Source organism: Scomber scombrus, chromosome 12, assembly GCF_963691925.1.
Source record: "Scomber scombrus chromosome 12, fScoSco1.1, whole genome shotgun sequence".
In the NCBI taxonomy this organism is placed as follows: Eukaryota; Metazoa; Chordata; class Actinopteri; order Scombriformes; family Scombridae; genus Scomber; species Scomber scombrus.
The window spans coordinates 25,290,962-25,363,050 of NC_084981.1; the positions used below are offsets into that span (position 1 = coordinate 25,290,962).

Here is a 72,089-nt window from a genome sequence, read left to right on the forward strand (position 1 = left end):
AGAGGAATCCTCCTTCAAAGCCTTTCAGCTTTCGACCAGGCCAGCTCAAACTTTATCTATTTGACTTTTATTTAAGTGCAAACAGATAACATCTGCAAGTATAAATCCACCAAAGTGAGGGAAAAAGAAAAAAAACTCAAGCAGCCTTGGAGAGAGGATGCATACACAGACAGAACATTGTCTTCAAGCTGAAGTGCATTAAATAATCCATAATGATTTTCTCTGAATGCTGACATTTCATTATTCAAAATATATTTAATGTATACAAGGTGAGGATTTCATGAAATATTCATGCTGGATGACTTTGTTTCTATTTACCTCCTACCACTGTATGATCAATTAATCAGTCTGTCAGTATAGAGAGTGTAATTTAAAGTATGATTTAAAAGGATTTGAATAAAATATTCAAGGCTGAAAAAATGGAAACAACTCAATAATATAACAAAACAAGGTTTACAGAGGAAAGCACACACTCGGCCTATAGATAAGTTAAAATGAAAATGAGGCTAATATTTCAGATTAACATGACTAAATGCCCTGATTAAGGCTAATTTAGACATTGTCCAATGGCATGCATGCATGTCAAACACCCATATGCAAACTAAAAAGGCTTTGACAAAACAAAAAGCAACCTTTCTCAGTTTTTGCTGCAGCACAATGTGATGGTATTAAACAAGAGGCTGTTAAATACAAGTGCACATACCTGGTAGATTACAATATTAAAGGGTTCTACCTGGTGATCATCACCACGGAGGACGTAATGATTTCTGCTGTGATAACTTTTGCAGAGCTGTACAATCCGTCCTTGTGGTGTTATGAACAGCAGTGTTAGTGATCTCACATCTAATAAGCCTTCAGTCGATCATTTACTCAAACCAGCCTTTCCCTGGATCGTATTTCATCCTTACGCTGGTCCCTCAACGCAACGCAGGCCCTTGCAGTTTTCATAACACAATTCAATTCAATATCTGCAGTTAGAGAAATAAAATGTTATCTTGAAGTTACATAACGCTACTCAAACTCCATCTGCTGATGAAGTTTTTTTTATGATCAAAAGCTCCAAAACTGCTACATGTCGAATCAGTTTGCCTCAGGAGGTTTTATAATATGTCCAGTAATACAGACAGACATGCAGTAGATGCTGCATGTACAGAACAGACCAAATGGTAAAATGACATAAATACAGCATAAAAAAAAAATTGGATGACAAAATTATAGATGGACTGATAAAAATCTGTGAAGAATCTGATCAGGAGGACGTCAAACAACTTCCAGGTGCTGCCAGTCAGATAGGATGTAACCCACTCAACCTCTATCATCTGTACCACACATCCAATCTACATGCATTTTCAACGCGGTAATGTTTTGTCAGCTGCTGTTTTCCAGGTCAAGGATGAATCTTGAAACTCAAGTGATGTTTTTTTTTGTTTAATTTGTTGTACTTTTCCACCTGCTGTTGTTTCTGTACTGCCACATTTGTGAAATTGTGTCATCTTTTAGTTATTTTTCCGCGTACAGAAATGTGCAGAAATGCCCTCACCAGGTAAGATGAATGCTAATCTATAGTAAAGTAATAAAGTTGAACAGCTTCACAGTTGTTTTTAGCCGTCTGGGGCCAAGTCTCTGGTTTTAATAAATACTGTATAATAACGTGTTGTAATCAGGTTAACCAGGGCTCAATGTTTGGCTGCATATAAGCCTGTGAGTCAGAGATCTCACTGCAGACTTCAAGCCAAAGCAGCTCTGAGGGATGTAATACAAGAAAGATGCATGAACGATTTTAACAATGCATGAAAGATTTATAACAATGATAGATGCCGTAAGCACAGAAAAATGTATCTAAAGTAGTAGATTTGCGAGGAGTTTGTGACCCCTTAAAATTAAGCAATATATATACTTGTGACTATTCATCTCTAAAAAAATAAAAACACTCATGTTTTATCTTGCATGTGATGTTTATGCTGTAGTTGCTATTTTAAAGTTATATTGTGTTGAAGAAGTAAAAAACACAGATGCTGAATTATATACAATCAAAAACCAAGGCTTACATGACAATGACATAGCCAGCTGTTCTTCATGATATGATGTTTGTGATTGCAGTCATTTTTGTAACTTCTGACAACAATAAGACAAGATAGTAAATTGTGTTTTCCTTCAGTGTAAAAGCAAATATTAACACATGTCAGGAAAAAGGAAAAAAAAAAAATCACACCAGACTACAGACAGGCGATGAAGCAGCAGGTTGGGCTTTCAGACAGGAATGTTGGCAGAAAACCAGAAACTAAACAAACTGCCACTCTAAACTCTAATTTATTCCAATTTATGATGTCTGCTTTGTTTTGTTTACATACCACGTCCAATTGTATAAGGCACGCTCGCACAGTTTGACTCGTCGTCTTGTTTGTGGAAAAACTAGAAAAATGGTGTGTCTGTGAAGAGGAAGGAATGCAAATCCTCTCCTGCTTTTCTTAATGCAGACGCTGCTGCAGAACTGACCGCTGTGATGGTTAATGAAACAAAAGTTTATTTCTGTCTGTCACGGCTGGGAAGGTTACTTTGGAAATGTAATAGGTTACAGATTACTAGTTACCCTATTTAAAATGTAATAAGTAATCTAACTATAGTATATCAATTACTTAATCAAAGTAATGTAACTTATTACATTTGATTGCTTTTCTAATTTTCTAACCAATGTTTTCAGCTGTTAGTGTAAATGTTCCCATTAAGCACCAAAATCCAAGTCCAGGTGTTTTTCATGGATACTGACATGATTTATAAGGGAGATCATTTCTTATAAAGCAACATTTATCTCTCATTTGAAAATGTATTCATTAGTTCATGTAGATTTTGGAATATAAAATAAAGATATTTGATGAAAAAAGTCCAAAGTCTGTGATGGGCTTAATTGGTATTGTGACTCCATGACTTATTTACAAAATATAAAAAAATATATTGATTTCAAAGAATTAAAAACAGCAATATACACGGTCGCCAATAAAGTTGGAATAAAATATTTTTTACCTCTTTCCATGAAATGATTGTGACAATGTGATGTATTCTTGATAGATAAAGTGTATATATACTCAAAATTGCATTGATCAATCTCATTATACCTGGTCAAAGGTGATTACTGATGTGTATAAATAGAAAATAAAAAGAGAAATGTGTCTGAAAACAAATTTATTCCAACTTTATGGGTGACCGCGTATGTATTCAGTAACATGTTAAATATTAAAAAATGAGGAAAAAACCCTCCTGAGCAAAATCTTAAAGGTCTGACTTCAGATGTAACTAGTTACTCCCCAACACGTCTGTCATGAAAAGTCTTTATTTCAGGTATCCTTCCACCCAAAGGTGTTTTGCTTATTGCTCGTTCAGTCGGATGTTTGAGCTTCACTGTGAAGCATAATGTAGCCGATGATGGCTCAGAGAAACAGTTCAATGGGCTACTTCTCAAGGACTGCAACCAAAGACGCATTGAAATGTTAGTAATTTGTGCCTGAATAAACTGCTCAAGTAAATCGTGTGCTCCAGTATCTTCTTTGGGTGCAGTCCTTGAGAAGTGGCCCATTGAACTGTTTCTCACAATTTGTCCTATTCTGAGAGCACCGACCTCCACCTGTGGAGAGGCTGAAGCACAACAGACCTTCTGTACTCTACTACATGGCTGTTTTTACATTCATCTGCTGAAAGTGGAAAGTTTATCTGTGTTCACCTTAATAATTTGTGACATCAAAACTTCGAAGCCAGTTTTGGTCCATAATGCTACGTACACAGCCGCGATGTGGAAACTTTAAGGCTCCAGTTTGCAAATACTGAGAAAGTGAATGTAAGAGTCACATCTTTGTGCCTCTGCTTGGGTTTTTTGTCCTGCCTGAACCAACACAGGAATCATGACAGACTTTATGTCCTTTTGCAGTTACTCAAAAAGTTACTCTGTGCGATATTCACTGGTTCTCTCAAATCCAATCGTGCACTGTTGCGTCTAACCTGAAAAATCCCTAATTTGAACAAGTTGTATTACCCAAGAATCCGCCAGTAGGTGGTGCCTTTGTTCGGAAAGGAGGATATAAAGTTAAAATTTACTTAACAGAAAAGAGGCAGCGTGTAATAAGTGTCTGTCAGCAGCACATACAACACCACCCAGTGTATGGCACTTATTAAACAGCGTACTACAATAATTTGTGCTGTCCCATACATTAATTTTTAATGAAAACACGGCTGGTGGCGGAAAAACAAGACAATTAATGACCCATTAACGTTCAATGATCACATGGTCACATACATCATAATCAGGGGAGAAAACTGTTTGTTGGTATGTGAACTGTGATCTGCAGGCAAAATTACATATCTCTGCTTGTTTTGACCATGGCTGCTCTTTAATTGATGGCACATTATTCTAATTGATTCTAATTTAATTGATGGCAAGTGTTCACGTTCTTTTTTCCATTTAGCTTTGAATACATTTGGGATCCTCAGTTCTAATTGGTGCTGGATCTCACTGACTTTGGCTTTATTCTGCATGTGGTCCAAAGTTCCTGTTTTAGTTTATAGTTTTGGTTTTATGTTACATTTATGTGTGGTTGTTTCCAGCAGCAGCAAGCTCGTGAGACAGCAGACAGAAAAAATGAGTCACTAGCTGATGAAGAAAGTGGAACATCCAGAGCTAGCTAGCTTCCCAGAGGAGTTGATGGAGACCAAATCACTCATCTAAGACAAGTCATGACAAGAATGAATATTGGACTTACTTTCAACAGGTGATTATATTCCAAATTAATGCTAATGCTGTTATGTGGCAATTATTTTCTAACATATTACTCATAACTTTTTAAGGCAATAAGCTCATCAGCTTCATGTGGAGTTCTTCTTCTTCTTCTTAGTGGCCGATAAATAAATACATAGAGTAGAATAATGAAAAGGCCAGACAGCTACTGCACTGCATTACAATATGATGCCACATGAAGTGGCTCCAGCATATAGTAACAAAATAATAACCTGATAAACACGATGAACACTTAGAAGTTGTTGGGTATGGGAAGCAAAGGTTGTTGGCTGGTAGGAAAATGAACTGTGACACCTTAAAGAAGAAACTACACGAACAGAAACCTTGTCTGTACACACTGACCTGAGCTATACGCTATAGATGTAACATCACAGTGTTTGAGAAAACAGACAGACCATCATATGAGAGCAGTGTGTCATTAAAACCCAAGAGACTGCAGGGTTTCATTTCATCCAAACACTGCAGCGGGTGATTTCATGCTTTACTTCCCGCTCTGGTCGAAGGTGTGCTAATCAGAGAAATCAGCTGCTGCAGTTATTGCTTGGGATGAAAAGCGGCGTACTCTCGGGTCTAGATGACACATGGTTGAGAGCGAGTGATATAGAGGACATAACGGCCTCGAAAAGCACATAAGAGCAAATAAGCCAACAAAACCTCTCATCTGCAGAGAAGAGGCTGTCTGAAAAAGCAACACAGTGACAATAACAGAAGAGAAAAAGGCTGCATTTCAGCTCCTGTTCTCTGCTTGGTGCAATGATTTCAAGCGCTAAAAACCAGGACAGGAGTAGGTTTACTTTCTCCCTGCAACAAAACAGACCAGAGTAGAGGAGAGGAGAGCCACAGAAACAGGAAAAACTTCCAGGAAAAGCCCACCACCATCCCAGGAAATTACGCCTGGAGCACGGAAATGCAGAAGCCTGTGAAAGCTGCCCTGCAGCGCTGCTCTCCAAATGCCAGCAAATAATGTGCCACCTGTTTAAAGCTACAAATTCGACATCCGCAAGCAGAACACTCTGCATCCGTGCTCCAACTAAAGTCTTTATCCACAGGAAACCACTAGCTTAGTGGAAAAGACTGGCCACCGAGGACGAGCTCCCAGGCCTCACACACTCTTTTCCTTCTTCTTCTCTATCCAAACTTGACAGTGTTTTTCTAAGATCTGCTCTTCGATCACGCGCCAGCCAGCTGTGTGCTAGCCAGTGCACAGCTGGTTGGTTGAGATTTAAGGAATTACCCGCGTCACCTTGCCAGGTGGAGTCTAGCTTGCTTAAGGGGAAGAGAGCCATTACATCTTTATGCCCTTCTTTCTTTTCCCCTCTAAATTTCCCCGTCATTTTAACTTACATCCTCCGTCTCTATTATCTCAGCAAATAGCACTTTGTTTTGTTCTGTTTTGCTCCATCACACACATGAAATAATGTAGTTTTTCCATCCTTCATGCTCCCCCATTCTCCTCTCCTTCATTTTTTCATTTCCTTTCCAAACTCTCTCAAATTCAAATAAGTGTTATTGTGATATGACTGTGACAAATAAACAAACACTAATCCAGCATAGTAGAATATAGAAAAAGTACAGAAGCTACTGTAACCCTCATCCTCTTAATCCTCCTCTCACTCTCACTCACATATACTGTATTTCCCCTCACATCTCTCCCCTTCTTCCCTCGTCTCTACTTTCTTCTCCTCCCTACTGCTCCTTTCCTACTCTCTTCTCAGCAGGATGACTATTGGCAAATCGAGCGAGGCAGGATTAATTGTTATTCAATGTCTATTACTGCCAGTGCTGCTTAGTTCAAGCCAACGCTGTAGGTGAGGAAGAGAGAGAGAGAGAGAAACAGAGGGAGGGAGATGGGGATAAAAAGGGAACGAAATGAGGTGGAGATGCAGTAGAGATGATAGAGAAAGAATCAGAATCAGGGATGGATGAGGGGAGGAGAAGAGATGAGACAGCATAAAGAAGAAAGAGAGAGAGAGAGAGAGAGAGAGAGAGATATGACGAGTACCAATAACAGACTGCACCCTGCTGTCAGCCAGGATGTCCAGACTGTCCATGCCCCTGACATTTCCCCCTTGTCTCAGCACAATCTCAGGCCTCCTGTTGTACATCACCCCCTCCTCCTCCTCCTCACAAACACACACACACACACACACATGCATATAATCCCACAATAGCATGAGGAGAGTTACCCTCCAAGGGCGAGACATCCAAGACCTCCGGAGCCAGATCGGAGCGAGCCGTCATCTGTTTGCCGAACACGTCAAAAGTCACGGTTCTACATGTGATGTGTCCAGAAACACATGTGAAATGCTGGATCTCACCCTCAATGTGAACTCAAGGTCTACTTACAAGCTTCTTTTTAATAGCTTTTGACCATTTGACACAGTCCTCGTCAGCAGATTGAGTTCGGTCGGTGGTTATGGAGCTGAAATAAACATCAAGCTGAACTTTGTGGTAAAGCTGAAAGCTCTGGAAAAAGCAAATAAGTGGATCTTGAGTTAGGATTGTTTTGTTAACTGATCTCTAAAAGACAAAAAAAGAACTGTCTATAATAGATGAATTGTTTGGCCTGTACAAAGGAGCACATGTGATAAGTATATTTTCATGTGTCAGTTTTACTTTCAATTGAAATAAATGAAAACCACATGTGCCTATATTGGCATCTATCACATGTGAAATGATAAACATGTGTCTCACCATATGATCACTTGTCATGAGTTATTAAAAGACATAAATCAACAATGAACTCGGATATAATAAATTCTAAATAAATTAAAAAAACTCTGTAGTGAATATGCTCTGCACATTTTCCCATCCACTTTCAGTGATCTTCAGCAGGTCTGTTGTGTCACCTGGCACTATCTGAAGCAAAATATTCACACTGCTGAGTAATGGCTGCTACCCAGAGAGTGACCCCCTCCCCTCCTCCCCATTGAATGGTCCTCAAGATTAATGTGGATGAAAACCGCACCCAGAGCTACAAGAAAACAGGGAAACAATTGGAAATAGAAAACAAAATTGACTATTTGTGTGGAAGAAGATTGCAGAGCTCATTGCTGAGCTATGTAGCAGCAAAAGAAAATTCTGAAAATCGTGCAGTATCATTACTACCCTTTATATCTCACATTTCATCGTACGTGTTGGTCTATCTCATTAAGTGCAACATAAATGTAACTGCAAAGGCAACTACATGCTGACCAGATTGACCAGTCAACTCTGGCTGGATGCATTACCTTTGGCAGTTCTGGGTGAGAAAAAAACGGATCAGAAAACAACCGAAAGCACAGCCTGAAGCAGGAAGAAATGTTGGCATCATGCAGCCATGCAGCTGCAAGAGGAGAGTCAAACCACACAGACATAAACCGCTGTGTCAACAAAAAATACATCAACAAATATTGAAGAAAATAAACTGAATCCAGTGCTGGAGACACAGAAGAAAGAAGCTTCCTTCTTTTAAGGCCAGCTGTGGAGCAGAGAGGCTCAACGTCAGCAAGCCAAAGGCTGAATACGCTGCATATACAGTCAGTGGCCTCTTTATTAGATACACCTCTGCTTTCTAATGCAATACAATAGGTCATAGTGGTTGATGGTGGTGTATTAAGTGCATTATATTGAATGGTATACATAATATTGTGTCCACTCCATTAACATACATGAGGGGGGCAAAATATTAGGAACACCAGTCAATATAATTCACTACAGTATACCTCCACCACTTAGTACGACCTCGGTAATAAACAAAGTAGAATTATCACCTTTTTGACAATATCAACAAGAAATGTGAATGTGTAAACTTTTTTAAAAAAGCAGAATTTATGGAAGAGCTGTTGTATTGGATTGAATCAGATTGCACAGGTGTACCTAATGAAGTGGCTGTTGACTGTATATATTGGTAGATATTGTATATATATATGAGTAAATGCAGGCTAAATGTACTGCATATTTAATAAAAGATGTCCCATTAGAAATTAGCATGTAGAAAATGTTCCTACATTATTGTTGTTTTTATAGATGTGACAGGCCTACAAAAGAAAAACATGTACTTATTTAAAAAAATAAAGGATAAACCTCTTGAGATGAACCATCTTGTTATAAATATTGATAAGTGTTTTCCTTTTCTTGCAACGAGTGAATTGAGATTGACACCACTTTCTCGCCTGTGTATTGAGTTGTTGAGAGATTGGCTTAGATTATTTTAGCAAGTATGGAGGTGCTAATGAGCTAAAGCACATATTTTCATTATTATATTCACATGTTTGTATTGAACAAAACAAGAAAGACACTATAGTGAACTTTACAGTAGCTATGCATTCATTTTAACTCTATAGGCAAAGACAGGCTAGTTTCCTCCTTTGCTTCCAGTCATTATGCTAAGCTAAGCTAAGCTAATCATCTCCAGCTTTCTTCATTCTTAACACATAAACATGAGAGTGGCATTGATCATCTCACCAACCCGCCAATGTCAAAACTTTTTCATTAGCAGTTTCCTTTCTTATTCAGTAGGCTAGGTGGCCTCCTGAAATATTTATAACAAGATGGTTCTTCTCTAGAGATGTATCCTTGAATTTTGAAATAGCTGTTGGCCAGAGGGTCTCTGATTATATCCGAATTTGTTTAGCAAGTATCTCTGTTTATCTCAGGTGTAAATACTGTAGGCTACTGTGGAAACAACAACATTTTTTCATCATTTCTGACAGTATGTCTTTTTTTTAATCTACTTTATTTTAAAACACAAAGCATGTTGAGGATCTAGAATTTTATCTGGGATACCATCAAAGGTTTTGGTGACATTTGCAGTGCTCCTAATAAAGCATTATGAGTTATGATAAGTATTTTATAAGCCCATTGAGATCAAGTTAGTCAGACAAGACAGTGAGTTCAGTTTTGTATCGTATAACATGATGTTAATGTCACAGTCTGTGCTGCCACAATAGGTCCCACTGTGTGATTGCCTGCCCCGCCCTAATGTGTTGCAGCTATGTCTCATTGTCTTCCCTCTCCTATAGTCTATATTGGCGCTTTTCCACTACACCGTTCCAGCACGACTCGCCTCGACTCGCCTCGGTTCTTTTTGCGTTTCCACTAGGGATAGTACCTGGTACCTGGTCCTTTTTTAGTACCTGCTCTGGTGAGGTTCCAAGCGAGCCAAGCCGGTACTAAAATGTGACGTCGACACACTGCTGGCCGCTGATTGGTAGTTGTCGCTGGAAGCGTCATGAGCCGTCCCACACAAGAATCAAACCCGGCATTTTTAAATACCGGCAGCAGCTTTGTGTGAGACAGAAAGCCTCATACAGCAGCAAGTACACCACTGCCTCAATGTCCTCCATTGTTTATGTTTTTTGTGTCGCGTATAAAACAAAGTCACGGCAGTTTCGCGGAGCCGTGCTATGACGACCCCGCCCACGTTGAATAGGTATTTTTTGTAATGGAAAAGGAACCGTGCCGAGTCGAGGCGAGCCGAGTCGAGGCGAGGCGAGTCGTGCTGAAATTGTGTAGTGGAAAAGCGCCATATGTGTCTTCCTCTCCTTCTGTGCCATATCTTCTTTACCTTCGTGTGAGAGTTCCACCATCTTTGTATTGTGTTTCTAGTGTTTTTCGACTTTTTTTGCTTATGTCTATTACCTACCTTTTGCCTGCTGATTATCTGTGTACCGACCTGGTTCTGATTAAAGACCCTTGAGCTTATTTTTTGCCTGTAGTCTGCTTTGTGGGTCCATAATTAGTTTGTGCTCGATAATTGAAGTCAACTAAAGGTAGTTTATTAAGCATGTAGACTGCAGGTGTGATTGTATTGCCTGAAGCAGGATTGTACTGAAAAACAGCGCATTTTTAAGGGTTGTAGAAGTCTTAAATTCAATATAATTTGCTTTATGACGATGTCAGTATTACAGTATCAATACGTATTTGATTATTATGTTATCGATGCATATCACCATATATCAAAATTTTGGTTAAAGGACATGGGTTTCTTTTTTCTTGTGGTGACTGTTATGGATTGATTGAACTGACTGAGAGAGTGACAGAATAAACAGAAGAAGCGAGTGAAGGAAGATGAAAAGTGAGCAGACATGAAGATGGAGGGGGTGGATAAAAGAAAGAAAGGAGCAACAAAACAGAAAGAAAGAAATCAAGAAACAAGAGACAAAGGTGGGATTGGAGATGCCGAGGGAAAGAGGCAAAAAGACAAAGGGGGGGGCTGGGGGGGGGGACACAGATTGAAAGACAGTAAGATATAGAGAGAAAGGTGAGAGGAGAGAGAGTGAGAGATTGAAAAATAAAGGTATAGAGGAGGCATTGCAGGCACGGCTGCCCAGGTCTGCGGTTTGTTAAATAGCTTTTTGATGGAATTGGTAAAGTAGTGAAGCCTGTGACGCTGTTAGCTGGCACACCACAAGAGAGAGAGTGTGAGTGAGAGAGAGAGAGAGAAAGAAAGTAAGAAAGAAAGAAAGCAGAAAGAGAGCAATGGAGAGGTCGAAAGAAAAGAAAAGAAAAAGAAAGAAAGAAAGAAGCTGGAGTATAGAGGAAAAATCAAGAAATGAAAGTAAAGGAGAAAAAAAGATTAACATGTTGATTTTTTATTTTTACTGTGGAGTAATTCTGCCCTCCAGAGGTGATCAGAGGTATAACAGCTGAATCATAGTGTATATAGCAGCAGGGAGTATGAGGGGGTACTGCAGTGACAAAACTAAGCTGACTAGGTTGTTATAGTCCATGAGCACAAGCGTTGAAATTTGACTAAGCTTTTAAGTACTGCGTACTGCATGTATATTTATCGTCAACTGCTATTTTAAAAGTGAGCATATTGTGGATTAAATGACTTGCCTAAATAACATTTGCAGGTAATTTATGACGTACTGTGATCATACTGTGACTGCTCTGCTCTTCCAGTCATCCACTAATCAGAAGATCAGCGGTTTGATTCCCGGCTCCTCCAGTCCACATGTCGATGTGTCCTTAGGCAAGATACTTAAACCCCAAATTGCTACCGATAGCTGCGCCAACAGTGTCTGAATGTGTGTGAATGTTAGCTCCCTCCTGATGAGCAGGTTGGCACCCTGCATGACAAAACATCAGTGTATGAATATGTGTGTGTGTGTGTGTGTGTGTGTGTGTGTGTGTGTGTGTGTGTGTGTGTGTGTGTGTGTGTGTGTGTGTGTGTGTGTGTGTGTGTGTGTGTGTGTGTGTGTGCGCGTGTGTATGGGTACATGTGACTTGTAGTGTAGCTTTGAGAGGTTGAAGAACTAGAGAAGCACTATATATAAGTACAGTCCATTTACCATTTATACATTTTTCCTCTCTGTAATCTCTGTTTTTATGAACATCCTTTTGCATTTAACTATTGACCTCAGTCCCGAGGCTTTTTAAGTACAGTGAAGGATCATTAAAGTTGCATTTCACTGCTTTACTTTTACTTTTCTGAGAAAGACTTTGAAAATATTATCAGAGCAAAGTTTCATGGAACATTATAACAGATGATTGCACCAGTAGATCCTATATAAAGAATGATAACCGCCTATAATAAACAATATGTTCTGCCAGACCATGTCTTCTGTATCCATCCTATAGCCTTGATTACTTTGTGTGACATAAATGCTACATCCCATATACACTTTCATATTGATACTATGCAAACATACTGTTATGTTAACATAGTAGGAGGTCTGTTATGCAGCTGTATTGTCACAGATATAAATCTATCTAGATGCAATGTAAACATTCACTCTGTTGAGAAATATCTCAATCTCTTTCTTCTTTCATCAGATGAACACAGATACAAATCAATACATGATGTTATCTAAGTTAATATACAATATAACACATTAAAATCTCTATTTTATAAAACTCTTCCATCTGCTGTTCAAAGCTATGTCCATCTCCTCTGGTGTGTCTTTCTTTGTCACACAAGAAAATTACATGTTCAGCAAAAAAACAGTGAACAGCACTGATAGAAAAGCAATCTACAGAAACTGTTTAACACTGTTGAAATGAAATGTGACTTCTGGGAAGTGTTGTGGAAAAATGCTAGAGAATATGTCTGCACAGACCTTAGCAGCCACTGTTGAGTTTTTGAGCATCCAGTATATGTCACAGGGATGTACTAAAGATGGTTAAGCACAATTACTTTACTTTACCCCATAAAATTGCACCTAGAAGTTGTGAAACTAAAATGTACAAAACAATACTGCTATAAATAAACTCTACTTTGACATTCTTTTGCTTGTGGGTCCGAGCAGTATATGCTTTATTAAACAACAAACAAGCTAAGAAGCAGTCACACCAAATGCTGAAAAATCTTGCTGAACTTTTAACTGCTACAGAATAATTTGTTTTGTGCATGAGAAAGTGCCGTAAGAAAGAAAAAAAAAAAAGTTAATCAATATTAATGCAGAAAACTGGAGTAAAAGTTGTCAAATGCCTTACAGGCGAGTGAGTAAAATATTTGACATTTTGTTTCCGAATAGATTTTAAGCTTTGAAAAGGGGAACCTGAATGCAGCTGTAATTAATAGCTTCATACTGGTGCTTACACACATGCACCAACCCAATATTACATTATCACACGCACTCATTTAAAGATTCACACATAAATATATAAGCCTCTGCTTCTTTTTCTGCTCCTACTTTGATTTCACCTTAAATGCTCCTGACAAAATAACACATCACAGCATCAAAACACCATAAAGTGAGTCTATTTGTGTGATTTTTCCCATTCCCCCTTACTTCTCTGTTCTAGATCGATTTGTTTCTTTTGAAGACGGATTGTGAGAAGAAAACAGAACGGCTCAATCCATCATTCTGTCTGCCCGAGGCCCCCGTGCCATAAACAATACATTACTGGTGGTATCTGAAAAGAGCCCGTAGGAGCACCGGCACAGTTCAAAGCTATAACCACAAACAAACAGAATGGAACCACACGACTTATTTCAGATAATTCATACCGCTATCCGCCTCTGTGTGCGTACTCCCTCCGCTTCACACCACTTAGGATCACATTGAAGAGGCATTTAGCGCACGCATTTGTCTGACACTCTTAACGTGGAACAAGGAGAGACTTAGTCAGCATTCATGATTCACTAGGCAGCGCAGCCGAAGAAACAAGCTGCTGTGCCTCGGCTCCATTTACTAGAAGCGACGAGGGGAAGCCTTGCAGAACAAAACAAAAAAAAAAACAGGGCGGATGAAGGGCGGAAGATTAGGGCTTCACAGATTTTAACACAGGTTTTAAGCCAGTGAAAAAGGAATCTTAATCTTTGTAATAAGATGTCTTTATGTGTTTAGGACTCACTAATGCTACATAAATAGTCAATAAGTGGAGTGTGTATCTCTCCCTCTCTGATAGTTGGATACATATAAAACGACAGATGTATTTGTAATCATATGCATCTAGAAACATATCGAATCGCTGCAATACAAAATTGATTTAATACATTATGAATTGATATTTTTTACTTTTTTAATGTCTTTGAAGATTCTCAGTCATCCAGGTAATCCAAAAAACCCTCCATAGATTACCTCCTTGGATACTTTTTTAATAATTAGTGTGACTAAAATAGACAATAAATTAGTTCTTATTTCAAATGCTGAATCTTAAACACTGGGCATTAAATGCTTATTGTGTATTATTTATTCACATACTGCTCATATCCACATTATCCCTTCATAATTAGTCCCTCAAATGATTAATGAATGCCTCATCAGTCACAGGTAAATGTGTGATTAATCCTTAAAGAAGCTTTCAGAGAGCAGAGATACTTTTCTTCTTCAGTTTTTATGTTTGTTTGTTTGTTTTTTGTTTATGGATAATCAAACATTTACAATCACACCCATGTAACATAGCACAGGAGAACATGACGAGTTCAATTAATTATATAAAATGTGAAGAATGCAACAGTAAGTTATGGATGTTTTAATTACATGTGGGTCAAACACTCACAAAAATGTGGATCAGCTGCATACAAATGTTCATAAGAAATTGAAATATTTCCATTTTTGTATATTCTGGGTCATATTAGAGGAAGTTGTCAAATTTAATGCTAGACGAAAACAGTGTTCAGGGTGTTTTTACTGCTCTCAGGTGTCAAAATGGGTCAAATTTGGCCCTGAACAGTATGTAACGGTTAACTATTTTAATAAAAACAGCTTCTGTAATAATTTTGCCTTCAACCGAGAAGAGTTAAGGGTCAGCTGGAAGTAGCATTAGCTGCTCGCCTAATGTTGCCCGCTCCTTTTGGCTGCTTGTTTGATAGTGCCCACATGGCTTTCATGAATTAGTAGCAGGGTCTGTGGTTCACCCGCCATATTTTATGATACCAATACATCAGCAGCGTTGAAAACGCAGGTACCAACAGAATCTGAGTTATATCTCAAACTTTCACTTCATCTTTAGTCTGTTTGTCTATATCACTATCAAGTATCGATTCACCTCATCAATGTATTTAAAGGGTAAAGACCGACGATAATTCTCTTTTTTCCACGAATCCCAAAAGCAGAGACCAAAGCCAAAGGCGCATTAGCTTGCCTGTTGTACTCAACCCTGAGTCTGTTTGTCTGTTTCATCTGAAGACATGAATCTTCACACTTTCATTTATTAAAAAGGATAAATAATTGATCAAAACAGCTGAGTACTGTATATTCTTAGCAAACTTTACTCAAACAGAAGTAAATAGGGCATTCGTTGGGAGATATTTTATGCAGCGTTTTTCGCGTGCTAGTCAGTATTTTTATCTACAGGATGTGTCCCGCCCTACTTTAAGCATGCCACTATCCAGTCTACACTAAAGAAAACAAACTTAGAACCTGCTTTGCCAAAGAACTATAGACTTATATCAAAAATACCATTTCTGTCAAAACTTATAGAGAAGGTTGTAGCCAATCAACTCACTGCTGGATTGGAGAGACACAACATTTATGATAAGTTTCAGTCAGGGTTTCGGAAGCATCAATCTACTGAAACTGCTCCTCTGAGGGTTTCAAATGATATCCTTATGTCTTCCGATGCAGGTGAGTGCTTGGTACTAGTTCTCCTTGCCCTCAGTTCTGTGTTTAACACTGTAGATCACTACGTGATTCAGTGGGCATATCAGGTTAAGCATTAGACTGTGTTCTCATCGTATCTCACAGACAGAAGTTTCACTGTCTCTATTGGCTACTCCGTATCGGATTCATCTGTTTTGCGTTTTGGTGTCCCACAGGGTTCGGTACTGGGGCCTCTGTTATATTTTTGTTATATTTATTGCCATTCGGACAAATTCCATATTCAGCTTCAATTCTCATTCAAACCTAGCAAGACTTTTCAAATATATATAGGCTCCTGGAGTATCTCAATGCCATTAGAGAGTGGACTGCAGAAAATGTCCTATTTCAAATTTCCTAATATCAAAGCCTCAGTTTATGAGAGTTGGTACAGATATCAGGCCCTCATCTTAGTGCACACACATCTTTCCATCGTTTCAGTTGATGATTTGCACCCTTACTACGGTTTAAACAAGCATCAGTTTGCAAGACAAGCCTGACATTTATTCAAATCAAGGTACACTGCACAGTTTTTATTCAACAGTACACTCACTGATTTTGTTACAGCACTCACCAGCAGCCCCTAAATCCCAGTTGTCACCCAAAGTTCACTCTTCGTGTCTTAAAAATTCAACTGTGAGCTGAACTGTGATGGGTTTCAAAACTTCAATATTAACTTTGGAAACTTGGTACTTGAAACTTGGAACTGGGAAATAAGGGGGTTTAGAAGCATTGTTGGGTTTAATACTATACAACATGTTCTTAATGTGACACCCATGGCAATTAATATTATTAGTCATATGTCTATTATTATTATTATTGTTCTTTCTTCCCTCTCTAATCTTCCTTCTTTCTCTCTCAATCCAACCCGTCGAGGCAGATGGCTGCAGATCTAGAACTGTGCTTGAGGTTTCTTCCCATTAAAGTGGAGTTTTTCCTTGCTGCTGTCACCATGTGCTGCTCATGGGGGAACATTGGGTTTCTGTAAATTAAAGAGTACAGTTTAGAACTGCCCTCTGTGAAAAGTGCCCTGAGATAACTTCTGATGTGGCTTCAAACATGACAAACAGAGTTGTGCCTTAGAGTCTTTTAATGAATTTGTGAATTAAATCTTACTTCAGGCAAACGCCCGAGGCTTTCATTACCTGCTGATAAAGTTTGGCATGTAGGTGTTATACATTATCATAATCTCAATTTGATGGATTTAACAGCTCTCATATTGCAGGTGTTAGAGCTTCATCTGCTGTACAAATATCTTATGTGTGCATATGTTATATTAATTTTACTGTGTTTATGCAGTTAAAGTGCAAATGACACACAAAATAGCAAGTTGTGTGCCCAGATTAATGATTGTATGTATAGGCTGCATGTTTCAGTCCTTATTCATAGTTAAATAGAATAGTATGCCTTTATTGTCATTGCATGTTAACATACAAACAACTGACAAACTGTGAATAAGTGTAGAGACTAATTATGAGTCAGAATATGAACAGTATGTCAGGGTTAATACTAATAATGGGCGTTTACCTGTCAGCCAATAGAAAGAATAGAGAAATATCAAAATTGGTCAAAATATAATATAATTACCATTCACTTAAGGACATGATGTCACTTGATTAATAAATATCAGTGGTCGAAAATACAACTTGGGTGCAAGCTAGAAATAAGACATTAATCATTCTGCCACTTACACATATTAATATAACATATAAAGAAATGAGTTGTCTCTCTTTAAAAGGAAAACTGTACCCATTCACTCACATGCACACACATTAAAAGAAACTGTGGGTTGAAGTAAAGTAAGTAAATAACTATAAAAAATATAATATAAAATATAATATATAAAAGTCTGTAGAGGTATTGTTCTTGGGTGCAAATCAGTTCACTAAAGTTTAAAAATTCAACCCAGAGAAACTTTGTATTAATTCTAAAAAACTTTCTAATGCTCAAGAGAATTCAGAAAACAATGCTTTTTAAAAAATGTCTCTTCTCTTTGGACTTCTGCAGTGTTGTCTCAAACACAAAGCCCAGGTCCTGAAACAAATACTTCTGACACTGGGGGAAAAACATACACATAATACCTATTTTTATGAATTTAAAAGGCTGTTCTCACAGAAGCACTGTCTGCTTTTTATTCAGGTGCTGGCTGTTGGAATTACAATGAATGTATACAGGAAGAGTCACATCTTATGTTTCTTTTATTTGTTTGTTTTTCTCCTCTTCTTTTCTTTCTTTTGTGCATTATCAGCACACAGATAACTATTTTTTTTATTATAATACCAGCTATATGAAGTCACCTATATGCTAAATCAATCTGCAACTATACCACCACTTTGAGTCTTTGTTGGTCTCGATCACTAATGTACTGGTTGTCATTTTTGGGAATAATTGCTCCATTAATAAGATTTGAGGACTTCTAGTAGCTTTGATGTCTGCCATGTGGTCGCTGATTAACAGTTGACTCCATGACTTGCATTGAATCAGACTAATATTTCACTAAGTTTAATGTTACTTGAATATGATACCTGCTCTTCTAGCACAATTTAGCTCACATAGTTAATGTTAGCCTAAAGTATGCACCGCTCGCTGTTACTAATAAGATTCAGTTTGAGATAGCGGGGCATGTTTCCAGAGCGTGAAAGGATGGCGGTGACCATATTAGCAGCAACTTTGGGCAATTGGCTCCAATGCAAACCAATGGGAGACGTCATACTTATCATGTAGTTATCAAGTACGTCCTCATTTTAACTCGGTTCCTGCTGCTTTCCACAAAGCAGTAACATCCAAAACTCAATTTACTTAAAGTCCACACACACCCATAATCCATCTAACTGGGCGTTTTTTAATTATCATGCCTGATTAGCCGCTGTGTAGACTGCTCTTTATGGACATCTTCTGTTGAGTCTGTTGCACCCATTAGGGCGGGACAACTTGCATCGTTATCATTCCTATCAGTACATGAATTTTCATGACATCATGCAATCCCCTTCTCCCAACTTCCACCTGACTAGAGGTCTAATTAGCCATGGGAAATTAAAAACACCTGCGTGAGTGTGCAGCGCCTTCAGATAACTTGCAGCATCATTATCGTTATTTAAATCCTAACTAACAAACAACACTACTCTCTGACTAAAACTGAAATCTGAGGAAATGTGCAGCGGACTTACCAACACAACTCCTACTCCCTTCACACTTAGTCACAGCAGCCAACACATAGAATAACTCATATTTACATTAAATTAAAATTAAAAACCTATCATACAATGTCACGAAACATGCAATACTTATTAGAATCATGTCTCTCCGCAGCTTTAACTGAAATCTGTGCTTGAGAAGTAAACCACGCCGTCACTTTCCTCTTCACTTAGCATCGGTGAAAACAGAGGACTCTACAGGTAAAGGCCGAGGGTCAGTGCTTGTCCACGGGCTCATTAACCAGCATCTATCCTCCTCTATTGTAATGAAGGAGGTCCCTGAAGGTGGCAGCGCTGTTACCCTCTAATCCCCGGGATCAAAAGGCAACCGTTTTCACCCTTGCGCACACATACTGATCCCTTGAGGACTTCCTGACCTGGTGAGTTGGCACAGATGGAGGCTATTAGCGGCTAGTGTTTTTAATGGTAAGAAGGGGTTAGTGGAATCAGATGCAGTCAGTGAGTGTCACAATGCTATTCTTTTCATTCCTGCAGACAAACAAAAAAAAAAAGGCTGCGTCTGTCACCGAGACGAAAAAAAATATCCAGCTGCTTTCAATGCCCTAAGCAGAGAAATCTGTTATTTGTTCCTTGTACAAAACACCCACGATGTGTTTACCTCCAACTAACAGGCAGCATGGTTTCCAGAGGCAGAAATAGTTTGCAGTTGGTGTTTGTTTTAAGAAAGGCTTTCATCGCCAAAGTGCAGCAGCTGGCAAGTTTAGACCGTCAAGAAAGAGACAAGAGAGGGCCTCTAGAAATCACAACACAAATACACACACACACACGCTCACACGCAGAGTGTATTCAGTCACTCTTACAGACATACAAATGGCTCCTTGGAAAAAGAAGCACCTCCTTCTTCTTTTCTCTCTCTCTCTCTCTCACACAGATGGATACACACATACACTAAGCAACATGGAGGATGATGTGCAGCCTAGGCAGGATTGCCTCACAGTAAAAAGAGATATCCTTGTATGGCAATTTTATGGTAAAGGACAATTATTACGGCACAAAGGATTAAAAAGAAAAATTGAAATTATAGCATAACAGTTAAAGCATACCTGTTGTTAGAAGTTGCATGTTTGCAGGAAATCTAATGCTGGCCAAATCGCATTTTTCATGCAAAAATGTTGATACTGAACTCAGTGACAATGCAGTACAATGTCTACTCATTGTAACTACTACTAGTGTAAGTTAGGGAAATATCTTTCTCTTGGTTACACAGAAAGAAGACTTGAATCTGGACATGTTTAATAGCATTTAAGTGAAACCACATATTTTCACTACCCTTAACCAAAGTGTTTTTATTGCCTAAACCTAACCACACACAGCACTCAAGAGGTCACTCTCAGTCTCCGATGCCAGTGTCCTGCATTTTGTACACCTGCCATCCAGCCGACCACTTCCCGGTATATAAATGTAGCGTTTTATTCAGTCAAACAAATGTCATACACCGTCTAGGACAGACTAGCTCTAATGTTACTGGCATTAGACAGGGGCAGCTACAGTAACTATCTCAGCCGCTGTGTCATTTGTTTGTTTTTTGAGTGTCACAGTTAATTTCCCGCTGTAGTCTCTTTATGTTTATAAATCAGCCCTTTCACCAGACAGTGATGACAATGTCGAATGATTCTGCAAAACCTCGGATTATGTTCCTTGACGAAACTTCTTTAATTCTTGCTTTCTGCAGTATCTGAGCATAGCAATGATATGATGTAGGTTAGAAAGAATGCTGGTTATGGCAAGGTTAAGGTATGGTTAGTGGTAGTGATCTAAAACACATGGTTATGGTTTGGAAAAGATCATAATTACAGAAGTAAAACTTGCTTCCTATAGGGTGCACTGCTTGCTTAGACTTAGAAATTTAGGGTCCAAATCCAATATGACATAATTTTAATTCCTAGGCTGTAAGAGATACTATACACAGCAGTATGTACTGCACCAGAAACCAGATTACTTTCCACCTCAAGTAATCATCTGTGCTGTCAGTACAGCTGTCATACAGCTCCAGTGTTTGGGTTTAAAATATTGTGTTGGCGTGGGCAAACATACTATAAATACAAACATGTTTTTATTACCAGAAGATAAGAGCTTGCAGCAAAGAAATCAATGTAGCAGCGAAGCTTAGCATAGCAGACTTTAAATCTCTTCAGCAGCCAAGCAATGCAGAAGGTATTTATTAATATCTTAGTTACACATTTGACAAATCTATATTATAGATCATGAGATACGCAGGTTTTTACCCAACATCAACTGAAGCATCAGTTAAAATGGATAAAGAGATTATCTCCAAAATGACAGAAAATTGAATCATTTTATTATCATTGCCTTTGATTTGGTTCCTTAGCTTTAACATATACCTCCTCTTTTTATTATGTGCTCTGATACCTTATTATAATACTGTGTTTTTTAAAATCATGAACACAGACTTACTTCACTGGAGTTCATAATTCACCTTTTAAACTGTACGTGACAACAGAAGTCAAGGTCCACTTTCTAACATTTTCAGTGCTTTCAACCGCTTCTAATGATAAAACTGCAATGATGATGATGATGATGATAAATGACCAAAGCTCCTAAAAAAAAACTAGTAAATGGACGTTTAAATTGAGATTGCTATGTCACGAAAATGTGAGCTGTTTCTGGAGTGATGAATGCTTTCATATAATAGGTGAGCAGGTGTGAATGAACAAGTGGACTGACTGACTGACTGTCGGACCCTGAATGACCACACTCCTTTTTATGTGTGTTTCTTTGTGGCTCACAGCTTCATAGTTTCTACATTTCCTCTACATTTTGAAACAAACTGTCATTGTGTCTGGTGTTTCATTATTTTGACTTTCAGTGACATTTCTTGGCTTTTGGTCCTCGTTAGATGACTTGAAACAGCATCTATTAAAACACACACAAACATTCAGTCCTGAATTTGAAAGATGGTGTATTGACTTCCTTTCAAGTCCTTAATCTTACCTTAGTCATATGTTTTACCCAGTGTTGGGATGTATCTAGTTACATGTAATTTAGTTGTAATGTAATTTAATGTAAAAAGACATGTAACTGTTATTCGTTACAGGGCTTATTTGGAGCACACATGGGCTTAAATGGTGTCACAGTACCAATTAAGCTCCATGCCAGACTTTTGACTTTTTTCATCAAATATCTTTATTTTATATTCCAAAATCTACATGAACTAATGAATACATTTTCAAATGAGAGATAAATGTTGCTTTATAATAAAATTATCTCCTTTATAAATCATGTCAGTATCCATGAAAAACACCTGAACTTACCCCAACAGCTGAAAACATTAGTTAGAAAATTAGAATAGTAATAAAAAAATAAAAAGTTACATTACTTATATGAAGTAATTGAAATAGTTACAATACTTATTAAGTTTTAAATAAGGTAATCAGTAATCTGTAATATTACATTTCCAAATCCCAACCCTGGGTTTGCCTTTACCCTAAACCCAATTTTTAAAAGGTTAATTCACCCACATTATAATCTGTCAATAGTTTTCATGCAGTTATAGAAACTAATTTAAACAAAGGTGTAAAAACTGTTTAGGAAAGTATACGGATTATCTGGAGTAACAGACATCTCAGTTTTTAACTCCTAACATTGTTAGGACAGGATTTTTGTCTCCAGATGGGAAGTGAGTCCTCTCAATGTGACGAATAAATCGACACATACACACATGCTATAAATGAATCCATTACATTACAGCTCTTTGCCTCTCATCACTCATTTTACAATAATAGCATAATTCTGACTAAATTGGTGTATTAATTACAGACATTTCAGATTAGTCGTAATTAGAAAATGTGATTAGCGTTTTTGATCGCAGCTCATGTGATGATTTTTATGAATCAGCCAATTAGGAAGATTTGGGCTGTGACCTGAGAGGATAACACTTTAATATAGACTTTTTTAAATGTTATTTATTCATGATATTGTCTGACTTCTGTGTAAAGACCATTTAATAAACGTTTGCTTTGTGATTCAAGGTTTGTAGCGATTGTCCAGGTTGCTCCTTCCCTTTATTTTCATCCTGCTGTTGTCAGTACAGTCAGTGCAGGTGAAACAATTCATTCATTTCTTTTAGCTTCAGAAGAAGTCATTTATTCTCGTAAAGTGTGAAAAACAACTTCCACCGAATGAAAATTGACTGAGCTCGGTAATCCATTGCACCAAACACCAAGTACTAATTTATTTTTGTCAGAGTTTCTGTTTCATCATTATTCCAATGTGCCGATGTACAGTTGGTTCATATCGGTGTGTGGATTAAGTTACGCTCTGCTTAGTGTCAATCACCTGACACCTACAGAGAGAAATGAAAGGATTATCCTCAGAAACCATACAAACTTTGTCACATCCATGCGCTCATAATAAGCTTAGAGTGAGCAAGAGGCTTTTTTCCCCTTTTTAACATGAGTCTATTCTTCCTAAAACTCTTACTCACATTTTTCATGTTACATTCTTATTTCTTACATGCATTTTTCTGGTTTTAGTTGATTTAGGGTGAAATCCTTGGCTTGTCATTATATTCAGAAGCTAAAATATGCAGTTGTTTTTCCTGAATGATACACCTCTTCACTGGGAGTGATCAAACCAATTAATAATAATGATGTTGAAGAAAGATCAGTCATAGTTTTATAGCTTTATTAAGCTTTTATACCATATCAGTGCAGAAAGCATTATTCCCATTGTAAGAGAAATTGAATTTTTGATTGATTTAAAAATCTCTGACGTTATAACAATATGAAATCTATCTCAGATTTAGACATCTAAATAAACGGAGAGGTGATAAACAAAGACACCAGCAGCCTCTCCTGCAGTTTGGTTTTCGTGAGGATCTTCAGGAAGTGGAGCCGCTGCTGTGCCCTCTTGACTACTTTGGTGGTTTTGGTAGTCCAGGAGAGATCTTCAGCGATGTGCATACCCAGGAAGCTGCAAGCAGGAACTTTTTCCACTCAGTCCACATTGATGTGTAGTGAGTCAGGGTCTGCGCTGTTCTTCTGGAGGTCTATTATGAGTTATTTTGTTTTTGAAGAGTTAAGGACGAGATGTACTCTGAAAACCACACTGTCAGTCTATGAACTTCATCCCTGTAGACTGTCGTGTCCTCTCCTGAGATAAGTCTAACTACAGTTGTATTATCTGTAAACTTGATGATTGCTGTTGGTAGAATGAGTTGGGGCACAGTCATGAGTGTAGATGGTGTAGAGCAGGGGTGTCAAACTCATTTTAGTTCAAGGGCCATAGACAGCCATGTTTGATCTCATGTGGGCTTTATTATATATATTATGACTTTATTATAATAAACCATGTATTCAAAAATCAGATGAACAGCCTGAGATGCCTTTAAATAAAGGATTAAATAAATCGCCCCAAATGTACATAATTGTTTCAGACAGGACTGTCAGTTTGGGGTAACTATGGTAAGAGATACTTATAAAATGTGTCCTTAAAATCTGAATCAAGTTGCAAGTCAATTATCTCAAGTTTGACGTCCACAGGAAGCTCAGAAGACTTGACTGTGAATGGTGAGCAAAAAATAAGCTAGAAAAGTGGTGTGTCTTATTGAAAAATTGGACTTCGTATTCTGCAATTTTCATACTTTGCAAAGATTGGATCCCTTGGCCTGGGGCAGTCGTTGTTGTGGGGTTGCTCTTGTGGGTGTGCATGCTGGGGTTAAGAGTATATGTAGGTGATATGACTGGCCTATGTGTTGTGTTGTTGACCTTAAACTGTTCTTAATGTTTGAATTAACCCTTTCTTGTGTATTTTCCATGGTTTAGAGTAGCACATTTGACATATCATTCAAATTTTAGGAGAAGTGCCTTTAAATTTATATGGGCTGCTTCAGGATAGTTGCTCTGTTGTGAATTTATAGAACTAAGCAGATAGCCTAGAGTTATACTAGCTTTAGCATTTGGGATTAGAAACAGCTGTGATTTTTAACAACAGCTAACATCACATACATAATGATCACATACAGCTTTGTTCTAAACAAGAAAGTCAACCTTAAATTCAATTTTGTGAAGCATGAATGTACAAGTTTTTTACTTAGTTAAGCTTTTGAAATAAAAGTCCTCCAGCACATATGTTATTGTCTAGTAAAGATGTTTTCTCAGACAAAGAATTCAATTCAACGTCTGCAAAGAATATCAATCTCATTACAATTATGTTGAGTAACATGTTTACATTTCCTCCCCCAAATCTATACAACAGCTAATTAAACATTTCATTTTAGTTCTGCAGTTGTAATCTGGATCCTGTAAAGTGGCAATTGGAGTGAACTAATTGTTGCCTTTTGGGAAATGTAAAAATCTAATTGAATGAGTTTAGCGGGGGCTCATTTCACATCTTCAGTTAAAACCAATCTATCCGCACTGCATGAAACTGATTATTTGAGAGAAGCTCTTTTGCTAAGTTGACACGCGCACATTCATCCAGACACACACACACACACAAAATACGACTAGAAGAACTTTATCTGTGCCTGTCTTTCATATTAGGCCATTAGAATGCAGTAAAAACTCAAATTAGTTGAGATGAAGAAACAGACCCACTGGGGTTCAGAGTTGTTATGCACTCATAAGACACCCATAAACACACATATACACACACCCGCACACATACACAATCTCAGAAAGTGTGTTAATAAAGATGTTTAACTGAAATGTAACCAAGTCTTTGCACAGACATGTTTAACGTTCAATTTTCTTTTAAAAACAGCTCTCTGTGTGTCAATATGTGTGTGTGGGTCACAGGTTATGTCGTGCATTTGCGACTGTATCAGTATGCACAGTTTACATTTGTGTGTCTATCTGTGTGTAAGACGAGGAATGAAGGGCGGTGATAGAAAAATGCAAAATAAGAAAGAAAAAACAACTGTCACAGATTCATCTGGCCTTTCGCATCGCTGAGAGACAGAAAGAGCCACAGGAGGTGAGGAGAAGACAGAGGCCATAAAATGTGTTAATTGCTCTTTTTCACTCAGAGTAAAAAAGAGACATGATTATGCGTCACACAGGCATCGAGAGAAAAGTAAAGAGCAAAGAAGTGTCATCAGTGTAATTTCGTGTTGAAATTGCAGAGGACTGGAGGGAAATGAAAAAAAAACTAGTTTGTGCGATCCTTGACATCATCTTGTGAAACTAATATGTTTTTTGTCTTGTGGACCAACGTAGCTATTACACATTGTGCTGTGAGACTGGGGTTGGACAGTCCCGTCAGAGAGCTGCAGCTCAGTGAGGGCCACAGGGGGCAGGTTTCAGTGTTACTGCAGGTGTCTCCATGCATACCTGTGTAACTCTCAGATAATTGCTCCATCTGTAATTGTAGTCTGGTGGCCTGCAGAAGAGAGAAATGTCAGCAGGGCACGATGGCAAATTGCCAGAGCAGCTTCTTCCTGATTGTGTGTGTGGGTTGAGTCGGGATTCTTACTTTTGTGGAGGGTGTTTTCAAGTTTATTTGGTGGTGTGTGTGTGTGTGTGTGTGTGTGTGTGTGTGTGTGTGTGTGTGTGTGTGTGTGTGTGTGTGTGTGTGTGTGTGTGTGTGTGTGTGTGCTGTGTAAGATACAAGTGTGGAGTGGGCTGTTGATCGAGGACAGCTGTCTAAATGGCAACACACTTGTTTTCTTGCATTTTTGCATTGGGATTAGGTTGAATTTTTGGGTTGACCATTTTGGGGAATACCCTGGTTTTAACTGTTTTAAACTAATGTCCTCTATGTGGTGTAGTGCCAGAAAAAGAAACCTCTAGCCTCACTCTGCTAAACAGTTATCCAGCTGTTTTATTTACATGTGGTGTCTTGTTCTTTTCACTGTATATAGACGTAAAGTGAAGATGAAACATTGTGGGAAAGTTAAAGTCACTGTGTAAGATTTAAATATGTTTGACTTTGGCGCCCCCCAGTGGTAGTCAGACAGATAGTCCCACTCATTTTACCAATTTTTACTGTGATTGACTCATATTTCTGCTTGGAGACGTTTATACTACAAGAATGATATGAGAGATGCTACACGTAGCGGCTTCAACTCATTTTCAGTTATTTGGGAATGGTGAAAACATGCTGTAAACACAACACTGATGTATTGAAACTTGTTTTTTTGTAAGTTGGAAATAGTTGCTTATTCACACATCCAGCAGACATGGAGCTACATTATCATTCATTTAAAGTCATATTTTCAGTCACCTGATGAAAGCAATTCCAATATCCATTCAACTTTTAGCTCTCGTTTGCTCTCCGTGCCATAAAACTGTAATATGAGCCAAAAATATGAGCGACTAAGAGACACTATAATGCACCATAAGAGCTGAGGGGGGAACTGTAAAGTCTGGTGATAATTCTGTCTGAGTTCATCACTGCAAGCAGCTACTTTCACATTACATACAGTCATTTAATCCATTTTTAATATAAAAAATCTGATTAATGCAGCTTTATTGGAGCTGCTATTATCACCAGGCATCATAAAGAAGATGGCAGGTTTGGCCGCCATCATAACTGCTCTGTCATCACTTGAATGTGTTAGATAATATAGCTACCAATACTAATATTGATCAAGGAATACAGCAGAAGAAACACTGACTGACAGAATTTCTCCCTCCAGGCATCACGTCTCTTTTTCATCAGACCTCCCAGCTCACACCTGTTCCTACACTTCTACTATCAGACTTTGTTCTAGGAGTTTAATCATGTTTGACTGTATTTTCCGTACAATCTCAACACGTCCTTCCAGTATATTTCCACACACGGTTTGCAACAGAGAAAGGCGTTAAAAACAATGAAAAAGAAAAAGGGTTGGCAGCTTAATTTCTCTTTGCAGCAAACAGGTGACAGCTGCCTGGCTGCACCTATCGACCTGTGCTGGTCTCCTGGAGCCATAATTGATTGCTGTGCATTGCAATACTTGTGGGGAGTCATCTTGTACCCATTGCTATAGGATATTGCACTCCACATCTTATTGCATTCAGGAGTTTTATTCAACCATAACACCCAGTGGGTGATGAATTAGCACAAACAAACAAACAACAGACTGTTAGTTACAGAAAATACCAACAAAAACTGGAAGTTAATCATCTTAAAACATGATTATTTTAGTATATTGTGGACATGTACACTCCAGAAATGTCTTTAATTACATAACAGATATAAAGTCAAAAGATGATAATGAATAAACTTCCTTTTTTGCCATTTTTTCATCCTTTTTTCTTAGTTGTTCTGCTATTGTGTGGCCACTAGAGATTATGGTCCATGTACAATGTGATACTAACACTTTAAACATGAAATTTAAGTCAGGAAAAAAATGCATAGTGACGCTGTCGGTTAGCACTATGAAATCTTACACTCGAGGTGAGAATCTGATTGAATCTTCGAGTGGACACATCTCCAAACAGCTCGGGAAAGAAGCAGAACTTCCAAAACAGAGGAATCGCTGCTGTGAAAATAATTCAGTTTGACCTTACGCCAACTTGTCCCCTCCTCTGCACACACATAAGAAATGAAGTCTCTCACCCCGACACCCATACTAATTTAAAACATGTCGATACTCCTGTTGTGTCACAACCTAGCAGCAGTGACTCACCATCTGCTTGGGGTCCCGAACGCCAGCTGATTAAAAAAAATAAAAACTGTGTTGAAAAATGATCTCTAAATCGCTTTGAATTTGCATCGATTTTTGGGAGAAGATTGCTGTTGACTGATCAAGTGGAGATTAAATGCCTCTCTGAATGGCACCACTTCTCATCATCTGTGTGCCCCATCTCTCTGTGGTGATTGCCAGCTCCCCTCTAGGGCCTTTTGTTTTCTACATCTCTCTATACGAAGCACCGGTTGGTCATCACAAAGATCAAATCAGTAAGTGTGTGAAGAGGTGGGATGAGAGGATGAAGCATTGTTTCGATTCCCAGTGTTATGAAGATAATAATAGGGCAGAATTAGGGGACATATCTCTTTCTCTCACTCTGTCTTGATTTCTTTGTCTGCTTCTCTCACAGGGGCTGCTTTTGACCTTACCAACAACCCGTTTCACTATCTGTCTCCCTTTTCCTGTGTGTGTGTGTGTGTGTGTGTGTGTGTGTGTGTCCATCCCTCTCGGCCCTTTGCTATTACCACTAACTACTCCAGGCCACAGTAGTTCAGGTATTGATTTTTCCTCCTTGTTCGCTCCGTCTTTCCTGTCCCCTCCAAACCACTCCCCTGAGAGAGTGTATGACTGTGTGCTCTCGTACATCTATCTTTGTTTCAGTTTTAGAGCGTTTGCACTTTCTGTTTTAGATGCTCAATCATAATATATTGGATTATATTTAACACACAAAAAGTCACACTTAAGTTTGGTTTAAGTGTAATCGGACAGTTAATAACATTTGATGAAGAGATGAACGGAGATAAATAAGAAATATAATGAATGCCAGTGTGTGCAGTCTGTCAGCAGTTTATCCTGTTTAAGGGGAAAAGAAGAGCCTGTGCTTCACTGTCAGTGTGTATTTTTGTAAATTCAGAACTCAAGAGTTAATAAGTGCTTATGTGTGTGTGTTTGTATGCAGTCATTTTCAGGTTTATGACAGGTTGATATGGCATAAGAGTTGCAAGTTGAACCATTGGAGGTTTGTGGTGTGTTAAAAGAAAAGACAGGAAGCTTTAAAAAGGGAGAGAGAGAGACAGTGAGGATGCAGGGAAAGAAAAGGGTTGGGGTTAAAAGGAAAAAGTTCAGAAAGTTAAGGTTAAGAAAAAGGCATATGTATGTATTTGATGTCAGGTTATTGTGTGGGGTCTTGAAACCAAAAGCAGAGCTGTGTTAGCCTGTGAAGATATATATAAGATTTAAAAATGTAATGACATGAAATGTCCAGAAGACGGCAGCAGAGTATAAATGTGTCTTTTTCTGTGAAGGTTCTTCTCATTATGTAGAGGAAAAAAAGCAAAATAATAGCAAATATTTGAAGTTGTTCTTTAATCTAAGGTTGTATTTGTCATTCAAACCTGCATAGACTCACATCCTCTTCCTCAAAGTTTCTTCTACCTGACAGATTAATAGTCTGCTGCATTACCTGATGACCTCAAATGTATACTAAATTAGGTACACACAAACATCATAAAAATAAGAGCATAAAAGCAGCAACCAGCAAGGTTAAGCATATTTTTATATTATATAGTTTTTTTTTGTTTTTTGTTTGTGGTTATTATTATTATTATTTATTTATTTATTTATTTATTTATTTATTTATTTATTTATTTATTTATTTATTTATTTATTTATTTATTTATTTATGTATTTATTTATTTATTTATTTATTTATTTATTTATTACATTTCTTTTTAGAGGTTTCAGGGTTATGTGCTATTATTACCTGCAGTAACGTCGGCTGTCCTCTGGGGGCGGTGACACTCTTGAGAGCCGGAGCCGCCTCCTCATATAACAGAAGAAGAAGAAGCTTTGACTTTAGTGGAGGGAACTTTGACACGCTGCAAAATAAAAACAACGTCTCTGTTTATTAAAGTTTTGTGTTAGTTTTCCACTTTAAATCATCGTCAGACCGTTTCTCTCAACGCTGAGGTAACACGAAAGGTTTGTATCACACTAACGTTACTTTAATGTGGTTTAATTGAGTAAAAACGTACTTTAACATTATAAAACTAACACTAACAGGTTGTCAGCTAAATGTTAGTGGAAGGTTCAATGGTAAAGGTTTCTATGGCAACATGTTTAAGCTCTTGTTTAAAGGCTTTAATCCAGTCAGCACAAATACAGTAAAATTAATAGTGACATTAAATTCCTTCATTTTTTACATGGAGTTAGTAACTTTTTTAGATAAATACCAGAGAAGACAGTTTATTTGAGGAGTAAGTAGGTTAATGTTGAACTGTCTCTTTGCTTTGTTACATGGAGTAAACTTTTCATGGATACAGGGCTGGGAAGGTTATTTTGGAAATTCAATAGGTTACAGATTACTCTATTTACAATGTAAAAAGTAATGTAACTATTTAAATTACTTAATCAAAGTAATATTACTTATTACTTTTTGGTTCCTTTTCTAATTTTTTAACCAATGTTTTCAGCTATTAGGTTAAGTGTACCCATTAAGCACCAAAATCTAAGTTCAGGTGTTTTTCATGGATACTGACATGATGTATAAGGGAGATCATTTCTTATAAAGCAAGATGTATCTCTCATTTGAAAATGTATTCATTAGTTCATGTAGAAGTTTTGAAAGAATTATTATTTTTTTTTAAGTCAAAAGTCTGGCATGGGCTTAATTGGTACTGTGACAACATTTAAGCTAATGTGTGCTCCAAATAAGCCCACGTAAAATATAAAAAATATATTGTTTTCAAATAATTAAAAACAGCAATATATGTATTCAGTAACATGTTAAATATTAAAGAATGATAAAAACCCTCCTGAGCAAAATCTTAAAGGTCTGACTTCAGATGTAACCTCCTTTGTAATCATTAACATTTTCATTAGTAATTTTTTCTCAGTAACTATAACGGATTAAAGTTACATTTATTTTGTTATTAAATGACGTAATGCTCTTACATGTAACTACTTACTCCACAACACTGATCTCTGAGTGGTAAAATAAAGGTTTTTAACTAAAGAGATTTAAGATAATAAATTACGAATTTGTACATGCTCTTTTTTTGTATATGCTCCTTCTCTTACCCATCCTTGCTCTATCCCTTGTTTTTGCTCTGTTTTAGGAAAGGAATGAGTGGAGAGGACTCCAGGAGAGGCTCATGGAGGGGTGGAGGAAGAGGAGGTGGTGGTGGTAGTGGTGGATGGAGAGGAAGCAGTGGTGGTGGATCAAGAGGAGGCAGTGGAGGATGGAGAGGAGGAGGAGGAGGAGGAGGAGGTAGTGGTGGATGGAGAGGAAGGGGTGGTGGATGGAGAGGAGGAGGTGGTGGTGGTGGTGGAGGAGGAGGAGGATGGAGAGGAGGAGGAGGAGGTGGCGGTGGAGGAGGAGGAGGAGGAGGTGGTGGATGGAGAGGAGGAGGAGGAGGTGGTGGATGGAGAGGAGGAGGAGGAGGGTGGAGGAGACCATGGAGAGGAGGATCAGCAGGTGGAGGAGGAGGGAGAGGTGGAGGAGGATTGGTAAGCCAAACCCCCAGCACTCCGAGAGGTTAGTTCAACATGCACAAAATTATCATCATTATTTTTTAATCCACTTTTTAATCCTATTTTTCAGTGGAGAGGAGAGAATGAGGAGATAACCTTTAATTTTATATGACCTGAAGACACTTTAAATCTAATGTTTTTCAATATTTAAATTAATTACAATGAAATACGTGAATCGCTGCAACAATATGTGTCACAACCCTAACTCCTTGTCTTCCTATTCAGTCCTTTGTCAGTCCACTCTGGATATATTATGTCCCTACAAAGGATGGATGCTCTACTTTACTGAAGGTATCAGTGTGTTTATAAATCTGTTTCACATGATGATGATGATGATGATGATAATGCATAATGTTGACATGATTTACATATAGTAACCATGGTTATATGACGTTTCATGTCTTCTTATGTGCAGGCTTTATAGAGAGCTCGCCCTGTGTGGAAAAGATCAAAGTGTTTGAGAAATATTTTGCCTCCAAGATTCACCTTTATGACAAGGTCAGTCTGCCTGTTTGTTTAATGTTGGTGTTAACATCTCTCATTATAGTATGGTCATTATTAGCATTATTTTCCTATTATTTTACACAACCAACCAATCAACTTATTAATTAAAGTTAAAAAATGATCAGCAGTTGGAACTATAATGAAACTAATCATTAGTTGTAGTCCTAGATAAATAATTTCAAAATGAGCTCAATTTCAACCCACTACAGCAGTAAAATCCTGCTTTTGTATTATTATGTCTCATAATATATTATATATGAGTTCAAGTCACATGTGACACTTTTCTGCACTGAATACGGTAATGCATACTATTACTGAAGTATGCTGTGGTACAAGTATTTTTACAAGAGTAAAGGATCTAAATACTTCCTGCTTTTGGTGAGCAGTTTTTAATACAAGAAATATCAGAAGAGTATGGTTTAGACCTGCTCTATATGTAAAGTGCCTCACATGACCTTGTTGTGATTTGGCGCTATACAAATAAAGATTGATTGATTGATTGATTGATTGAAATGTTTCTTGTTATGAAAGAGGACAAAAGCTTTACACAGACTAAATACATAAAGGAATCATTTTGTTTCTTATTGCATTCCCTTTTTTTGGCCTCTTTTTCAATCTCAATAAAACTCATAATTGTATATACAGGAGTCTAATTTGTTTGTATTGTGGCCATGGCAATGGTACTATTTTTTTCCCATAAATAGGTATTAAAAAGGTCTTAAAAGTCATTACATTTGTACTTAAAAAAATGTGCAGATACCCTGCTTTAACCAAACAATATAACAGCATATCAGCTTATGTACTTAAGGACAACATTTACATTATATTACAAAGTTAAGTTTATCTTGGAACAACTAAAGACTTTTTTTTTTATTACCAATGAATCTGTGGCTTACTTTATTGGATAATCAGTTTTGTTCCAGATTCCAGAAAATGGTGAAACATATCAATCCCTATTTCCCAGAGCACAATGTGACGTCCTTAAATTGTATTGGCAATTATTTGGAAACTAATCTATTAATGGTCCAATTTTTTAAGCTATAGTTTATCTATAGTGTCCATCATGTCAACATACTTTGTGACAACCAGACAATCTGTTTCTTGGTACATATTCAAGGGCTTCATAGATATGGAGTAGGTAACAATGCCAGTAAATGCTGTATAATCATTCTGTATACCGTGTATTTTTGTCCTGATTTGTAACTGTTTTCTGAGTGATTTATGTAAGTAAAAAGACACATTTCTGTGTTTGTCTGTATACAGGATGAGATTGAGCGTCAGGGAAGTGTGCTGGTGGATTATGCAGACTTAACTGGAGATAACACAGTGTGTAAACGGCTTCCTGAACTAACCACAGAGCTGAATGAGCAACCAGAACTGATCCTCAACTGTTTGGGAGTGGCCATTCACCAGGTACACAGACAGTGAGCTGTCAGAGTAGTAATTATGTGTGTGAAGGGTTTATAAAAATGCACATGAGGACTCCCTGAGAATAGATGATGAGTCACAAATCAAAGAGAACTGAAATGTTAATCTTTGATGACACAAAGTAAGAGACCGCTCCACTGAAAAATTACATACCAGAGTGATAATTTGTGATTTCAGGTGTTGACTGTAGATTTGGAGAAACAAGCTGCTGAGCTGCAAGGGGAAGAGCTTCCTGCAGCCACACCAATCATCAACATCCCTCACATTAGTGCAAGGTAAAGCACACAGAGAAGTGAAACCAGTTATTTTCTCCGCACCTGTACAACTGCTGACTGTGAATGAAGATGACTTTATATGTGTAACTCCTCTACAGGCTGTATAACTATGAACCGCTGACTCCTTTACGGATGTTGCGTGCCAGTGTGTACGGACGGCTGGTGTGTGTGAGGGGAACGGTGGTCAGAGTGAGCAACATTAGACCTCAGTGTACCAGGCTGGCCTTCATTTGTCTGTCCTGCTCACACACAATGTCTCTGCCACTGCAGCATGGGAAGTATGCTACACCCACCAAGGTGTGCACGCATATACACAGATACCACCAACTCACATTTTGTTAACCTTTGTTAAACTGTGTTGACTCTAATGTGTTCTCTCATAGTGTCCCCAGGTGGAGTGTCGCAGTCGTTCATTCGCCGCCTCCCGGAGTTCTCCCCTTACACAGACTGTGGACTCGCAGATAATCAAGTAAACGCACACACACATACAAATAAGTCGTGTGTATATTTGTGTACATTTCAGCAGTGGCAAACTGTTACCCACAATCCTTTAGTTTCTGTGTCAGAGATTTTGAAAGAGATATGTTGATGTTACTATGAAAACAGAGGATGAATTTTTCATATTCTGCTTCTGCAGTCCTTGAGTAAAAAATTAAGCTGGTTTTACAATTAGGTGAAAATTAATTATCCACAACACACTTGAAATCTAATTTTTGTGTCCTTGTAGGGTGCAGGAGTTGATGGGCGGAGAGCAGAGGGAGGCTGGGAGAATCCCTCGCACCGTGGAGTGTCACCTGACCTCTGACCTGTGTGACAGCTGCGTCCCTGGAGACACTGTTACAGTGACGGGGATAGTCCGAGTTACCAGTGATGGTATGTATTTAAACATATTCTAACCAGGGTAGGAAGTTAAACCAAACAAACAAGTAAATGTCTCTTCCCTGGTAGTAAGTGAAATATAAGTCTGAACACAAGAATTCACTAATCACACTATTTGACTATATATGTTTTGTGTGCAGGCACTTACAGGGGGAATAAGGATCAATGTATGTTCCTCCTCTACATTGACGCCACTTCAGTCAGCAATACTAAAGGTTTTTATTGTCTTTTTTTAATCAATTTGGACTTGAATGACTTATATGTAACAAGTCATTTGAAGTATAATTTCCTGAATGATTGAATGAATGTTTAGGTCAGCAGTCGAAGTCAGGAGGTCCGGGGTCGAGAGGTTCACCTGGAGATCGTTCTGGAGGGGAAGAGTTCAGTCTGAAAGAGCTTTATGCCATCCAGGAGATCCAGTCACAGCCTGACCTGCTAAGACTTATAGTGCAGTAAGAAAGTTACTACATACAAATATACTCTGAAGATGAAATCAACAAATCACAAGACACAAGACATACATTATGTTGTCTGTTTTGAGTTTTTTTCCTGTTAATTCTTCAGATAAAAGTTTTTCTTTTTCCACCTATGAGTAAAGAAAAGTGTGATGTTTCATTCATTCAATAATTGTATTGCCTGGTGTGTGAAAAACATTAATTACAGCTTTATGCTTAAACACAGTCCTGCTAACACACAACAACATTAGTAACACCTTCACTCTGCTTGCATCTTTCAGCTCTATGTGTCCTGCCATCTATGGCCATCTGGTGAGTTCACAACACGCTTGCAAATGGAGTTTAATTAGTAATGTTAATGTCTAGGTTAAGTTTTACATCTTGTGCTCTTGTGTGTCCTTCCAGGTGGTGAAAGCTGCTCTGGCTTTGATATTGTTTGGAGGGAGACAGAAACATGTAGACAAGAACAGCGTCCCAGTCAGAGGAGACCCTCACATCTTGATGGTGGGAGACCCAGGCATGGGAAAGAGTCAAATGTTACAGGTAACACTCAATGAACACTTAACATAGAGCACTCAATTCTGCCAGTGATTATCACATTCAACAGTGTCGCTGTTTTGACTCTTTTACCTGAAGTGCTGATTCATTTACACTTTTTGAAGCTGTGACATGTTATTCTTGGACTTGCATTACTACTTTCATTTTAACATGTATATTATGTATGTATGAGCGCTCTGTGTTTGTGTTTTTCTGTGTGTAGGCAGTGTGCAATGTGGCTCCCAGAGGAATCTATGTATGTGGCAACAGTACAAGCACCACAGGTAAATTATCTTACAGTACTACTGTCTCATTTATTATATTGTGCAGATCTGTAGAAGCATATTGATGTGGGGAAATGAATATTTAATGTTTATTTCTTCAGGATTAACCGTGAGTTTATCCAGAGATTCAGGAACAGGGGATTATGCTCTGGAGGCTGGAGCCTTGGTGCTGGCTGACCAAGGTAAGAAAGTGGATTTTAGCCTCTCTTGCGTATAAATATATAATGTGTATGCATTTATTGAAGTGGCTAATTTATGACAATCTTAGCCCAAAAAACCTTTAAATATACTTCCAACAGCCCGTTAAATGATACCTGCTTTAGTATCACTAATTGAATTGGAGTTTTTTTTACAGATTTTATGTTGAGTTGCTTTTTACTTGTTAGTTTCAAAGTTAACGTGTCTATCCTAAAAAAAAAAAAAAAAGTTCTTCATTACTTTCACCCAGTGCAGCACAGCCTCTTGATGTCTCAGGTTTTCAAAAGTTCCAAATGTGTCAGAAAAACAACTCAACTCACAGAGGAATGAAAAAGACACTTGATCTGAAACCTGAGAAATCAACAGAATTGGAGATTCATGCTTTCCACACAGTATTAGCAGGCAGTGCCTGTCAGGACTGTGAGTACTCTCACTTCCTCTTTCTCATGTTTTTTTCTCTTTTCATTTTCCTCCTCTGTCTCTTCTTTTTAGGTCTGTGCTGCATTGATGAGTTTGATAAGTTGGGCAACCAGCAGCAGGCTCTGTTAGAAGCCATGGAGCAACAGTCTGTGAGTCTGGCCAAGGCTGGAATAGTTTCCTCACTTCCTGCCAGGACTTCGGTCTTAGCCGCTGCAAACCCCATCGGAGGGCATTACAACAGAGGCAAGACTGTCTCGGAAAATCTGAAGTAAGTTAAGTCATCAGTCATTCAGCTGATCCCACAGGCAGATGGTAGGTAGGCAGATTTAAAGGACGTGTAGTTAATGCATCAGTCAGTTTATCACTCATTTAAAAGTCATAAAATGTCCTAGATTGTTTAATTTGTTAGTCAGATTTGTTGGACAGATACACTCTGTTAGTTTAGATGCAAATATCCGTGAAAATATGTGTTTCACAGTTGTGCGTTCTTTTATTTAGAATGGGCTCAGCTTTGCTCTCTCGCTTCGATGTCGTCTTCCTCCTGCTGGACATCCCAGACGAGTCACATGACCGCCGCCTGTCGGAGCACGTCATGGCAAACAGGGCAGGAAGCGGCAGAGGCAGGGCCAGCAGCGCTGTAGTAACCAGAATCAACAGTGAACTGGAGACCTCCATCCTATTAGAGCAATCAGACATGCCGCTGTCTGAACGTTTGCAGGTAAAAAAAGGACAATGCAAACACATGCGGAACAAATTTAGTATACATTTTGTGTTTAAAAAAAAAAAGTACATGTTTGCATTATGTGTGTCTGTTTCAAGATCCCTGCAGGTGAAATTGCTGACCCCATTCCAGTATGCTTGTTAAGGAAGTACATCAGCTACGCTCGTCAGTACGTTCACCCGTCACTTTCTCCTGAAGCGGCACAAATCCTCCAGGACTTCTACCTGTCGCTGAGATCTCAGGCACACACTGCTGACGCCACGCCCATCACCACTCGACAACTGGAGTCTTTAATCAGACTAACTGAGGTACGTTTCAGTGTATTCACCTGTCACACCTTTCAACACATGATTGGATAGTAACTCTACTCTTTAACAAAACTTTTGATGAGTGTCTAACTAAAGAAACCAATTTCACACTTATGTAAATGTTATATTGTGTTTTTTATGCAGGCAAGAGCAAGGTTGGATCTCAGAGAGACGGCTACCAAGAGTGATGCTGAGGATGTGGTAGAGATCATGAAACACAGGTAACATTACAGGAGAAATAAATAAATGCATAGATAAATAATCATTATGTGCAACTTATTTTAAGTAAAATGTAGATAGGAGACTTGGATCAGCAGGGGTAACAATTTTATAACATTGTCTAGTTCTAGTGTGTGTGTGTGTGTTTACTTGTGTATATCGCAATTTAAAGTTCATAAAAATTCATTCAGTCACGTTTCCAGAGTCTCTTATCTGATACACATGCATATGAAAATGTAATTTTTTTCTCAGCCTGTCTCCTCCTTTGTTGTCATATAACTACATAATGTCCTGATATTTCTTTGTTGCATAATCTTAAAATATTTAATAAAAACATAGCACCCATGTAATTATACTTTCTAAAAAGGTTTGTAAGAGTATGCATAGCTTTTATAGAATTTATAACTGTTCACATATTAGTAACAAAATCTCTTTCTCTCCCTCTGTGTGTTGTTGTGTTTTGCAGTCTGGCTGATACATATTCAGATGGTCTGGGCAATCTGGACTTTGAGCGCTCTCAGCATGGATCAGGCATGAGCCAACGCGGTGCTGCAAAACGACTGGTCAACGCACTGCACACGCATGCCAACAGGACCAATCAGAGAGAGTTTGACCTGCAGACGATTCGATCTCTGGCCGACAAAGTGAACATAAAGGTGAAAAGGCTCAGATTTACATACAGTACATGAATGGCACAAACATGAAGGACCACACTTGAGCAGCAGGATTGACAAAAGATGGTGCCATCAACCAGCTCTGCAAGAAAATTAAGAAAATGTTACAATGCTGAATCAGTTTTACTGAAGGATAGAGACTCCACATTATACATGGTTGCAGATCACCTGAGAAAAAACATTTAGGCCTCTAATACTTATAAACAAAAGACATTAAGAGTCAATGAAATGGCAGGAAATGACAGAGAGATGGAATCACATAAAAAATGTTATAATATATTATGTTTAAACATATAATATATTTACAAACCAGTGCAGCAGACAAGATAAACTATTAAAGTGAACATTCAGGCTGAAATTTTGGTGTAGCAACAACAATCCATTTACAGCTCTAAATGTCTCCATTAAACAGTGCAATTGTCTCAGGTCCTCATCACAGATGGTGAGCATGTTTTGTTCTTATTGGCTGCGACACTTTTATTGCTTACAAGAAGCTTTTTAAGTAATGTGGAGTAGCATCCCCACAAATGTTCACCTCTTGTCTGTAGAGTACAGGTTACTGTGTCTCTTCCAACTACATAGCTGCTTAATAATTCAGGTCTGTTATCAATGCACTAAATCCTGATGATTCACTAAAAACACTATCATCATATGTGTGTGTGATCATTTATTTAGTCATTGATTTATTCCCTCCAGGTGATGGACTTTCAAGGTCTGGTGAGTTCCCTGAATGAACAGGGTTTCCTGCTGAAGAGAGGATCCAAGCTGTACCAGCTGCAGACTATCTGACCACTGACAACTATAAAAGACTCAGAGTGCACACCTGTACCTCTACCTGCAGAGCTCACAGCAAGGTCAGTGTTGAGGAACAATGCACAGTGGTGTCTCTCTATAGACAAGAAAATAAAACTGATGGGGAGCCAACTATCCAAACCACTGAGTGACGAAACCAGCAACCAGCAGACGACACTGTGTCCAGCTGAAGAGGTAATAGACACACAGGCTGCTCAGATTGTGTAACGTAATTTTCATTAAATCAGTAAGTAGTTAAGTGAAAAATTGACTGTGAAATTAGATGTTTTTTGAGTAAGAAAGTAAGAATTGTTCTAAGATATTAGCGCACCAGTGATATATTGTATCAGTGTTGGCAAATAAGAAACAAAAACTTGCAGTACAGAAATGCCAAATATCTTAATCATAATTCTTTGAAAAAAAACAAATCTAAGGGATCCGATTCAAAACTGTGCCTTTATGTAAAAACATTTTTTTTTTATATTTGGGGGATTTTTGGTTGATTTTTAACTCTCAAATATTATTATCTCTCAAGAATTCACTGTTGGTCAGGCTTTGGTGTGGTCATCTAAAAAGCAAAAATGTAACATTATTTGCATTTCATTTTTGTCTGGGTTCTCTCACAAATGTTCAGTTTTATCTCCTGTTTTCGTTAACTTTTCGTATGGAATGCACTTTATTATTTAACAAAAAATTGTGTTAATCGAGTAAATAAATATTTTTATTTTCCTGTAAATTATAGCACTTTGTGTTGTTTTTTCTCTTTGGAATTTACATGTTTTTATAATTTAAACTTTTATACGTTTTTTTTGTATATATATATACTGTATGTATCTTTATCCTTTGTTGTTATTGCACTGCTGTGGGCTCGGAGGGACAGCATTTCGTTTTGTGTATGCAAGTAAACAAGAAAATGACAAAGTTTTTTTGGATTTTATTTGGAATAAAAACACTGAGGCGAACAGGTAAGATCGTAGCCGACTCCCCTATCTCCCCGCCAACTCACTTTGAATATATTTCACTTTTTTTTTTATTGTACATTTCTTTATTTTTATGTCATATGTCATTATTTTGTGTATATTTTAACACCAAAGCAAAATTCCTTGTATGTGTAAACCTACTTAGCAATGAACCTGATTCTGAAATGCATAAAATATAAAAAAATATAAAAACAGTTAATTATGTCATTTTTACAATATTGAGATGTAAACTATGTTAAAAGAGCACTTCTGATCTGTTCCTTATGAAAGCCCATTTCCGTCAATATGATGAAAACAAATTATGTAAGTCATTATAATGAGAAACCTTCTCAAAATAATGACTTATTTTATGACTTATTAGTGTCATTATTTTGAGTCACTAAGTCATTATTTTGAGATAGTTTCCCATTATTTTGAGATAAATCATTATTTGGAGATACTATGTCACTATTGTGAGATACTAAGTCATTATTTTGATTTACTAAGTCACTATTTTGGGATACCAAGTCATTATTTGGAGATACTAACTCATTATTTTAAGATAGTTTCTCATTATTTTGAGTTATTAAGTCATTATTTAGAAAAAGTGTCATTATTTTTTGATTTACAGTGTCTTTTTTACACCCATCACATTGGCGGAAATGTGTTTAGATACTTTCTGTTTCTTTTGTGAAATGTGGTTTCTCTTAATCTCTTGATAATCTGTTTTCAGACTGTAGTGAATGTATCACCGGACCGTTTACGGCATACCACATCGGTTTCCGGCAGCATGGCAGCCTGCTGGCTCTCGCTATGACACCGTCTCATTACCGAAAATTCACCAAAATGACAAAAGGCACGTGCTGCACGAGCCCAGCAGGTCGGTAACGGGAGGCTCGTGAGTATTATGATGATGTGTTTTCGGAGGGATGTTCGCTGGTTTGTGTCCGCGCGCAGTGCGGGTGCGTTGTGTCTCGAGGGCACGTCATGGCGGCACAGACACACACCTGTCACCGGAGGCTCAAGGACCGTACAGCCTTCGGTGAGCGGCTCGTGGATCTTCAGGCTCAGCGGAACAGACAGCCGGGTCGCGTGCACGTCCGGGATTCTCCAGCAGCTCAAACCGACACCGTGGCACGCGCACGGACACGCACTCCTGTACCGGGGAGGTCACGAGAGGTCGGCGGCTAGTATCCGGTCACTGCTGTCACCGGGAGCGCGAGGGCTCTGCAGCGGAAAGCCCAAAGAGACACCGGAGAGCCCACGTGAGGAGGACCGGACTGAAGCTGCTCCGGTACCGGGACAAGGACTGTTCAAGTTCAAAGAGCTGGTGAGTGGGCTGGGGGGAGTACTATGGTCCTCTGGTACTCTGGTACTTTACTGCAGTACAAGTACTAATACTACATCATTACAGTACCAATACCACATCATTACAGTATCAATACTGCAACATTACAGTACAAATACTGCAACATTACAGTACAAATACTGCAACATTACAGTACCAATACTACATCATTACAGTACCAATACTGCAACATTACAGTACCAATACTGCAACATTATAGTATAAATACTGCAACATTATAGTATAAATACTGCAACATTACAGTACCAATACTACATCATTACAGTATAAATACTGCAACATTATAGTATAAATACTGCATACTCAGGTATGTTAATGAAGTGGACAAAATATTAGGAACACCAGTCAATATAAAGCCCCCTAATACACCACCATCACCCACTATGCGACCTCAGTAATAAACGTAAAGTAGAATTATCACTTTTTTGTCAATGTCAACAAAAACTGAAAGCAGAGTTGTTATTGGATTGAATTGGATTGCACAGGTAGTCACCTAATGAAGAGGCCAGTGAGTTTATATTCTAAGTTAGAAGAGCTGCTATGGGTTTTAAAGAGAATGATGTGAGATGTACAAAATATTGTCCAGGAGTAAACAGTGTATGAAGTGTGTAATTAATAGTGATATTAAGATAATTAAAGGCATGCTATGCAGGGTCCCCCCCCCCTAAAATAAACAATGTATAGACTCATACAAAGCTTATCCCTCTCAGTCAGCACTTAGGACCCTCTAGAAGTGTGTATGTATCTACAGAGACTCTGCCCTCTCCCTGTATTTTATTATTTCCTGATAATTTTAGTGTGTTCAGGACATTTCAAGGTGTCGGCCTTGGGACAGTAGGTGTTTATCCCCCAGTTAATAAACAGCGCTCAGGGTATGAGGTCAAACTCACCCTGTACAGAACATCCTGTACCATAACGTTTGGGACGAACACATGTGCCGTTACACCCTTACTCTATATACAGTTAGATTAGTCCAGTGGTTTTCAAGCCTAGGCATCGGGCCCCTGCTAAGGGTCAGCAGATAAAGTGGAGGGGCCATGAGATCATTAATGGGAGAGGAAAGAAGAAAAAAACAAATATAGATATACAAATCTGTTTCCGACTTTTTCTCTAATCTTTCATTTTTGCTGAAATATTGGATCATTTGAACATTTATTGAAATGAAAACATGAGAAGTTTAGAGGGGAAAATCACTATTTGGTGGAGCTGTTAACAACTCATAGACACCTGAAATGTGACCCCGAGTACTTGAGTAAATGTACTTAATTACTGTTCACCACTGACCTTAACAAACAGTAACACACTTGTTAAAAAGATGTTTAAAAGACAGTCAGGTGTCCATATAAAAAATGAAGTAAGTTTTTCTTGCTGTAATCATTCCTCCTGTTTATACTAACTATTAAAAACATAAATACTGCAATAGTAGGGCTGGGCTATATGGGCAGAATCAAATATCACAACATTTTTATTGCAAAAATATTGGTGCTTTCACAAAGTATTTACACAATGAAATCTTTGATAAAATAATCATCAGTAATGTGGATATAATGACTAAGTGGATAAAGGCAGATGATAGAAGAGTCTGTTAAGCTCAGAAAATTAAATTTTTACTGCAATGCAGCTTTTAAAAGCAGGAAAAGACACTTATTCCATATGACGATATTTCAATATTCAAAACCTAAGACGATATCTATAAAATATTACGATATCAATATAAGATCAATTTATTGCCCAGCTCTTTGCAATAGTGCAACTTTTAGTGCATACATGCATTTAAAAGTCAATGTGCAGCTTATATGAGTCTTCAGCAGTCTGAGTTAGTCATATCAAGTGGTTATCTGCCACTAATTTACATCTTAATATCTCACATCTGCCTAATTTGTATCTTATATCTCATATCTGCCTAATTTACATCTTTTTAGCATCAAATTTTCTCTTAGTGTTTCCCTGTTGAGCTGCAATGGAAGTAAAAAAGAGGGAACTTGGCACTAAAAGACTGTAACTTCGAAAACGTGTTTAAGTGTTAAAATGTCAGCCTTTTAAGTTCCCTCTAATAATTAGAAGCACTGCCCTGTCTCTGTTGATTAATACCTCCTAGAAACATATCACTGAAATGGGCTCAGATTGATGCTGGTGTACATCAGTGTGATTATATGTCTCTGATTTATTAGCTGACTTGTTGCTCTCTGAAGTAAACCTCCATGTATCTCATCATCTTGTCTGCAGTACGAGAACCCTTGGACAATCCCCAACCTGTTGTGCGTGTGTCGGATTTCTCTGGCTCCATTCCTGGGTCATCTGATCATCCAGCAGCACTTTCACCTCAGTCTGGCTCTATTTGCCCTGGCAGGAGCGACAGACTTGGTACAGTAATACACGTGCACACTTTCCATTAAAAACACTCATTGCGTAGTTTTTCCATCCTGGAGCCACAGACCTGTACACTGATAAGACTAGTTGTACTGAGTTCAGTCCATTTTCATCCATTCAGATTACTTTCCTAAGGCTTCAAATTGCAAATTGAATGATATATCAAACGTTATTGTCTCCATTATGCTCCCATTAACAGTTTATGTTTACAATGTTTGATTTTTTAAGATGATATCCTAACTAGACACACAATACCCACATTAAGACAATTGTTTTAGAAGTGAGGGTTTTGTACTGGTGTCTGTCTCTACCCAACATTCATTTACATTTCCTAGCTTTTATTTCTGTCTTGACATTAGTAGGAGTGACAAATCGGCTCATTCACGTAAAGCCATATCACAAGTCGGCTTATAAAATGATTTAACAAAAGCCTCCGTAATAATCCTGGTGAGCCCGAAAACTCACCTTACGTGGCAAAGTCTGCTATTCTCAAATTAACGTCACAACTGAGCATACGGTGACTTTGACTCCAAGCAGATTATAATGTCTGATGGGTTATTATTGGCTTGAAGTTTGCCACATTTACTTCTCAGGCTTTAAAAAAAAACACATATTAAAGTTTTTTGTCTCTTTCTCTTTCTATCTGCCATATTTACTCCTCAGACATAAAAAAAAAACATGTATTAAAGGCTTTTTTTTTCTCTTTCTCTCTCTGTCCGTCTTTTTGTCTCACACTCAGTTGGACGGTTACATTGCCAGAACGTGGCCCACTCAGAAGTCCGCACTGGGCAGTGCTCTCGACCCGCTGGCGGATAAAATTCTCATCAGTATTTTATATGTCAGTCTCACCTATGCTGAAATTATACCAGGTATAACACTGTGTGCATGCATGTGTCTTTCCCTTTCTCATAAACTCTCATTTCAGTGAGTTAAGAAAAAAAGATGAGTAATGATCAGTGACAATAGAAAAGTCGTTATGTTGCTGTAATTCTTTTAGTGTTTTTTCCTTCTTTTTGTATTTAATGTCACAGTAAAGATGCAAAGTGGAAGAGTCTGCTTGTAGGTGTTCCTCATTCTGTATTCACATTTCATAAATTTTTCTTTACATGATCAATAATCCTCAATATAATTTAAACTAGAAACTCTCCCCCAGATAATTTAATGTTCTTAAAGGTTTATATTAAGGCAGCTAGTTTAAAATACGTCACCTCTCTGAGAAAGCACATTTTGGCATGGCAGAGGGCTAAAAATATTATAGTACCCTCGAGCCTCAGCTAACCATTGCTGTGGAGAGGATGCCAAGGAGAAGTATAAATCAGGGCTGTAATGAATTTGAAAAAACACGTTGTTGAATTTGTAAACAAAATGTGGCACCATAGCTGCTAAATTCACTCAAAAGTGACACAGAAATTAAAAGCTTTTGATCTTCTGCCCACTTTTGGCAGCGTTAAATGCAGTGATTGACTTTTTCATGCTGAAATGCACCCTGGGAATCATAATTAACTTTTACCTAAACTTTTTTATATGTGCACAGTCTTCTACCTTCAACTTTATGTCAAAGAATCAGATATTTTCTAACACAGTTGTTCATCTTTTCTACCAATAATTAAACCGGGACAATTTCATATTAATACAAACTGTTGAAGAGCTCCAAGTGGGACTCTTGTAATGTTGTCTATTGGCTCCCGAAATAGCTCCGAAAACTTTGCAACTCTGCTCTAGTGATGATTACACAATGTTACAAGATCATGTACTTTTTTTTCTCCTTCTGTTTCAGCTCCTCTGACAGCGCTGGTGATATTCAGAGACATCGGTTTGATAGCTGCTGTCTTCTGGGTCAGATATAAGACTGTACCTCCACCGGTGAGACACTTAGTATTTTTCTTTATTTAATGAAATTTTAACACTGAAACTTGAAGGTGTTTTTTGTACATGAGCTGCCAGAGGTAAACAAGTTCTGGATTATCATGAGCATTATAATTCATGAAGGTAAATTAAAATACATTACAAGCTCTTCCTCTCTTTTATTCCTACAGGTGACCCTCAGTAAGTTTTTTAACCCCTGCTACACCACAGCGCAGCTCAAGCCCACACTTTTCAGCAAGGTGAGACACAAACCGCCCACGCTCGCTGTGCTCTGGATTTTGAACATTTTGTTCATTACTGAATTAAAGTGACGTTTTTTTTCATGTTTTTTTTTTTTAATTTATGCCCCTTTACAACCTGTGCTTTGCATGATGAGTCTAATGATGCTCCACCAGATGCAGTAGCTACAAAAATAACAGGCAGACTGCATTATATAAGATAAACACAATCATAGTTTCTTCTTCAAACTATGCAAATGTTATAATTGAATTCAAAGTTTGTATTTTTGTTGGTTTTATGTCATTTGCACCTTTTTTAATAACCAAAAGTAAGACTGAATGCTCCTGAAAATGTCAAATGGTGTAACAACAAAAGGATGATAAATATTAAATATTTTATCCACCTACAGTGTATTTAAGTTGACTTAAAATAATTACTTCATTTAAAGAAAAAAAGAAATGGTTCCTGATTGACATGATTCCCCAGATTAAATTTAATATAAAAAATAATAATGTAAGATCATGCCAAACTAGTTGATATGGTGTTTTATTGAGAATGTCGCTTTTTTTAAGCAAGTTGAATTATTTGGTACAAAGTTTTTATGGTTACACCACTTAGACATTTTTGCCATAATCCTCTAATATATTCTCTCAAAATGGATTAAAAGCAGAAATGTGATGCTGGGTCCACAAAAAAAGAATGTGTGCAGGTTATTCATACATTTATTTTCACATTTTAACCCCTTTAAATTTGACTATAAACCACATGGACACAAAAAAACGTCATTGACTCAAATGTGTGTGTGTTTTTTATTTATTTATTTGTCTTTGTTTAGGTGAATACAGCTGTCCAGCTTCTTCTGGTCGCAGCTTCTCTGGCCGCTCCAGTTTTCCATTTTCCAGACAGTATCCTGCTGCAGTGCTTATGGTAAACCACATTCAGCACATATTACATCTACATTACATGATACACACACTGGCCTCAACTACTTGATCCTAATATCCATAATGTACTTTGGTTCTCGGCGTAGTGGTTATAACAAGAGGAGGGAAAAAAAGGGGAAAAAAAGCCTGTTTATTCTGCAGAGGGTTTCTAAATGCAAATGGTTTCATTCACATAAATAGGGTTTGTTCCAGCAGCTTTTTCAGGTTAAGTGCACTGACTCATTTCATTCTACAGCTCTGACTGAGCTCGAGTAAAAATTCAGACTCAGGAAAAACATTTTTATTGTTACAGTAAACCTACATTTTCATACAAATAAGCTGCAGCAGACTGTTAAACCCAATGACACCGGCTGGCATTGTTCTCTGTCATTGTCTGTCTGTTTGTTGCACATTTATACTGAATTTTCATAAACCTTAAAATCAGGATTGACTTTTATACCCATGGAAGCTAGATTTGACATCGTAACAATAACAGTGTTTATTCACTCCATAATTATACATAACTACATCAAATTATATATATGTATATGTATATAGATATATAGAGATATAGATATATAAAGTCATGCAATTGAAAAGTAGTGACAGGTAAACAAGTTGTGATAAAGGGAAACAGTTATCATTAAATGTGCCAATTAATATTATTTGTATTCTAATTCTTAAATTACAGGTAAATTAAACCAAATTTATTTTAAAGAAATTTTAAACTTATGGTTCAAAACATCCTCACATTTTTTCATTTATGTTATGCAATGCTTGATTCAACCACTGCAGGGTGCAAAAGCACATTATATGATTTTAGTAACACAGTTTAAAAGCATATTTAATAGTTTGTAAATTATCAGAAAAAGAAAATAACTACTGGAGAATAATTGATTGCTCCTCATATAACACAATAATATCAATATGCGCTGAAAAGAAGAAATTAACACATTTTTAAATAATAATAATAATAAGCTTTATTTATATAACAACTTTCAAAAAAACGTGTTTACAAAGTGCTTCACAAACACAACAAATATACACAATTCAGTTACTTATCACAATAATTACAATAAATTCAAGAAATAAACACAGACAATGAATAAACTAATGTAAATATAATATAATATAAATAATAAAAACGTGTGTAATATTGTATTGCAGGTATATTACAGCAGTGACAACAACAGTGTCGGGCTACAGCTACTGGCACTACGGCCGCAAGACTGTCCAGGTGCTTAACAGGTCACCATGACAACCACACTAGGAAACACCCAGAAAGCGGAACAAAAAAGCAGCGAAACGCCGCTGCGGGGACACTGAGCAGCCGTGGCAGAAACCGGACAGATAGATGGGCGATTTCCAGGAGTACGGAAACCAAGTAGCTGTGACAACCATTTATTAGTCGCCATGGCAATGATGTGCGGAAAACCAACGGAGGTCGCAGGTGGTTTACTGCAACACTACAGAAACGCCTCACAGCAGCTCTGTCACTGGACTGAAGTAGAGACACATGTCTTGAGATGGAAAAGGGCAAACTAAGACACACACATACATACACACACACACACACACACACAAACTCAAACTCTCACGTTGAGCAAACATCAAGTGATCTGGCAAGAGCTTCTATTTTTTCTTAGTTTTTCAATCAAGATGTTGAAATGTCATCCTAATCATTGTCACACGATTGTCAGTTTTGTAAACCAATGATTTATGATTAAAAAAGAAAATTTCCTTTGATATTTTGAGAGTGTATATATATATATCTATGTGTGTGCGCATGCGTATGTTTGTGTGTGTGTGTGTGTTCAGCTGGTGGTTGGAAGTGTGTGTGGGTTTATTCACTACTTTCAGGGAGAAATTTCAGACTAAAGACCAATTAACTGGGATCGGCTTGCCCAATTGAGGACAAAAGCTGTGTCCTCAGTGAGGAAAAAGCGGATTAAAGTTAGGGTTTGGGTAAGTCTCCAGGAAATGAATGTAAGTATATATAATGTCCCCTGAAGTGACTATGATCTGATTTTATGTGGGTTTTTAGGTGAAGGGCTGTTTTTTCTTAGGGAAACAAAATAATATGTTAAATCTTAATGAGATACAAAAAATATTTAGTCCCTTTTAAAATTGGCTGCAAATGATTTTTAGTTATTTATTACAGGATAATTGTGCTGCCCAACCTCTGAAATGTGAAGATTTTCTGTTTTTCTCTGGCTTTTTTGACTGTTGGTCACAGAAAAGGAGACATTTTAAAGGACCAGTGTGCAGGATTTATTGGCATCTAGTGAGGTTAAAGATTGCAACCAGCTGAATACTCCTCCCCTTCTCCTTCCAAGCATGTAGGAGAACCTATGACGGCCAGTAAAAAAGGTGAAAAGCCCTTTTCAGTGTTTGGTTTGTCTGTTCTGGGCTTCTTTAGAAAAGTGTTGCCCTGCGTGGAAGAGGACCAGCTCCCTATGTAGATCTAAAGGGCTCATTGTAAGGTAAGAAAAACACAACAACTCTTATTTTCAGGGGATGAAACAATTAAAACCTACTTATAACACACTAAATTGTACACACTGCACCTTTTACGGAGTCGCCTTGAAACTGAGGGTCATTTTTTTTTAATTTTCTGACATTTTACTGACAAAATCTACAATGAAAACATAATGAGTGCCACCACTATTATTTATTAGTCTTAATAAATAGAAAATAGAAAAAAAATGTGCCTTGTAGCATCAACCTGCTCAGGTGCTGCAAATTAAAATGAGACTTTTGGCTACATCTCACACATTTACATCTATTTTGAATAATGTCACTGATAAAGAGTGCAAGGGCATGTCCTCATTTTGTGGTGTCTAAAGCTTAAAGATATACCAACAGAAAAAAAGCATTAAATCCTTCAACTTAAAGTGAGTAATTAACTATTGTTGATTGACCACGACTCTATTTGCAGGTTGAAGCTCTCTTATCTGAATCTAATTTCGCCGTGCGCTCCTTTTAAGTCCTTCCAGCCTCATGATCAATAAGCCTAATAAGCTACAGGTTATTTGGAGGCTTGAAGGGAGTAAATCAGCTACTACTGGACCTTTTTATTGTTGGTCTTTGTATCACTCTCTTCTTATTATTTTCCCCTCCAGAAAACTAGTACGACGAGGGGGAAACATGTATGTTAGATAAATATTAAACATTGGATTTAGTCATACAATATGTTGCATTAGCAGTATTATATAGATCACAGTGGTGTGAAAACTTGCAGCAAGATATTTAAAGTTTTTATTGAATCTGAGGATTGGCAGTATTAACAATTATGTGTGAATAAACCTCAAATTTATGTAGTTAAAATTACAGTTGGAACTTTTTAAAAAGCAGCAAATTTCAAACAATTTCATTGGTTTAATTTCATCCAAATACCGTTAAGAGACTTTCACCTTTACAGGAATACAGTTCATTTACCCTCTTTTTCCTGTTTGCTTCCTGATCCTGATAATATTCATATTTAACGGCATTGAGTATTTAGTGCAAAAATCTAAGCCACAGGCAGCTTCCGTCTACGTTTTGGTGTCAACATGGTTTATTGATTAGTGCGATGCTTCAAAAGTGTAATTTAGTGAGAGAAGCTGCAGGCAAACTGTATCTTCTGTATCACAAATAGGTTGTAGAAAGCCCAAAGTGGAAACTCCTATTTTGGCCCAAACTGTCTATGTTCAAATCAGGTCTGCAACAAAATCGTGCTGCCATTTCCAACAAGACACAATTCAAAAAAGAAAAGAAAAGATTGTGATCTCAAGAGACAATCCTTCTTTTAAGAAAATGAGGCTAGCTTTTAAAGCGGCGGCGAGAACAAGTACGAGTCTAACAGCGATACAGATGATTTAGTGATGGAGGCGAGAGCAGCTGAGTGTGCCTTCACACTTCACAGGCCGACTCTCCAGAAACCTCAGACAGGCTGAATCACACTAACAAGGACAAACTTTGGATCTGTATGCTTATGTCAGCACGGCCCTCCGGCTACAGTACAGTTCACTGTTTCAGTCAGTTCCTGCATCAAGTGTGAGAATCTCGTCTCTCCTTCAGAGCTACAGAAAGCTTGGCTCTGCTCTACAGCATCTTCATTATCTGGTTTATTTCACTGAGCATAAAACAAGAAGATGAGGGTAAAACAATGGACACAAATGTTCAAAGCAGCAGATAAGGAAGTCTGCACGTTCACAGTGATACCTGCCTTAGATTATTCCCACTTCCAACTCTCTGTCAGGCTTTTTAAAGGAGTTAGACATGTCTGTGGCTACAACAAGTAAACATGTAGGCACTTTCCAGTTGTTACGCAGCTCTGTGGGATCGCTGCCTTTTAAAAAAAACCGGCAGCTCCCGGGTGTGACTGAACGCGTCGTAGGCACAGAGACTCTGTGAGCTGCCAGAGGTTCAGAGCCAAACTTCACTTCAAACTTGACTGGTTATGAAACCCACTGAATCAGAGTCCTTATAGTCCTTACAGCAGTCCTACACACATCAGCACACATACAAACCCATATGGGTACTATAGCCATTAGGGATGTCCCGATCCAGCTTTTTGCACTTCCGATCCGATACCGATATTGTAGCTTTTAGCATCGGCCGATACCGATACCGGCCGATCCAAGCATGTATTAAAGATTAAAGATATTTACTTATTTTATTGTTATACTCATGTTGAAAAGGGTTTTACTCTTAAGAACAACTAGCCAACCTAATTAGGTTAGTTTGAATAATCCACAATGGTTGGTAATGAGAAGCTGACCTGTTTATTCTTAACAGGGTTAAATAAACACAAAATAATAAATAGTCAATTAACCACACAAACTGAATTGGCATCAGTGCTCTGCTCTTGAACAACAAGAGTGTAAACCAAGGCTTAAAAAGCCATCAGTGCAAACAATATTGTAAACTGTATTAAAAAAAAGCAAAACACACAAAAAAGCTGAGTAGAAAATAAATAGTCAATTAACCACACAAACTGAATTGGCATCAGTGCTCTGCTCAAGAGTGTAAACCAAGGCTTAAAAAAGCCATCAGTAACTTTACTCACGAGAGATAGCGGCTCGTCATCCAGTAACTTGGGTAAAGTTAGAAAGAGATTGGCAGATTCGAACTTCAGCGATCAATAGCTCAGAAACGAAACATTGTTAAAACATAAAAAAAAATGTCTCTTTCCTATCGTGGTAAGGTAGACTATTGACTACAAACTAATTTTCGCCAAAACGAGTCGTCATCCAGGCTGCAGGAAATATATTGCTCTCTATGCACTGCGGGCGGAGAGGCGAGCGCTTAGGGACCGTCTACAAAGTGCAGTACCAAAACGAAAAATATTCAATATCTCCACTTTTATTCACTGTAGTCTCACCAAATTCACTCCACACACCAACGGTCACCTGATAATCACACTACAACAGTTATTTCATAAAAAATCTTTTTGCATATTTTTGGGGAATTTTATTGTGAAAAATCGTCAATAGCGTTAATATTATACACTGTATACTCACCAAAATAATGCTACACAACAAGGGTCACCTGATAATCATACTACAACAGTTATTTCAGAAAAACGTGTTTTTGTTTATTTTTGGAGAATTTTATTGTGAATAATCGTCAATAGTGTTAATATTATACACTGTATACTCACCAAAATAATGCTACACAAAAATGGTCACCTGATAATCATACTACAACAGTTATTTCAGGGGGAAAAAAAGTTTGCATATTTTTGGGGAATTTTATTGTGAGAAATCGTCAATAGCGTTAATATTATACACTGTATACTCACCAAAATCATGCTACACAACAAGGGTCACCTGATAATCATACTACAACAGTTATTTCAGAAAAACGTGTTTTTGTTTATTTTTTGAGAATTTTATTGTGAATAATCGTCAATAGCGTTAATATTATACACTGTATACTCACCAAAATAATGCTACACAACAATGGTCACCTGATAATCATACTACAACAGTTATTTCAGGGGGAAAAAAAGTTTGCATATTTTTGGGGAATTTTATTGTGAGAAATCGTCAATAGCGTTAATATTATACACTGTATACTCACCAAAATCATGCTACACAACAAGGGTCACCTGATAATCATACTACAACAGTTATTTCAGAAAAACGTGTTTTTGTTTATTTTTTGAGAATTTTAATGTGAAAAATCTTCAATAGCGTTAATATTATACACTGTATACTCACCAAAATCATGCTACACAACAAGGGTCACCTGATAATCATACTACAACAGTTATTTCAGGGAAAAAAACGTTTGCATATTTTTGGGGAATTTTATATTGAAATATCGTCAATAGTGTTAATATTATACAGTGTAGGATGACCAAAATCATGCTATACAACAATGGTCACCTGATAATCATACTACAACAGTTATTTCAGAAAAACGTGTTTTTGTTTATTTTTTGAGAATTTTAATGTGAAAGATCGTCAATAGCGTTAATATTATACACTGTATACTCACCAAAATCATGCTACACAACAAGGGTCACCTGATAATCATACTACAACAGTCATTTCAGGAAAAAAAAAGTTTGCATATTTTTGGGGAATTTTATCTTGAAATATCGTCAATAGCGTTAATATTATAAACTGTAGGATGACCAAAATCATGCTACACAACAAGGGTCACCTGATAATCATACTACAACATTCATTTCAGGAAAAAAAATGTTTTGCATATTTTTGGGGAATTTTATTGTGAAAAATCGTCAATAGCGTTAATATTATACACTGTATACTCACCAAAATCATGCTACACAACAAGGGTCACCTGATAATCATACTACAACCGTTATTTCAGAAAAACGTGTTTTTGTTTATTAATGGAGAATTTTATTGTGACAAATCGTCAATAGCGTTAATATTATAAACTGTATACTCACCAAAATCATGCTACACAAAAATGGGTCACCTGATAATCATACTACAACAGTCATTTCAGGAAAAAAATATTTTGCATATATTTGGGGAATTTTATTGTGAGAAATCGTCAATAGCGTTAATATTATACACTGTATACTCACCAAAATCATGCTTCACAACAAGGGTCACCTGATAATCATACTACAACAGTCATTTCAGGAAAAAAAAAAGTTTGCATATTTTTGGGGAATTTTATATTGAAATATCATCAATAGTGTTAATATTATACAGTGTAGGATGACCAAAATCATGCTACACAACAAGGGTCACCTGATAATCATACTACAACAGTTATTTCAGGAGGGAAAAAAATTGCATATTTTTGGGGAATTTCATTGTGAAAAATCGTCAATAGCGTTAATATTATACACTGTATACTTACCAAAATCATGCTACACAACAAGGGTCACCTGATAATCATACTACAACATTCATTTCAGGAAAAAAATGTTTTGCATATTTTTGGAGAATTTTATTGTGAAAAATCGTCAATAGCGTTAATATTATACACTGTATACTCACCAAAATAATGCTACACAACAAGGGTCACCTGATAATCATACTACAACAGTTATTTCAGGAGGGAAAAAAATTGCATATTTTTGGGGAATTTTATTGTGAAAAATCATCAATAGCGTTAATATTATAAACTGTATACTCACCAAAATCATGCTACACAACAATGGTCACCTGATAATCATACTACAACAGTCATTTCAGGAAAAAAAGAAGTTTGCATATTTTTGGGGAATTTTATTTTGAAATATCGTCAATAGCGTTAATATTATACACTGTAGGATGACCAAAATCATGCTACACAACAAGGGTCACCTGATAATCATACTACAACATTCATTTCAGGAAAAAAAATGTTTTGCATATTTTTGGGGAATTTTATTGTGAAAAATCGTCAATAGCGTTAATATTATACACTGTATACTCACCAAAATCATGCTACACAACAAGGGTCACCTGATAATCATACTACAACCGTTATTTCAGAAAAACGTGTTTTTGTTTATTTTTGGAGAATTTTATTGTGACAAATCGTCAATAGCGTTAATATTATAAACTGTATACTCACCAAAATCATGCTACACAAAAATGGGTCACCTGATAATCATACTACAACAGTCATTTCAGGAAAAAAATGTTTTGCATATTTTTGGGGAATTTTATTGTGAGAAATCGTCAATAGCGTTAATATTATACACTGTATACTCACCAAAATCATGCTACACAACAAGGGTCACCTGATAATCATACTACAACAGTTATTTCAGGAAAAAAAAAAGTTTGCATATTTTTGGGGAATTTTATTTTGAAATATCGTCAATAGTGTTAATATTATACAGTGTAGGATGACCAAAATCATGATACACAACAAGGGTCACCTGATAATCATACTACAACAGTTATTTCAGAAAAACGTGTTTTTGTTTATTTTTGGAGAATTTTATTGTGAAAAATCGTCAATAGCGTTAATATTATACACTGTATACTCACCAAAACCATGCTACACAACAAGGGTCACCTGATAATCATACTACAACATTAATTTCAGGAAAAAAATGTTTTGCATATTTTTGGGGAATTTTATTGTGAAAAATCGTCAATAGCGTTAATATTATACACTGTATACTCACCAAAATAATGCTACACAACAAGGGTCACCTGATAATCATACTACAACAGTTATTTCAGGAAAAAAATGTTTTTGTTTATTTTTGGAGAATTTTATTGTGAAAAATCGTCAATAGCGTTAATATTATACACTGTATACTCACCAAAATAATGCTACACAACAAGGGTCACCTGATAATCATACTACAACAGTCATTTCAGGAAAAAAAAAGTTTGCATATTTTTGGGGAATTTTATTGTGAGAAATCGTCAATAGCGTTAATATTATACACTGTATACTCACCAAAATCATGCTACACAACAAGGGTCACCTGATAATCATACTACAACAGTTATTTCAGAAAAACGTGTTTTTGTTTTTTTTTTGAGAATTTTAATGTGAAAAATCTTCAATAGCGTTAATATTATACATTGTATACTCACCAAAATCATGCTACACAACAAGGGTCACCTGATCATCATACTACAACAGTTATTTCAGAAAAACGTGTTTTTGTTTATTTTTTGAGAATTTTAATGTGAAAAATCTTCAATAGCGTTAATATTATACACTGTATACTCACCAAAATCATGCTACACAACAATGGTCACCTGATAATCATACTACAACAGTTATTTCAGAGAAACGTGTTTTTGTTTATTTTTGGAGAATTTTATTGTGAAAAATCGTCAATAGCGTTAATATTATACACTGTATACTCACCAAAATCATGCTACACAACAAGGGTCACCTGATAATCATACTACAACAGTTATTTCAGAAAAACGCGTTTTTGTTTATTTTTTGAGAATTTTAATGTGAAAAATCTTCAATAGCGTTAATATTATACACTCTATACTCACCAAAATCATGCTACACAACAATGGTCACCTGATAATCATACTACAACAGTTATTTCAGAGAAACGTGTTTTTGTTTATTTTTGGAGAATTTTATTGTGAAAAATCGTCAATAGCGTTAATATTATACACTGTATACTCACCAAAATCATGCTACACAACAAGGGTCACCTGATAATCATACTACAACAGTTATTTCAGAAAAACGCGTTTTTGTTTATTTTTTGAGAATTTTAATGTGAAAAATCTTCAATAGCGTTAATATTATACACTCTATACTCACCAAAATCATGCTACACAACAATGGTCACCTGATAATCCTACTACAACAGTCATTTCAGGAAAAAAAAAAGTTTGCATATTTTTGGGGAATTTTATTTTGAAATATCGTCAATAGTGTTAATATTATACAGTGTAGGATGACCAAAATCATGATACACAACAAGGGTCACCTGATAATCATACTACAACATTCATTTCAGGAAAAAAAATGTTTTGTATATTTTTGGGGAATTTTATTGTGAAAAATCGTCAATAGCGTTAATATTATACACTGTATACTCACCAAAATCATGCTACACAACAAGGGTCACCTGATAATCATACTACAACAGTCATTTCAGGAAAAAAAAAGTTTGCATATTTTTGGGGAATTTTATTTTGAAATATCGTCAATAGTGTTAATATTATACAGTGTAGGATGACCAAAATCATGATACACAACAAGGGTCACCTGATAATCATACTACAACATTCATTTCAGGAAAAAAATGTTTTGTATATTTTTGGGGAATTTTATTGTGAAAAATCGTCAATAGCGTTAATATTATACAATGTATACTCACCAAAATCATGCTACACAACAAGGGTCACCTGATAATCATACTACAACAGTCATTTCAGGAAAAAAAAAGTTTGCATATTTTTGGGGAATTTTATTGTGAGAAATCGTCAATAGCGTTAATATTATACACTGTATACTCACCAAAATCATGCTACACAACAAGGGTCACCTGATAATCATACTACAACAGTTATTTCAGAAAAACGTGTTTTTGTTTATTTTTTGAGAATTTTAATGTGAAAAATCTTCAATAGCGTTAATATTATACACTGTATACTCACCAAAATCATGCTACACAACAATGGTCACCTGATAATCATACTACAACAGATATTTCAGGAAAAAGATGTTTTGCATATTTTTGGGGAATTTTATTGTGAAAAATCGTCAATAGCGTTAATATTATACACTGTATACTCACCAAAATCATGCTACACAACAATGGTCACCTGAAAATCACACTACAACAGTTATTTCAGGAAAAAAAAAATGTTTTTATATTTTTGGGAATTTTATTCTGAAATATCGTCAATAGCGTTAATATTATACAGTGTAGGATGACCAAAATAATGCTACACAACAAGGGTCACCTGATAATCATACTACAACAGTTATTTCAGGAAAAAAAAAAGTTTGCATATATTTGGGGAATTTTATTTTGAAATATCGTCAATAGTGTTAATATTATACAGTGTAGGATGACCAAAATCATGATACACAACAAGGGTCACCTGATAATCATACTACAACAGTTATTTCAGAAAAACGTGTTTTTGTTTATTTTTGGAGAATTTTATTGTGAAAAATCGTCAATAGCGTTAATATTATACACTGTATACTCACCAAAACCATGCTACACAACAAGGGTCACCTGATAATCATACTACAACATTAATTTCAGGAAAAAAATGTTTTGCATATTTTTGGGGAATTTTATTGTGAAAAATCGTCAATAGCGTTAATATTATACACTGTATACTCACCAAAATAATGCTACACAACAAGGGTCACCTGATAATCATACTACAACAGTTATTTCAGGAAAAAAATGTTTTTGTTTATTTTTGGAGAATTTTATTGTGAAAAATCGTCAATAGCGTTAATATTATACACTGTATACTCACCAAAATAATGCTACACAACAAGGGTCACCTGATAATCATACTACAACAGTCATTTCAGGAAAAAAAAAAGTTTGCATATTTTTGGGGAATTTTATTGTGAAAAATCGTCAATAGCGTTAATATTATACACTGTATACTCACCAAAATCATGCTACACAACAATGGTCACCTGATAATCATACTACAACAGTTATTTCAGAGAAACGTGTTTTTGTATATTTTTGGAGAATTTTATTGTGAAAAATCGTCAATAGCGTTAATATTATACACTGTATACTCACCAAAATCATGCTACACAACAAGGGTCACCTGATACTCATACTACAACAGTCATTTCACGAAAAAAAAAGTTTGCATATTTTTGGGGAATTTTATTGTGAAATATCATCAATAGTGTTAATATTATACAGTGTAGGATGACCAAAATCATGCTACACAACAAGGGTCACCTGATAATCATACTACAACAGTTATTTCAGGAAAAAAATGTTTTGCATATTTTTGGGGAATTTTATTGTGAAAAATCGTCAATAGCGTTAATATTATACACTGTATACTCACCAAAATAATGCTACACAACAAGGGTCACCTGATAATCATACTACAACAGTCATTTCAGGAAAAAAAAAGTTTGCATATTTTTGGGGAATTTTATTGTGAGAAATCGTCAATAGCGTTAATATTATACAGTGTAGGATGACCAAAATCATGATACACAACAAGGGTCACCTGATAATCATACTACAACAGTTATTTCAGGAAAAAAATGTTTTACATATTTTTGGGGAATTTTATTGTGAAATATCGTCAATAGCGTTAATATTATACACTGTATACTCACCAAAATAATGCTACACAACAAGGGTCACCTGATAATCATACTACAACAGTCATTTCAGGAAAACGTGTTTTTGTTTATTTTTTGAGAATTTTAATGTGAAAAATCTTCAATAGCGTTAATATTATACACTGTATACTCACCAAAATCATGCTACACAAAAATGGTCACCTGATACTCATACTACAACAGTCATTTCACGAAAAAAAAAGTTTGCATATTTTTGGGGAATTTTATTGTGAAATATCATCAATAGTGTTAATATTATACAGTGTAGGATGACCAAAATCATGCTACACCACAAGGGTCACCTGATAATCATACTACAACATTCATTTCAGGAAAAAAAAAAGTTTGCATATTTTTGGGGAATTTTATTGTGAAAAATCGTCAATAGCGTTAATATTATACACTGTATACTCACCAAAATCATGCTACACAACAATGGTCACCTGATAATCATACTACAACAGTTATTTCAGAGAAACGTGTTTTTGTTTATTTTTGGAGAATTTTATTGTGAAAAATCGTCAATAGCGTTAATATTATACACTGTATACTCACCAAAATCATGCTACACAACAATGGTCACCTGATACTCATACTACAACAGTCATTTCACGAAAACGTGTTTTTGTTTATTTTTTGAGAATTTTAATGTGAAAAATCTTCAATAGTATTAATATTATACACTGTATACTCACCAAAATCATGCTACACAACAATGGTCACCTGATAATCATACTACAACAGTTATTTCACGAAAACGTGTTTTTGTTTATTTTTTGGAGAATTTTATTGTGAAAAATCTTCAATAGTATTAATATTATACACTGTATACTCACCAAAATCATGCTACACAACAAGGGTCACCTGATAATCATACTACAACAGTCATTTCAGGAAAAAAAAAGTTTGCATATTTTTGGGGAATTTTAATGTGAAAAATCTTCAATAGCGTTAATATTATACACTGTATACTCACCAAAATCATGCTACACAACAATGGTCACCTGATAATAATACTACAACAGTTATTTCAGAGAAACGTGTTTTTGTTTATTTTTGGAGAATTTTATTGTGAAAAATCGTCAATAGCGTTAATATTATACACTGTATACTCACCAAAATCATGCTACACAACAATGGTCACCTGATACTCATACTACAACAGTCATTTCACGAAAAAAAAAGTTTGCATATTTTTGGGGAATTTTATTTTGAAATATCATCAATAGTGTTAATATTATACAGTGTAGGATGACCAAAATCATGCTACACAACAAGGGTCACCTGATAATCATACTACAACAGTTATTTCAGGAAAAAAATGTTTTTCATATTTTTGGGGAATTTTATTGTGAAAAATCGTCAATAGCGTTAATATTATACACTGTATACTCACCAAAATAATGCTACACAACAAGAGTCACCTGATAATCATACTACAACAGTCATTTCAGGAAAAAAAAAGTTAGCATATTTTTGGGGAATTCTATTGTGAGAAATCGTCAATAGCGTTAATATTATACAGTGTAGGATGACCAAAATCATGATACACAACAAGGGTCACCTGATAATCATACTACAACAGTTATTTCAGGAAAACGTGTTTTTGTTTATTTTTGGAGAATTTTATTGTGAAAAATCATCAATAGCGTTAATATTATACACTGTATACTCACCAAAATCATGCTACACAACAATGGTCACCTGATACTCATACTACAACAGTCATTTCAGGAAAAAAAAAAGTTTGCATATTTTTGGGGAATTTTATTTTGAAATATCGTCAATAGTGTTAATATTATACAGTGTAGGATGACCAAAATCATGCTACACAACAAGGGTCACCTGATAATCATACTACAACAGTTATTTCAGGAAAAAAATGTTTTGCATATTCTTGGGGAATTTTATTGTGAAAAATCGTCAATAGCGTTAATATTATAGACTGTATACTCACCAAAATCATGATACACAACAAGGGTCACCTGATAATCATACTACAACAGTTATTTCAGAGAAACGTGTTTTTGTTTATTTTTGGAGAATTGTATTGTGAAAAATCGTCAATAGCGTTAATATTATACACTGTATACTCACCAAAATCATGCTACACAACAATGGTCACCTGATAATCATACTACAACAGTCATTTCAGGAAAAAAAAAGTTTGCATATTATTGGGGAATTTTATTTTGAAATATCGTCAATAGTGTTAATATTATACAGTGTAGGATGACCAAAATCATGATACACAAAAAGGGTCACCTGATAATCATACTACAACAGTTATTTCAGGAAAAAAATGTTTTACATTTTTTCAGGAATTTCATTGTGAAAAATCGTCAATAGCGTTAATATTATACACTGTATACTCACCAAAATAATGCTACACAACAAGGGTCACCTGATAATCATACTACAACAGTTATTTCAGGAAAAAAATGTTTTGCATATTTTTGGGGAATTTTATTGTGAAAAATCGTCAATAGCGTTAATATTATACACTGTATACTCACCAAAACCATGCTACACAACAAGGGTCACCTGATAATCATACTACAACAGTTATTTCAGAGAAACGTGTTTTTGTTTATTTTTGGAGAATTGTATTGTGAAAAATCGTCAATAGCGTTAATATTATACACTGTATACTCACCAAAACCATGCTACACAACAAGGGTCACCTGATAATCATACTACAACAGTTATTTCAGAGAAACGTGTTTTTGTTTATTTTTGGAGAATTGTATTGTGAAAAATCGTCAATAGCGTTAATATTATACACTGTATACTCACCAAAATCATGCTACACAACAATGGTCACCTGATAATCATACTACAACAGTTATTTCAGAGAAACGTGTTTTTGTTTATTTTTGGAGAATTTTATTGTGAAAAATCGTCAATAGCGTTAATATTATACACTGTATACTCACCAAAATCATGCTACACAACAATGGTCACCTGATACTCATACTACAACAGTCATTTCACGAAAAAAAAGTTTTGCATATTTTTGGGGAATTTTATTGTGAGAAATCGTCAATAGCGTTAATATTATACACTGTATACTCACCAAAATCATGCTACACAACAATGGTCACCTGATACTCATACTACAACAGTCATTTCAGGAAAAAAAAGAAGTTTGCATATTTTTGGGGAATTTTATTTTGAAATATCGTCAATAGTGTTAATATTATACAGTGTAGGATGACCAAAATCATGTTACACAACAAGGGTCACCTGATAATCATACTACAACAGTTATTTCAGGAAAAAAATGTTTTGCATATTTTTGGGGAATTTTATTGTGAAATATCGTTAATAGCGTTAATATTATACACTGTATACTCACCAAAATAATGCTACACAACAAGGGTCACCTGATAATCATACTACAACAGTCATTTCAGGAAAACGTGTTTTTGTTTATTTTTTGAGAATTTTAATGTGAAAAATCTTCAATAGCGTTAATATTATACACTGTATACTCACCAAAATCATGCTACACAACAATGGTCACCTGATACTCATACTACAACAGTCATTTCACGAAAAAAAAAGTTTGCATATTTTTGGGGAATTTTATTGTGAAATATCATCAATAGTGTTAATATTATACAGTGTAGGATGACCAAAATCATGCTACACCACAAGGGTCACCTGATAATCATACTACAACATTCATTTCAGGAAAAAAAAAAGTTTGCATATTTTTGGGGAATTTTATTGTGAAAAATCGTCAATAGCGTTAATATTATACACTGTATACTCACCAAAATCATGCTACACAACAATGGTCACCTGATAATCATACTACAACAGTCATTTCAGGAAAAAAAAAGTTTGCATATTATTGGGGAATTTTATTTTGAAATATCGTCAATAGTGTTAATATTATACAGTGTAGGATGACCAAAATCATGATACACAAAAAGGGTCACCTGATAATCATACTACAACAGTTATTTCAGGAAAAAAATGTTTTACATTTTTTCAGGAATTTCATTGTGAAAAATCGTCAATAGCGTTAATATTATACACTGTATACTCACCAAAATAATGCTACACAACAAGGGTCACCTGATAATCATACTACAACCGTTATTTCAGGAAAAAAAAAAAAAGTTTGCATATTGTTGGGAATTTTATATTGAAATATTTTCAATAGCGTTAATATTATACACTGTATACTCACCAAAATCATGCTACACAACAAGGGTCACCTGATAATCATACTACAACAGTCATTTCAGGAAAAAAAAAAAGTTTGCATATTTTTGGGGAATTTTATATTGAAATATCGTCAATAGTGTTAATATTATACAGTGTAGGATGACCAAAATCATGCTACACAACAAGGGTCACCTGATAATCATACTACAACAGTTATTTCAGAAAAACGTGTTTTTGTTTATTTTTGGAGAATTTTAATGTGAAAAATCGTCAATAGCGTTAATATTATACACTGTATACTCACCAAAATCATGCTACACAACAAGGGTCACCTGATAATCATACTACAACAGTCATTTCAGGAAAAAAAAAAAGTTTGCATATTTTTGGGGAATTTTATATTGAAATATCGTCAATAGTGTTAATATTATACAGTGTAGGATGACCAAAATCATGCTACACAACAAGGGTCACCTGATAATCATACTACAACCGTTATTTCAGGGGGAAAAAAAGTTTGCATATTTTTGGGGAATTTTATTTTGAAATATCCTCAATAGTGTTAATATTATACAGTGTAGGATGACCAAAATCATGCTACACCACAAGGGTCACCTGATAATCATACTACAACATTCATTTCAGGAAAAAAAAAAGTTTGCATATTTTTGGGGAATTTTATTGTGAAAAATCGTCAATAGCGTTAATATTATACACTGTATACTCACCAAAATCATGCTACACAACAATGGTCACCTGATAATCCTACTACAACAGTTATTTCAGAGAAACGTGTTTTTGTATATTTTTGGAGAATTTTATTGTGAAAAATCGTCAATAGCGTTAATATTATACACTGTATACTCACCAAAATCATGCTACACAACAATGGTCACCTGATACTCATACTACAACAGTCATTTCAGGAAAAAAATGTTTTGCATATTTTTGGGGAATTTTATTGTGAAAAATCGTCAATAGCGTTAATATTATACACTGTATACTCACCAAAATAATGCTACACAACAAGGGTCACCTGATAATCATACTACAACAGTCATTTCAGGAAAAAAAAAGTTTGCATATTTTTGGGGAATTTTATTGTGAGAAATCGTCAATAGCGTTAATATTATACAGTGTAGGATGACCAAAATCATGATACACAACAAGGGTCACCTGATAATCATACTACAACAGTTATTTCAGGAAAAAAATGTTTTACATATTTTTGGGGAATTTTATTGTGAAATATCGTCAATAGCGTTAATATTATACACTGTATACTCACCAAAATAATGCTACACAACAAGGGTCACCTGATGATCATACTACAACAGTCATTTCAGGAAAACGTGTTTTTGTTTATTTTTTGAGAATTTTAATGTGAAAAATCTTCAATAGCGTTAATATTATACACTGTATACTCACCAAAATCATGCTACACAACAATGGTCACCTGATACTCATACTACAACAGTCATTTCACGAAAAAAAAAGTTTGCATATTTTTGGGGAATTTTATTGTGAAATATCATCAATAGTGTTAATATTATACAGTGTAGGATGACCAAAATCATGCTACACCACAAGGGTCACCTGATAATCATACTACAACATTCATTTCAGGAAAAAAAAAAGTTTGCATATTTTTGGGGAATTTTATTGTGAAAAATCGTCAATAGCGTTAATATTATACACTGTATACTCACCAAAATCATGCTACACAACAATGGTCACCTGATAATCATACTACAACAGTTATTTCAGAGAAACGTGTTTTTGTTTATTTTTGGAGAATTTTATTGTGAAAAATCGTCAATAGCGTTAATATTATACACTGTATACTCACCAAAATCATGCTACACAACAATGGTCACCTGATACTCATACTACAACAGTCATTTCACGAAAACGTGTTTTTGTTTATTTTTTGAGAATTTTAATGTGAAAAATCTTCAATAGTATTAATATTATACACTGTATACTCACCAAAATCATGCTACACAACAATGGTCACCTGATAATCATACTACAACAGTTATTTCACGAAAACGTGTTTTTGTTTATTTTTTGGAGAATTTTATTGTGAAAAATCTTCAATAGTATTAATATTATACACTGTATACTCACCAAAATCATGCTACACAACAAGGGTCACCTGATAATCATACTACAACAGTCATTTCAGGAAAAAAAAAGTTTGCATATTTTTGGGGAATTTTAATGTGAAAAATCTTCAATAGCGTTAATATTATACACTGTATACTCACCAAAATCATGCTACACAACAATGGTCACCTGATAATAATACTACAACAGTTATTTCAGAGAAACGTGTTTTTGTTTATTTTTGGAGAATTTTATTGTGAAAAATCGTCAATAGCGTTAATATTATACACTGTATACTCACCAAAATCATGCTACACAACAATGGTCACCTGATACTCATACTACAACAGTCATTTCACGAAAAAAAAAGTTTGCATATTTTTGGGGAATTTTATTTTGAAATATCATCAATAGTGTTAATATTATACAGTGTAGGATGACCAAAATCATGCTACACAACAAGGGTCACCTGATAATCATACTACAACAGTTATTTCAGGAAAAAAATGTTTTTCATATTTTTGGGGAATTTTATTGTGAAAAATCGTCAATAGCGTTAATATTATACACTGTATACTCACCAAAATAATGCTACACAACAAGAGTCACCTGATAATCATACTACAACAGTCATTTCAGGAAAAAAAAAGTTAGCATATTTTTGGGGAATTCTATTGTGAGAAATCGTCAATAGCGTTAATATTATACAGTGTAGGATGACCAAAATCATGATACACAACAAGGGTCACCTGATAATCATACTACAACAGTTATTTCAGAGAAACGTGTTTTTGTTTATTTTTGGAGAATTGTATTGTGAAAAATCGTCAATAGCGTTAATATTATACACTGTATACTCACCAAAACCATGCTACACAACAAGGGTCACCTGATAATCATACTACAACAGTTATTTCAGAGAAACGTGTTTTTGTTTATTTTTGGAGAATTGTATTGTGAAAAATCGTCAATAGCGTTAATATTATACACTGTATACTCACCAAAATCATGCTACACAACAATGGTCACCTGATAATCATACTACAACAGTTATTTCAGAGAAACGTGTTTTTGTTTATTTTTGGAGAATTTTATTGTGAAAAATCGTCAATAGCGTTAATATTATACACTGTATACTCACCAAAATCATGCTACACAACAATGGTCACCTGATACTCATACTACAACAGTCATTTCACGAAAAAAAAGTTTTGCATATTTTTGGGGAATTTTATTGTGAGAAATCGTCAATAGCGTTAATATTATACACTGTATACTCACCAAAATCATGCTACACAACAATGGTCACCTGATACTCATACTACAACAGTCATTTCAGGAAAAAAAAGAAGTTTGCATATTTTTGGGGAATTTTATTTTGAAATATCGTCAATAGTGTTAATATTATACAGTGTAGGATGACCAAAATCATGTTACACAACAAGGGTCACCTGATAATCATACTACAACAGTTATTTCAGGAAAAAAATGTTTTGCATATTTTTGGGGAATTTTATTGTGAAATATCGTTAATAGCGTTAATATTATACACTGTATACTCACCAAAATAATGCTACACAACAAGGGTCACCTGATAATCATACTACAACAGTCATTTCAGGAAAACGTGTTTTTGTTTATTTTTTGAGAATTTTAATGTGAAAAATCTTCAATAGCGTTAATATTATACACTGTATACTCACCAAAATCATGCTACACAACAATGGTCACCTGATACTCATACTACAACAGTCATTTCAGAGAAACGTGTTTTTGTTTATTTTTGGAGAATTTTATTGTGAAAAATCGTCAATAGCGTTAATATTATACACTGTATACTCACCAAAATCATGCTACACAACAATGGTCACCTGATAATCATACTACAACAGTCATTTCAGGAAAAAAAAAGTTTGCATATTATTGGGGAATTTTATTTTGAAATATCGTCAATAGTGTTAATATTATACAGTGTAGGATGACCAAAATCATGATACACAAAAAGGGTCACCTGATAATCATACTACAACAGTTATTTCAGGAAAAAAATGTTTTACATTTTTTCAGGAATTTCATTGTGAAAAATCGTCAATAGCGTTAATATTATACACTGTATACTCACCAAAATAATGCTACACAACAAGGGTCACCTGATAATCATACTACAACCGTTATTTCAGGAAAAAAAAAAAAAGTTTGCATATTGTTGGGAATTTTATATTGAAATATTTTCAATAGCGTTAATATTATACACTGTATACTCACCAAAATCATGCTACACAACAAGGGTCACCTGATAATCATACTACAACAGTCATTTCAGGAAAAAAAAAAAGTTTGCATATTTTTGGGGAATTTTATATTGAAATATCGTCAATAGTGTTAATATTATACAGTGTAGGATGACCAAAATCATGCTACACAACAAGGGTCACCTGATAATCATACTACAACAGTTATTTCAGAAAAACGTGTTTTTGTTTATTTTTGGAGAATTTTAATGTGAAAAATCGTCAATAGCGTTAATATTATACACTGTATACTCACCAAAATCATGCTACACAACAAGGGTCACCTGATAATCATACTACAACAGTCATTTCAGGAAAAAAAAAAAGTTTGCATATTTTTGGGGAATTTTATATTGAAATATCGTCAATAGTGTTAATATTATACAGTGTAGGATGACCAAAATCATGCTACACAACAAGGGTCACCTGATAATCATACTACAACCGTTATTTCAGGGGGAAAAAAAGTTTGCATATTTTTGGGGAATTTTATTTTGAAATATCCTCAATAGTGTTAATATTATACACTGTATACTCACCAAAATCATGCTACACAACAATGGTCACCTGATACTCATACTACAACAGTCATTTCAGGAAAAAAATGTTTTGCATATTTTTGGGGAATTTTATTGTGAAAAATCGTCAATAGCGTTAATATTATACACTGTATACTCACCAAAATAATGCTACACAACAAGGGTCACCTGATAATCATACTACAACAGTCATTTCAGGAAAAAAAAAGTTTGCATATTTTTGGGGAATTTTATTGTGAGAAATCGTCAATAGCGTTAATATTATACAGTGTAGGATGACCAAAATCATGATACACAACAAGGGTCACCTGATAATCATACTACAACAGTTATTTCAGGAAAAAAATGTTTTACATATTTTTGGGGAATTTTATTGTGAAATATCGTCAATAGCGTTAATATTATACACTGTATACTCACCAAAATAATGCTACACAACAAGGGTCACCTGATGATCATACTACAACAGTCATTTCAGGAAAACGTGTTTTTGTTTATTTTTTGAGAATTTTAATGTGAAAAATCTTCAATAGCGTTAATATTATACACTGTATACTCACCAAAATCATGCTACACAACAATGGTCACCTGATACTCATACTACAACAGTCATTTCACGAAAAAAAAAGTTTGCATATTTTTGGGGAATTTTATTGTGAAATATCATCAATAGTGTTAATATTATACAGTGTAGGATGACCAAAATCATGCTACACCACAAGGGTCACCTGATAATCATACTACAACATTCATTTCAGGAAAAAAAAAAGTTTGCATATTTTTGGGGAATTTTATTGTGAAAAATCGTCAATAGCGTTAATATTATACACTGTATACTCACCAAAATCATGCTACACAACAATGGTCACCTGATACTCATACTACAACAGTCATTTCACGAAAAAAAAAGTTTGCATATTTTTGGGGAATTTTATTGTGAAATATCATCAATAGTGTTAATATTATACAGTGTAGGATGACCAAAATCATGCTACACAACAAGGGTCACCTGATAATCATACTACAACAGTTATTTCAGGAAAAAAATGTTTTGCATATTCTTGGGGAATTTTATTGTGAAAAATCGTCAATAGCGTTAATATTATACACTGTATACTCACCAAAATCATGATACACAACAAGGGTCACCTGATAATCATACTACAACAGTTATTTCAGAGAAACGTGTTTTTGTTTATTTTTGGAGAATTGTATTGTGAAAAATCGTCAATAGCGTTAATATTATACACTGTATACTCACCAAAATCATGCTACACAACAAGGGTCACCTGATAATCATACTACAACAGTTATTTCAGGAAAAAAATGTTTTGCATATTTTTGGGGAATTTTATTGTGAAAAATCGTCAATAGCGTTAATATTATACACTGTATACTCACCAAAATAATGCTACACAACAAGGGTTACCTGATAATCATACTACAACAGTTATTTCAGGAAAAAAATGTTTTGCATATTTTTGGGGAATTTTATTGTGAAAAATCGTCAATAGCGTTAATATTATACACTGTATACTCACCAAAATAATGCTACACAACAAGGGTCACCTGATAATCATACTACAACAGTCATTTCAGGAAAAAAAAAGTTTGCATATTTTTGGGGAATTTTATTGTGAGAAATCGTCAATAGCGTTAATATTATACAGTGTAGGATGACCAAAATCATGATACACAACAAGGGTCACCTGATAATCATACTACAACAGTTATTTCAGAAAAACGTGTTTTTGTTTATTTTTGGAGAATTTTAATGTGAAAAATCTTCAATAGCGTTAATATTATACACTGTATACTCACCAAAATCATGCTACACAACAATGGTCACCTGATAATCATACTACAACAGTTATTTCAGAGAAACGTGTTTTTGTTTATTTTTGGAGAATTGTATTGTGAAAAATCGTCAATAGCGTTAATATTATACACTGTATACTCACCAAAATCATGCTACACAACAAGGGTCACCTGATACTCATACTACAACAGTCATTTCACGAAAAAAAAGTTTTGCATATTTTTGGGGAATTTTATTGTGAAAAATCGTCAATAGCGTTAATATTATACAGTGTATACTCACCAAAACCATGCTACACAACAAGGGTCACCTGATAATCATACTACAACATTAATTTCAGGAAAAAAATGTTTTGCATATTATTGGGGAATTTTATTGTGAAAAATCGTCAATAGCGTTAATATTATACAGTGTAGGATGACCAAAATCATGATACACAACAATGGTCACCTGATACTCATACTACAACAGTCATTTCACGAAAAAAAAGTTTTGCATATTTTTGGGGAATTTTATTGTGAAAAATCGTCAATAGCGTTAATATTATACACTGTATACTCACCAAAATAATGCTACACAACAAGGGTCACCTGATAATCATACTACAACATTAATTTCAGGAAAAAAATGTTTTGCATATTTTTGGGGAATTTTATTGTGAAAAATCGTCAATAGCGTTAATATTATACAGTGTAGGATGACCAAAATCATGATACACAACAAAGGTCACCTGATAATCATACTACAACAGTTATTTCAGGAAAACGTGTTTTTGTTTATTTTTGGAGAATTTTATTGTGAAAAATCATCAATAGCGTTAATATTATACACTGTATACTCACCAAAATCATGCTACACAACAATGGTCACCTGATACTCATACTACAACAGTCATTTCAGGAAAAAAAAAAAGTTTGCATATTTTTGGGGAATTTTATTTTGAAATATCGTCAATAGTGTTAATATTATACAGTGTAGGATGACCAAAATCATGCTACACAACAAGGGTCACCTGATAATCATACTACAACAGTTATTTCAGGAAAAAAATGTTTTGCATATTCTTGGGGAATTCTATTGTGAAAAATCGTCAATAGCGTTAATATTATACACTGTATACTCACCAAAATAATGCTACACAACAAGGGTCACCTGATAATCATACTACAACAGTCATTTCAGGAAAACATGTTTTTGTTTATTTTTTGAGAATTTTAATGTGAAAAATCTTCAATAGCGTTAATATTATACACTGTATACTCACCAAAATCATGCTACACAACAATGGTCACCTGATAATCATACTACAACAGTCATTTCACGAAAAAAAAAAAGTTTACATATTTTTGGGGAATTTTATTTTGAATTATCGTCAATAGTGTTAATAT

General features: G+C 35.8%; 2 protein-coding genes across 2 annotated transcripts; both read left to right on the top strand.

The window, feature by feature from the left end:
* Positions 1-6,955: 6,955 nt before the first annotated feature.
* mcm8 (minichromosome maintenance 8 homologous recombination repair factor) lies at positions 6,956-40,523 on the top strand. Its single transcript, XM_062429996.1, has 25 exons — positions 6,956-7,119; positions 15,170-15,225; positions 15,640-15,783; positions 15,904-15,980; positions 31,721-31,900; positions 32,017-32,122; positions 32,344-32,409; positions 32,534-32,616; positions 33,886-34,035; positions 34,228-34,325; positions 34,424-34,622; positions 34,709-34,794; positions 35,053-35,198; positions 35,345-35,419; positions 35,518-35,656; positions 35,941-35,971; positions 36,065-36,202; positions 36,420-36,480; positions 36,582-36,662; positions 37,171-37,366; positions 37,597-37,816; positions 37,918-38,127; positions 38,272-38,348; positions 38,813-39,002; positions 39,717-40,523. Exons 1-25 carry the CDS (start codon positions 6,956-6,958, stop codon positions 39,807-39,809), a joined length of 3,066 nt encoding a protein of 1,021 aa, XP_062285980.1. The 3' UTR covers positions 39,810-40,523.
* A 1,032-nt stretch (positions 40,524-41,555) lies between these two features.
* On the top strand, positions 41,556-49,264 carry crls1 (cardiolipin synthase 1). Its single transcript, XM_062429917.1, has 7 exons — positions 41,556-42,101; positions 44,367-44,504; positions 45,250-45,379; positions 46,288-46,373; positions 46,547-46,615; positions 47,431-47,522; positions 48,686-49,264. Exons 1-7 carry the CDS (start codon positions 41,679-41,681, stop codon positions 48,774-48,776), a joined length of 1,029 nt encoding a protein of 342 aa, XP_062285901.1. The 5' UTR covers positions 41,556-41,678; the 3' UTR covers positions 48,777-49,264.
* Positions 49,265-72,089: the final 22,825 nt, after the last annotated feature.

What these genes read in the sequence shown, in the direction of transcription:
- mcm8 (XM_062429996.1), top strand. Translation starts at nt 6,956, where the DNA reads ATGAGGAGAGTTACCCTCCAAGGGCGAGACATCCAAGACCTCCGGAGC. An exon ending in ACCCTCAATGTGAACTCAAG is followed by an intron (nt 7,120 to 15,169) that starts GTCTACTTACAA and finishes CTTCATCTTTAG; the next exon opens with TCTGTTTGTCTATATCACTA. An exon ending in CCGACAAAGTGAACATAAAG is followed by an intron (nt 39,003 to 39,716) that starts GTGAAAAGGCTC and finishes TATTCCCTCCAG; the next exon opens with GTGATGGACTTTCAAGGTCT.
- crls1 (XM_062429917.1), top strand. Translation starts at nt 41,679, where the DNA reads ATGATGATGTGTTTTCGGAGGGATGTTCGCTGGTTTGTGTCCGCGCGC. An exon ending in TGTTCAAGTTCAAAGAGCTG is followed by an intron (nt 42,102 to 44,366) that starts GTGAGTGGGCTG and finishes TCTTGTCTGCAG; the next exon opens with TACGAGAACCCTTGGACAAT. An exon ending in ATAAGACTGTACCTCCACCG is followed by an intron (nt 46,374 to 46,546) that starts GTGAGACACTTA and finishes TTATTCCTACAG; the next exon opens with GTGACCCTCAGTAAGTTTTT.